The sequence below is a fragment of the Myotis yumanensis genome, unplaced genomic scaffold (assembly GCF_028538775.1).
Source record: "Myotis yumanensis isolate MYYU_CA2020_CCGP unplaced genomic scaffold, mMyoYum1.0.hap1 SCAF_5, whole genome shotgun sequence".
NCBI classification, from domain to species: Eukaryota; Metazoa; Chordata; class Mammalia; order Chiroptera; family Vespertilionidae; genus Myotis; species Myotis yumanensis.
In genome coordinates this window covers 34,983,742-35,055,190 of record NW_027223756.1, presented here as the reverse complement: position 1 = coordinate 35,055,190, position 71,449 = coordinate 34,983,742, and the positions used below count along the sequence as shown (strand labels likewise).

At 40.1% G+C, this 71,449-nt stretch overlaps 2 protein-coding genes across 5 annotated transcripts; one reads left to right on the top strand and one right to left on the bottom strand.

Annotated features, from left to right (window-relative positions):
* The first annotated feature begins 9,610 nt into the window (after window positions 1-9,610).
* Window positions 9,611-17,600, top strand: IL4 (interleukin 4). The gene is made up of 4 exons (XM_070414209.1): window positions 9,611-9,742; window positions 10,010-10,060; window positions 15,665-15,790; window positions 17,490-17,600. The coding sequence occupies exons 1-4, from the start codon at window positions 9,611-9,613 to the stop codon at window positions 17,598-17,600; spliced, it is 420 nt and encodes a 139-aa protein (XP_070270310.1).
* A 12,253-nt stretch (window positions 17,601-29,853) lies between these two features.
* KIF3A (kinesin family member 3A) lies at window positions 29,854-68,916 on the bottom strand. 4 transcript variants are annotated; one of them, XM_070415024.1, is made up of 19 exons: window positions 68,795-68,878; window positions 65,724-65,997; window positions 58,612-58,756; window positions 58,389-58,473; window positions 57,659-57,764; window positions 51,666-51,805; window positions 51,072-51,269; window positions 50,342-50,516; window positions 45,025-45,123; window positions 42,928-42,999; window positions 40,837-40,845; window positions 36,912-37,068; window positions 36,334-36,514; window positions 35,880-35,990; window positions 35,240-35,365; window positions 33,501-33,554; window positions 33,080-33,148; window positions 32,415-32,539; window positions 29,854-29,945 (listed from the first exon to the last, which is right to left on the bottom strand). In XM_070415024.1, exons 1-19 carry the CDS (start codon window positions 68,798-68,800, stop codon window positions 29,897-29,899), a joined length of 2,181 nt encoding a protein of 726 aa, XP_070271125.1. In that variant the 5' UTR covers window positions 68,801-68,878; the 3' UTR covers window positions 29,854-29,896. The 4 variants fall into 4 exon arrangements, with proteins under 4 accessions (XP_070271125.1, XP_070271122.1, XP_070271124.1 ...); XM_070415021.1 differs by lacking the exons at window positions 40,837-40,845; window positions 42,928-42,999 and adding an exon at window positions 32,015-32,046; XM_070415023.1 differs by lacking the exons at window positions 40,837-40,845; window positions 42,928-42,999 and having other exon boundaries at window positions 68,795-68,916.
* Between the last annotated feature and the right edge of the window lie 2,533 nt (window positions 68,917-71,449).

Sequence of the window (71,449 nt, the reverse complement as noted above, 5' to 3'; positions counted from 1 at the left end):
GACTGAGGGGTCCCGGGTTCGATTTAGGTCAAGGGCATGTACCTTGGTTGCGGGCACATCCCCGGTGGGGGGGTGGGGGGTGTGCAGGAGGCAGCTGATCGATGTTTCTCTCCCATTGATGTTTCTAACTCTCTATCCCTCTCCCTTCCTCTCTGTAAAAAATCAATAAAATATATTAAAAAAAAAAAAAGAGAACACCGAGTGTGCAGGTTGGGCGGGGGGGCTGCCATGCTGTGAGGGGCGGTCAGACAGGTCCTCCAGGTGAAGTCATTCAGAACGGGGCGTGATGACATGAGGGAGGGAGAAGGGCGTTCAGCAGAATGTGGGAACAAGAACAGGGAGTGAGGACAGCAAATGCCAGAGCCTGGACGGGGAGGAAACTGGAATGCTCCTCCCAGCACGTGTGGCCGGAGCGGAAGGTTCCCAGGCTTTGCTCCAGGTGGGATAATGCACCACCATTTGCTCTGGTTTAACAGACGCCCTTGTGTGGAGAACGGACGGGGACGAGGGCCGGAGCAGGATGCTAGTTGGGAGGCTCCTGCCGAAAACCCAGGTGGGAAATGACAGGGGATGTGGCAGTGGAGGGTGAGGCGGGGTCAGACTCTGGGGATGTGTATATGTGTGTGTTACCTATGAAATATACACTTACATGCATATGCCGTGTACATAAATGTTATGTTATATGTAAAAGTATAAATACTTGTATATTATATCTAAAAAGTAGTAAATATACATTTAAGTTTTCTATCTACATCATTTTAAGAAATCTTAAAATGGCCCGCGCCCATCCAAACAGGCAGCCATCCAGGTCTGAGGCCGTTTGAAGGCAGAGGATGGTGTGGGCGCCCTGAAGGCGGGGCCATTCACCGAGCTGGGGAAGGCTGTGCTCAAGTGTGTGCCTCTAAAAACCAACTACTGACCATGCGTAACCGCCACGCACAGCCAGCACCCTCCTCCAGGGCGTCTGCGCGGACACTCACACCGTCCACACTGCGTCCCATCCCGTCCCCGCGGCATCCAGACGCTGTCTCAGTGATTCACCAACAAGCTCCTATCACTACGCCCAGCCTAAGTGCCTCTGCCCTTCCCTTTCCTGACCCTGAGGAACTCCTTGCCCCCAGACTGTCCAGGCCGGGGCCCCTCGCAGGCTCTGTGGCTGCCTGCCTCCTCTGCCTCCTTCCTATTCCAGTCGCTGAGGGCTGCAGACACCTGCGTCCCACGCCCCCTTTGCTCCCTCTCCTCCTCTGTGCAGAGCTGCACGGCTCAGCTACTGGTCCCCCCCACCCCACCCCTTCCCTGCTAAGCTGCCATCACCATTAACAGCAGCCCCAAGCCAGAAACCAGGCATCCTCCGGCCTCTCGCCCTTCCTCACCCCATATCCAGCAGCTCTAAGTGCTGACAATCGGCATCGTGACGGTGATAATGACAGCCGGCATCTATTAAAGGCTTTCCACGTGCCAGGCACCACACAAAACACTTTATATTTGTAACCTTCTATCATCTTCCCACACTCTTATTATTTTTTTTCAATCTTCACCCGAGGGTATTTTTTAAATTGACTTTAGAGAGGAAGGGAGAGAGGGAATCATTGATGTAAGAAACATGGACCGGTTGCCTCCCATATGTGCCGAGACCCAGGATCGAACCCGCAAACTTTTGGTGTACGGACAGCTCTCCAACCAACGGATGTACCAGCCAGGGCTCCCACCTCTTATTCATTAGCCCAGTTTCACAGAGAAGCCTGGACAGGGTGAGTGGCAGAGCTGGGACGCAGAACTGCCAGGTCCCGTGGGCTCCAGACACGCACGGCCTTCACGTCCACACTCCCTGGCCACGGAGCCCCTGACACCACAGCCCCTCCCGCCGCCGCCCCGCCCCATCCACGCAGACAGATGGGACGGGCAGTGCTCTGACTGGCTCCCCCTCTGCCCTTCCTCAGGTCCTCCAGGGCCTTCCCCGCTGCCCCCCTGCTCCCAGCTGGGCCTACCTACTCGTCTCTGCCAACATCACTCCCTTGGAGGGCTCTCACTTGTGTTCATGAATGCGGCCACCAGAGGAGCTGGGAGGGGCTCCTCGGTGTATTGCCCTGCGCTGCTGACACTGGAGGAAGGCGATTTGCAGGGCTGGGGGCTGGGGGCTGGGGGCTGGGACACACCGATCACCGATCACCGATCACCGGGGGCCACAGGAGGCTGGGCTGCTCTGCTCCACCTCCATGCCTCTCCCCTTGAATGCTTACAATTCAGTTCCCGACCTTGGAGTTAAAGCCTGCACCGCATTGTTCTCCAGGGAGCTGTGGAAGGCGGGAGGCAGATGCCACATTCCTGTTCCCTGGGGCCGGGGCAGGGAGGTTTACTCCTGAGTTCGGGGAGTTGGGAGAAGCCCAGGCCACAGCTCTGCGGTCCTTTCACTGGGGCTTCAGAGGTTCCTCGCACTTCAGACCTGCAGTGGCAGCTTCAAGGGCAGAAGTGCTTCCTGTGGGTCATTCCTTTAGAGCTGTGGGCCCAGCCCGGAGCTGTGCACGCCCCCCCCCCCCCCAACATTCTACACGCACCTACTTTCCTGCATCAGATGCTTCCTACCTGCGGTGCCACAGCAGCATCTACTTCCTACAGAGAATCCAGACACGGAAGATGAGGGCTGCAGTGCAGCAGCTAACGGGACGCCCCAGAACAAGGACAGGGCCTCAGAGACTGAAAAGAGGACACACCAGGAGGGTCCGTGTGGGGAAGGGTCCGTTGGCACAACCTCCACTGGCCCTGCCCGGGCTCGGGCTTGCCTCACCCATTAGGTACCACAGTCATTGGACCAACGGAAGATGTGATGCCGACGGTGCTGCCGCCGCTGCCACATACAGAGCATCCAGAGCGCGTTCTGTGTCCAGGCACTTCTCTGACAACTCTCACATCACCTTGTTTATTCCTCAGAGCCCCCCATGAGGCCGGTACCGTGTCTCCCTCAGTGTACGGAGGGACCTCTTGCTCGCGCCTCACAGGAGTCCCACGAGGAACTACATTATTCCCATTTCACAGGTGGGGGAACTGAGCCCCAGAGAGTTAGTGACCCGCCCATGATCACATGATAGACGAGTGGCCTGTTTGCTAAACTCTAAACCCCAGTGCTCGTAACTGGTACGGCCCAGGGCCTGAAAGGGAAGCGCTGAGGCCACACAGGTGTGGGGGGGAGGAGGGGGGAGACACTTGTCATCTGTTCTCACGAAGGGGAAAGGGAAGAGGGTCCTCAATCTGCCCGCCTGGGATCCCGCAGGCCCCCGCCTTCCTGGCTGCTGCCCAGGCAGCCACGGGCGGGCGCTGCCACAGCCGAGCTGCAGGGGACAGTTCTTTTCTACTTCCCTTCGAGGGGACCTCTGGCCACTCTCTGTTGTTCTGGAAAGTTAAGCCTTTCCCCCTGGCCTTATCCAACCAGTGGAAATCCAAAAACAAAGCTGTGTTCTGCTTCCGAGCTACTGGTTCCCATTTCTATTCCCTTTCTGATCCATGTCTGTGCCCGGAGCCCAAGCCCGGGGCTGGCCCTCAGTGAGGTGGGTCGCTCACAAAACCACTGCTGGACACACGATGGCTGTTCTGTGCCTCTCAGGCACCCCTCAGCAAGGCCCGCTGACCCCGCCTCGCCAGCATCCCCAAGGCTTTGTGGGGTGCACACTGCCTGGGCTCCCCTCCAGTGCATCCGCACTCCCAGGTTCGCTCCTGTTTCACTGGAACTTTTCCTCAATAAAGGAGGAGCACCATTTTACTCCAGGTAATAGTCCATCTGAGTTGAAGTCCCCACCTGTTCTGGAAAGAGCTGCCTGCCGCCTCATAAACCCACTTGTCTGTGAAGTGACGGATTAACTTCCCCAGCAGAAAAACAAACAATCCTATTGAAAATGGATTTTCCATAGAAGACATGCAGATGGCCAAGAGGTCCATGAAAAGGTGCTCAACATCGCTAATCATCAGAGAAATGCAAATCAAAACCACAGTGAGATAGCGCCTCACACTTGCAGAATGGCCATCATTAAAAATCAAGATGACAAATGCCGGAGATGACTTTGAGGAAAGGGAACTCTTGTGGGATTTCAAATTGGTGCAGCCACTGTGGAAACAGCATGGAGGTTCCCCCCACCCCCCCAAAAAATTAAAAATATAACTGCTATCTGATCCCACAATTCCACTTCCATGTTTATCCAATGGAAACAAAAACACTAAGGGTTCCAGGTTCGATTCCGGTCAAGGCCAAGGGCACATGCCTGGGTCGTGGGCTCAGTCCCCAATAGGGGGCATGCAAGAGGCAGCCAATCAATGATTTTCTCTCACCATTGATGTTTCAATCTCTCTCTCCCTCTCCTTTTCTCCCCGAAATATATATATATATATATATATATATATATATATGAAGATATCTGCACCCCATGTTCACTGCAGCATTATTTACAATAGCCAAGACATGGAAACAACCTAAGTGACAGATAAATAGATAAAGAAAATATCACACACACACACACACAGACACACACACACACACACACACACACACGACTATGTTATCTTACCTAATAGCAGACAAACATGTAAATTGACCATACCTTCGCTATGCTAACCAGCCAATCAGGAGAGTATGCAAATTAACCCAACAAAGATGGCGGTTAATTTGCATATGTAGGCTCCAAGTGGTGAGCTAAGCCGGATGGCCCCAGGCCAGAGCAGCAAAGCTGGACGGCCCGGGGCCGGCCCTGGCTGGAGCCCGGCCAGAGCCAAGGCCTGGGTCCCGGGTGCCAGAGGCAAACCGGTGCCAGCAGCCAAGGGAAGGGAAGGCCTATTGCACGAATCTCTTCATGCAACAGGCCTCTAGTTCAGTCATAAAAAGGAAGGAAATCCAGCCATTTGTGGCAACATGGATGGACCTGGAGCAGCAGTTCTCAACCTGTGGGGTCTCGACCCCTTTGGCGGTCAAACGACTGACCCTTTCACAGGGGTCACCTACGACCATCCTGCATATCAGATATTTACATTACGATTCATAACAGTAGCAACATTACAGTTATGAAGTAGCAACGAAAATAATTTTATGGTTGGGTCACAACATGAGGAACTGTATTGAAAGGGCAAGATTGAGAACCACTGATAGAGGATATGATGCTAAGTGAAATAAGTCAGAGAAAGACAAATACCATATGATCTCACTTAGAGGTGGAATCTATAGGTGGAAGGAGGGGCCTTGGATGAAGGTGATCAAAAGGTACAAGCTTTCAGTTATAAGATAAAATACTGGGATGTCACGTGCAACATGACTATTGAGAACACAGCTGGATGGTATATTTGAAAGTGGCTAAGAGAGTAGACCCTAAGACTTCTCATCACAAGAAAAAACACATTTTTTTCTTTTCCTTTTTTTGTTGTATCTATATGAGATGACGGATGTTAACTAAACTTGCGTTAATCATTTCATGATATATATGTCAAGTCATTATGCTGTATATACACTTTAAACTTACACAATGCTGTAATTATATCTCAATAAAATTGGAAGAAAAAGAAATGCCTATTTTTTTAAAAGAATGTACCCAAAGAAGTCTGACCTTTGTTCCCCTCTTGGAAGATAACCTCTAAACTCCTGCAATAAAGAATTTGGCTGTGTTTTGTCATTAGTTCCTGAGAGGTAGCCCCTAAATCCTAGGAATTTCTCAAGTGATAGGAGTCTCGGCCATTCAAGATGAGCTCTGATGGTTTATGCCAGTGAGGGTGAACCTGAGTGTCAGAGGTGACACGCGAACTCATTTTTTTGTTGATTTTTCTTTTTTTTTTTTTTTTTTTTTTTTTTTAATTTTTTTTAAATTAAATCTTTATTGTTCAGATTATTACATTTGTTCCTCTTTTTTCCCCCCATAACTCCCCTCCTTCCAGCTCCCACCCCACCCTCCACCCTCACTCCCCACCCACTGTGTTCATCCATAGGTGCATGATTTTTGTCCAGTCACTTCCCGCATCTCCCACACCCCTTTTTCCCCCAAGAATAGTCAGTCTATTCCCTTTCTATGTCCCTGATTCTATTATAATCACCAGTTCATTCTGTACATCAGGTTATTTATTCACTTGATTCTTAGATTCATTTGTTGATAGATGCATGTTTGTTGTTCATAATTTGTATCTTTACCTTTTTCTTCTTCTTCCTCTTCTTAAAGGATACCTTTCAGCATTTCATATAATACTGGTTTGGCGGTGATGAACTCCTTTAGCTTTTCCTTATCTGTGAAGCTCTTTATCTGACCTTCAATTCTGAATGATAGCTTTGCTGGATAAAGTAATCTTGGTTGTAGGTTCTTGGTATTCAGCACTTTGAATATTTCTTGCCATTCCCTTCTGGCCTGCAAAGTTTCTGTTGAGAAATCAGCTGACAGTCGTATGGGTATTCCCTTGTAGGTAATTGAGCCTCTTTCTCTTGCTGCTTTTAAGATTTTCTCTTTGTCTTTTGCTCTTGGCATTTTAATGATGATGTGTCTTGGTGTGGTCCTCTTTGGATTCCTTTTGTTTGGGGTTCTCTGCGCTTCTTGGACCTGTAAGTCCATTTCTTTCACCAGGTGGGGGAAGTTTTCTGCCATTATTTCTTGAAATAGGTTTTCAATATCTTGCTGTCTCTCATCTTCTGGCACTCCAATGACTCTGATATTAGACCGCTTAAAGCTGTCCCAGAGGCTCCTTACACTATCTTCACACTTTCGGATTCTTTTTTCATTTTGCTTTTCCAATTGGGTGTTTTTTGTCGAATCTTTGGTTTGATTATTGTACTCCTCTGGTTTGCTATTGGGTATAATATTCTTTATTTCAGTCCGTGTATGCTTACTTTCTAATTTCTTTATCGTAGCATCGAGGGTCTCATTAGTTTTCGTGAGGTTCTGCACAAATTTATGGCAAGCCCTCAAAATTGCGATTCTTAGCTCCATATCCTCCATTTCTGTCATGTTTTTTTGTCTCCGCATCTTTTATGCTTTCTTGGTGCACCCCCTTGTGGTCTCTGTGCGCAGTCTTGTTCTAGCCAAGCCTTAATTGTTGTAGTTAACACTAGGGGGATTTGACCCTCAGGCCGACTGGCTATAGGAATCAGCTGTGCGGAAAACGTCTGCCTTCTGGGGAGGTGCTAATCCAGCCTTTGCCTGAGGCGATCGGCAAATGGCTGTGCGCAGGCTTTGGGTGGGGCGGGATCAACAGGGCGGGCGGAGGGAGCAGTTATGGCCACGCTCAGTCCCGTTCCCAGAGGCTCTGCTTCTCAGAACCCCGGCAGCCGCTGCAAACCTCGGAGAGAAAGCTGCCCTCAGGTTCCAACTGATGCCGGGTAATCCCGCTTCTCCCGTTTGAGTCTGGGTCCCTAGAGACTCGCCCGGATCTGGAGCCCAGAGTCTGAGACTCACTCCCGACAGAAAACGACAACCGCGCCCTCAGCCACCAGCCCGCTTTCGCGCGCACCTCGGTACCTTTGTATTTTCCACACTGCGCCGCCTCTGAGCCTCGATTTGCTGTTCTCTTTCCTTCTAGTTGTAGAGTCTCTCTTCAGCCAGCCTTCCTGTGGTTCTGGGTGATGTCCGTTCAGTCTTTTAGTTGTATTTTTGAAATGGTTGTTTGCTGCAGCGGTCTCCGGTGTTTACCTACGCCGCCATCTTGGTCGACCTCCTGTTGATTTTTCTTTGTTAAATGGCATTTAAATAAATAAAATAAATATCAAAAATATAAATCTTTGTTTTACTATGGTTGCAAATATCAAAAAAATTCTATATGTGACACGGCACCAGAGTTAAGTTAGGTTTTTTCAAAATGCTGACACGCCGAGCTCAAAAGGTTCGCCATCACTGGTTTATGCTAATAAAGCAACTCAAAGTGGGGGGCAGCCACACTATTAAGCTACTGTGATGTCAGCAAACTTCCAGGAGCACTCTGGGCACGGAAGCTGGTGAGCGGGTGCTGGGGAAGTGACTCCAGGGGAGAAGACAGCGGGAGCTTTGTGTTAGGGATCCTTTAGATCTCACCTCCTGATTTTGTCTGATTGGTATCCTTCTGCTCTAATAAATGTGTCGCACTTTCCTGAGGTCTGTGGGTCATTCTAGTTAGTACATTATTGAGCCTGAGGGCATCATGGGAACTCTGGAATTCGTAGCCAGTGGCCTGCAGTGAGTGTGGACTGAAACTCCGGATTGGCAGCTGCTGAGCGAGGGCAGGCTTGCAGAGGCTGTGCCCTTCACTGGAGACCTGTGGCCCAACTCCACGTAGTTGGTGTCAGAAGCCATTGCCTTGGGTTTGGCAAACGTGTTGCACAGTCCCGAGGGAAGCACCCTAAATGTGGTCAAGGGGCCCTCCTGATACAGGGATCCCCGCCCGCTCCTTCACAGAGAGCAGGGCACCGCAACAAGATCCAAAGGCAGGAACAGCCTCCGCAGGAATCCTTCCCTGTGACCCTCCAGAGGAAAGCCAGTGAGAGAGCAAGGCGGGGAGCCCAGATAAGGGGAGGGGAGAGGAGAGGAGAGAACAGGAAAGTTCAGGGAGGAAAAAGCATGGCTTGCCGGTGAACATGGGGTGCTCAGCCCCTCACTGGTCCAGGGGAACTGCACTAAAGCAGGTGGTGGGTGGTGGGGCACTGACAAGACATTTGATTTGTAAATCAGAAAGGCTTTTCCAATTCACTGAAGATGTATTTAAGTTCCATTTAAAGAGCAGTCATTCCTGACCAACCTAACATGCTTAGCGCCTCCTTATTATTAGACTTTGCAGCCTTAGCCAGTCTGGCTCAACCGGAAGGGTCCTAGGTTCAATTCCGGTCGAGGGCACATGCCCAGGTTGTGGGCTTAATCCCCAGTAGGGGGTGTGCAGGAGGCAGCCGATTAGTGATTCTCTCTCATTGATGTTTCTATGTCCCTCCCCCTCTTCCTTCCTCTCTGAAATCAATAAAAATATATTTAAAAAAAAAAAATAAAGACTATGCATCTGCTGTGACCCAAACTAAGCCCCACCGGGTGTCACCTGTCCTTTGCCTAGAGAATGGCATGCCCGAGTGCCACGACAGGAGATAATCTGTGCTTGTCACTTTCCTTCTACCCAGATAAAGAACCCACATCAGCTTTTCCACAAAAGAAAAGTTTCCAAGATGCCACCCATACTTGGAAAAAGCCAGGTTGAAATACCATTCAAGTCAAACTTTCTTGATATTACTCTGTCTTTCCCCGGGAGCATTGCACTACAACAGATTCGGACACCTGTGGCCTCTTCCTTCAAAGCAAAAAGCCAGCAACAACCCCAAGCTGATAAGATTAATCTAAAGAGCAAATTATGGTGTAATTTCCTATGCTGATACTTTGTAGTTAATTTTAAAAAAAGGTTTCATTTTCCTATTGGTCTGATTTCACAGGAACATGTTACCTGTTTCTGTGAGGCATATTTTTCTCCTGGAAGAGAGGCGCTGATTGGCCCCAACCTGGTGTAATGAAAATTTCCAATGTAAACTCATTTTCCCTCCGTTTCAGCAATTTTAAATCTATATATAGAGATATCATTGTCAGAATTGCATTGTTAGCTTCTCCTGGTAAACTAATTGCCTCACACTGTCATTGCAAATAGAGATCGATTAATGGGTCTCACGTCCCAACTGATTCCAGCTCTGATCTGCTTACTAGCATGTACCAGCAACTTCACCCACGGACGCAAGCACAACACCTTACAAGAGACCATCAAAATGCTGAACGTCCTCACAGCGAAAAAGGTGAGTGAGCTATCTGCCACCATCTCTCCAGATGTGTGATGATGCTGTGCGTACTTCTTAGACTATGAGAAGAACATAACAGCTTCTAGAGAAGTCAGTAGCTGGTTGATGGGGATGGGAGACTTCTCCCTGGCGCTTTTTTTTTTTCCCCTGCGGGACTGTCGGAAGTTTTCTCAGTTTGAGGGAGTGGGAGCTGCTTGGCAAGGATCACCCTGCTTAGTTGGAGGTAACTGTATCTCTTGCTCTCTTGTTCCTGGCCGGGCCAAGGATCCACGGTGCATGGAGCTGACCGTATCAGACGTCTTGGCTGCCCCAAAGGTAAGAACTGTCTGGGGTGGTCTGCTTGGCAGACGGGTGACTTGGGACAGGAGAGTCATCTACAAGTGTTTGAGCAAGAAACATATTTCTTAACAGAAAGCGAACAGGCCCAAATTAACTATAAGGTGTTAAATGTTTTCAAAGAATAAGAATTCTGATCTTTACTCTCAAAACATGTTTTGGAGTTTCTGGTTACATTTGATTTAGAGGATGTCTAATAGAGAGCTTGGATTTTGTCAGCCTAATGGAGATCCTGGTCAAGGAAGAGCTCTTTAGGATTCACCCAGCCCCGGCCTAGGACCTGGGACACAGGAGGTCCTCGTTAAATGCTTATTGAAGGAGAGAATTTTCTGGCCCATACATTTCCGAAAAAACAAACACTCTCACAAAAACAGATATTGAGATTACAGGTTGAGGGAGCTTTCATTTTGTCTAAGAGACTTCCTATGGCAACAGAGAAGGTATTGCCAGAGCCTCGTCTTCCGCCGCCAGGTCACCTCGCAGCCCACCGGCTCCGCGGTGCTGTCCAGGGAGCCTCGGCTTGCTCTATCCTGCCAGCTCCCCTCCGGCCTGGTCCGGAGCCCTCCTGCCAGATGAGGTCCAACTCATCCCTGCTTCTGGCTGCTTGGGCATCTCGCCTTTCCACCTCCTGTGCGCCTCACCCCCGCCCCTCCATCTGTAGTGGGAGGAGATAGATTTGACAGCTGATAGTGCATGTTCTCTGACAAACACATGACTACAGACATATCAATAGCTTTGTGCACATCAGTTCCTGTTTTCATGGAAACACACGACTGAGAATGAAAAACCCAAAGCTTCAATTTGCCAGTGGTCTCCTAACCACCTGCTTTCCACGTGTGCTGGGGGTGCCTGGCCAGGAGTGAAGCCCCGCGGGCCGGGCAGGGCCACGTCCCAGCACCGAGGCGTAAACAGGCCCGTCCTACTTCATGAGAAAAACTACTCTTTGGGCCTTTATCTGGATTCCTCATTTCATTAAAGATTATTCCAGGAATCTGATATACAGTAATATATAATATCATAATAGAATTATACATAACATTATATAAAATAAGTGTATAGTATGTAAGTATAAATATTATATAATTTGGTCCTTCAGAATCTCATTATGTATCAGACTCTATCAGTAGGATGGAAGGATTTGGAGATTTTATATACAGTGGGGCCTTGACTTACGAGTTTAATTCGTTCTGTGATGGAACTCATTAAGGAGCTCGTTAACTCAAGTTACTCTGTCAATTCAAAGCAAAAAATTGGCGGAGAGACGGCTAGTATCTCGGAAAAACTCATTAGTTGGGACACTCGTAAGTCAAGGCCCCACTGTACCTATAAGATTATATACAGGGTGGGCAAAAGTAGGCTTACCTTTGTGAGTACGTGAAACACAGGGTTTATTCTTGTATTGTTATTTATTATTGTATTATTTTCCATACAAACAACTGTAAACCTACTTTTGCCTCACCCTGTATGTTAATGTGATATATTTATATTTGTGTGTGTGTGTGTGTGTGTGTGTGTATGTATGTATATAAAAAATAGCCAAGAGTCCACAGCGTTGTGCTCTGGGCTCCCCGGAGGGCAGCTACATTGCCGAGAGCAGGGCCTGAAGGAAGTGCAGAGGGTCTGAAAGTGTGGTTTTAGCCCTGGTTCTGCTATTAACTAGTTGTACGGCCTTTGGCAAGTCTCCACACCTCTCTGTGCCTCAGTTTCCAGATCTGAAGAAATGCTTTTGGCTGGAATGCAACTCTTGAGTTAGTGGAAAGTGATATTGTAAGATGCTTCAACTCTTGATGAACGACAAAAAACTGGTTGTAGAGAAGCAATAATTCTAAGAGGGAGGGGCCGTGGTTGGAAATGATCAAACCTTCCAAGTCCGGGGGACCCCTCTCTGGGCTGTCTCGAGAAGACCCAGCCACCCCTCAGCCCACTGAGCTGCAGGCCTGGCCACGCTGCTCTCCTCCCATCCTGGGCCCTCTCTGCACTTGGTTCTAACATGACCTCCCTCAACGCACAGGCAGACGTCTCCTTCACCCCACCCCACCGCAAACGCCTTCCCCGACCTGCTTCTGTCCCTCCTGATTAACAACCTCATTTTCCTTTCTTTTCTTTTACTCAAGACTCAGTGCTCACTTATCTAGGAGGATATTTCAGAACAAGGAAAGGTGGTTCTTTTCAAAACCCACAGAGGCGATATGTGGGAGGGAAAGTTACATCCTTGTGTTCCTGAAAAGGAATGCCTTTCCGAGATCGTGTATTAGTTTTATTTCTTTTGGGAATCAAAAAGTCCTGCATCTCCCTGTTGGATAACATGCTGCTCTGGGCAGTTGCTGGCAAGAATGTGCTGATCTAAGTCCTGGGCTTCACAGGCAATGCCTGCCCGGGCGTCCATGAAGTTAGGTGGTCTGAGGAAGAGCAAAGTGCAAAGCAAGCAAGCTGCTGGTCTAGGAAGGATTTCTTGGGTGGACCCTTGAAGGTATTTCCTACCAGAGAGAGCTCAAGTTCATAATTTATAGAAAGCTCTATGTCAACCCCCAATTTATTTTGGCGGGGGGGATGGGGGGGTGAAGGATTTTCTTATACACAGCACTGGCTTGCCAAATCTGGGCAGAAGTGTAGATAATGGATATGACACAAATGGGACTGAATTTTTACAGGCCTGGACGAAGCTAGTGAAGAGCCAAGTTAGAGCTCTATAGGAGGCCCGGCCACAGAAATCTCCCCGGAGGTGCTGGCCTGCACCTGGGCCTCCCCTTTGAGTCCCTTTCCCTGTGCAGTTCTGAGCTGCGAGGCCTGCCAGGCTGTGAAGTGTGCCCCTGAGCTGGGCTGCGCACATGCGGGCAGCGAAAGCTGGACACGCAGCTGAAAGCAATCAGCATAGGCTGGCTTCCTGTTGCTGTGATACCAATGGAACTAAAACTCTAGCCCTTTGTTTAAAAGGCCTTAAGAATTAGGTTGTTTTGACCTTTTTCCACTTGATTCAAACTCTTTTCAATTCCTATTTTACCCTAATGGCCTTCAGGAAGTCCTCTGACAAGTATTGTGCAGTGGTTCTCAACCTTCCTAATGCCACGACCCTTTAATACAGTTCCTCATGTTGTGGTGACCCCCAATTTCATTGTTACAAATTGAACATAATTAAAGCATAGTGATTAATCACAAAAGCAATATGTAATTATATATGTGTTTTCTGATGGTCTTAGGCGACCCCTGTGAAAGGGTCGTTCGACCTCCAAAGGGGTCGCGACCCACAGGTTGAGAACCGCTGCATTAGAGGTTTCCAAGTATTATACAGCCATCCATGCAATACTGAGAGGCAGCCCAATCTCTAGGCTCCAAGCCAGCGTTTCTCCAAAGTCTCATTAAGTTTTGATGGAAAAATAAGGCAAGGGGCTCTTCTCCTCTTGGCCCCCTTGAACCTCACTGTTCTCTCTACAGCCACACAGGGTCTGCCTCATCTGCGTCCACAGGTGGTATGTCCCCAGGCCTCACCACCCAGAGGCAGGGTGCTGTATGGGAGATTTCTTGGCTCCCTGAGCCCAAAGATACCAGCGCTGCTCTTAAATTTCCAACTGGAATCAGGGCCCAGGACTCTCACCAGCTCATCAAGTGGGTGCCCTTCCAAGGGTGTGCCCCCCCCCCACGCCCCCGAGGGGGAGGTTCCAGGAAGCTTCTGTAGTTTGGAATTCTGGTGTTTCTAGAATTTTGCCTAGATAATAAGAGATGAACACAGGTATGTGCACAGATGACTCACTGCCGCATTTATTTACAAAAGCAAAAAAAACCGCAATAATAGGGGATTGATCAATTAGGGTACAAATATGCTATGAGTTCCTACAGAGCTCTCAATCCCATGTTCCAGGTACTTTTGAATAACTGAAGAATACACTTGTACTATATGTTAAGTGTAAAAAGGTTACAAAGCAGTACCAATAGTTGGTCCCTATTTTGAAAAAAAGTATTTTTAAAAACCTGGGAAGATATTTACCAAAATAATAACAGTAGTTATCTCTGGCTGGTAAGATAATGAGTGAATTAATTTTTTTGCATATATACTATTTTTATAGTAAACTTACATGACGGTGATAACTGTAAGAACGTACAAAGCTGCCTGGACAGTGCTTCTCATAAATCTCCCCTGGAGCTACTGTAACGCACATCTGTGGTTCAGGGGGTCCGGGTGGGGGCTGGGATTCTGCATTTCCAACAGGCTCACGGGTGATGCCTGTGCTGCTGCCCCACGGGCCACGTGCTGAGTGGGAAGGGCCTGGAGCGTGTCCTGAGAGAGGCCAGGAGAGCTTCATCTGCTCTGGATCGGACTCGAGCTAAGACCGCTCTCCAGACCCTGTGACTTTGCTTTTTAGGGGAAATGAGAGCACACACCAGGCCTGCTTCAGACGGATACACAACTCCTCTCCCAGGTTCCCAGCAAGAGCTGTTTCCCTGCTTGTACGTTCCCTCCTCTAAGACCCAAACGTCACCGGGAAGAGGCATGTGGCCAGAGCCCCGTCAGAGCGGCCAGCATTCCAAGGAGGTTCTGACCATGGACATGCAAGGTCAAACTCTCCCGACTGCAGCCCCGTCCAAGGCCCAGCTCCATGGCCCCCTCTCTCAGATGCTTCCTGATCTCCCAAGGCCAGACTCCTGGGGCACCTCACCAGGATCCTGGCACTCACCTAGCTGCGGGGAAATGTCTTATCTCTTCACTTGGACCTGAGTTTATACACACACTGCTGTCTCCCATGGGGACAGCTAAATGGAGAGTTCGGCCCACAGCAGCACTGTTCAGGCAAAGGCTGGGCATCCCGTTATTCAGCACATATGTAGGACTTCCAGGGAGACCTGGGCTTTCAAACCCCATAGGAATGACTGTGAGCTCACGTAGGCACCTTCCACAGAATGAAACGGACTTGAGCTCCAGATAGATGGATCTGCATTCAAATCCCCACTGTGTCCTCTCCTCAGTTGAGTGACTTTATTAGGCATCCTTTCAGCAAAACCCTCTAAGACAGTGGTTCTCAACCTTCCTAATGCCGCGACCCTTCAATATAGTTCCTCATGTTGGGGTGACCCCCAACCATAAAATTATTTTCGTTGCTACTTCATAACTGTAATTTTGCTACTGTTATGAATCATAATGTAAATATCTGATATGCAGGATGTATTTTCATTGTTACAAATTGAACATAATTAAAGCATAGTGATTAATCACAAAAACAATTATGTAATTATATATGTGTTTTTCGATGGTCTTAGGCGAACCCTGTGAAAGTGTCGTTCGACCCCCAAAGGCGTCACGACCCACAGGTTGAGAACCGCTGCTCTAAGAGAAAGGAAACGGGGAGCGTCTGAGGAAAAAGCTGCTGAATTTGCAGATAACTGGGACGGGGAGAAGTTGTTTGCAGAGGTTTATGGCTGTGGTGAGCAGCCTTCATTACCATGGCAAGAATCCTTGAATACCTGGGCCCATGTCTGAGCTAACCTGCCTTTATCACTTGTCTTCCTGGAAACCAGAAACCAGAAGGAAAAACCTCTCTCCCATGTTCAGAACAGAGCTAGTGTACAACTATCTGGTATTTCTCTTTCTAGAACACAACTGAGAAGGAAACCTTGTGCAGGGCCGCGACGGTGCTTCGGCAGGTCTACAGGCACCACAAGTGCTTGACCAGAATATTGAGTGGACTTGACAGGAACCTCAGCAGCATGGCCAACAAGGTAAGCTGCATCATGCCAACAGCATGGCTCCCGGCGGACAGCACCTTCACGTCTCAATGCTCCTCCTATGAGCGGTAGCCCCATTAATCAGCCCATCCATTCATTTAAGCAGTATTTGCTGAGGCTCTATGTGTGCCAGGTGCTGTTCTAGGCACTGGGGATACAGTAGTAGGGAGAAGGCAGAGTCCCTGCCCTCAATGTTCCAGTGGGGGAGATAGAAAAGCAAACTAACGTGCCCACGATGTCCAGCAGGGGTAAGTGTGCGAAGAACATAGGAATAAAGAACATAGGGGTTAGGAGGAAGAGGCTGATTAGGAGTTGGTGACATCATCTGAGAACTTAAATTACGTGAGGGAGCAGGCCTCATAACTAACTGGAGAAAGAACATTCCTGGCAGGGGGACAGCTGTGCAAAGGCCCTCAGGCAGAAATGAGCTTCATGTGTTCAAAGAGCGGTAGGAGGGCCAGGGTGGCTGGACCAGAGTGAGCAGGGGGATTTTAGCAGGAGATCAGATCACACTGGGCCTTTGGACTCTGCCCCAAGTATGGTGGGAAATACCCACCCGGCTTTTAGCAGGAAGAGACTACGATCTGATTTTTGTGACTTAAAAAGATTACTCTGGCTACTGTGTGGTAGACTGAATAGGGAGTGAGCAAGTGTGTCAGGTCACTAGAAGGTCAAGTAAGATGAAGACAGAGATGGCCATCGGATTTGGCATGACAGGGGCATCGGCAAAGCTGATATAAATGGAGATGTGGTAATGAAAGGCCGACTGAAGTGGGATCCATAGAAAATGGGCAGGGAGGAGTGAGAAGGAAGAGGCAACGAGCACAGAAAAGTCTTCTGAGGCATTTGCTATAGGTTGCGGAGAAATGGACCAACAGCTGAAGGGCAGGTGTGGAGTGAGGGAAGTTCTTTGAAGGTGGGCTATATACTCAGCATGTGAATGTACCAATGGGCATAGTCCAGTGAGAGGGGAGAACCAACAGTGCAGGAAAGAGGGAGAGCGAAGAGTGGACGTTATCTAATGCCAAGCAGAGGAACTGGGGCCATTCACCCCTCCCTGGGCCGGTTACCTTATCTATCGGATAAGGTGACGCAATAGGGAGCTGACATTACACTCAATTCTCTTTTAATCCTCTTAATCATCTTATAAAATCCGCACTGTTTTTCCCATTTTACAAAAGAGGAAACTGAAGCGTTCTATAAATGAAATGTTTGTCCTAAACAATATAATCAATAGTAAACTGGTAGAGCTGAGACCCAAACTGAAGCAGCGGCCTGGTGGCAAGTACCTAGAATCCTTCCCACCTGGCATGCTGCACGCTGTGTTGTTGCTATTTAATGGGCAGGAGGGCAAATGGACTGAACCTCTCTCAGAAGCCCAGGCGCCCCACAGAAGACCCAGGACAGCAGTGGACAGGTCTCAGCCTCTACCTTCATGTTAGGCCCTGAGCAGCACCTAGCAGTGTGTGACACACGTCTCCAGACACTGTGGCACCCTGAAGGCAGATACTGGAAATAGGCAAGCCCTGCTGTCCTCGTGGTGGAGTCAGACTCCCCTTCAGTCTAGACTGGAGGCCTGGTTCGATCATTGCTCTGGTGCTAAGTGCCAGAGTGGGCTTGACTGGAGCAGACAGGCAGGACAGCAAGACTAGAATATTTAACAATGCCAGCTAATGAAATGTTTCTTTTGTAGACCTCCTGTCCTGTGAACGAAGCCAAGAAGAGGACACTGAAAGACTTCTTGGAAAGGTTAAAGACCATCATGCAAGAGAAATACTCAAAGGGTGGAAGCTGGACATTTTAATTTATGAGTTTTTAATAACCTTATTTTAAAAATATTTATATATTTATAACTCATCATAAAATAAAATATATGTAGACTCTGACAGCATGGTTTCACTTTACTCGCAATGGCACCTTACTTGACAACTTTTGGGGAAACCAATTTAATTTGCTGAGAAGCTAGTATGGAAGTAAAAAAGGAAAGATTGCTTTCCTCTTTCTAGCTGTGGACATAATGCACAAAATGACTAGAGAACACAAGTCCACTTAAGACATAGATGATGAGAGCGAGCTGCAGAGTGGGCCCATGAGTCCTGCTGACCACAATTCTGAATGGAGGTGTCCCCTGGGTGCTTAGAACATGCTTCTCTCATTGGCACAGGGTTGTTACATTGAGACTATAGGGCAGTGATGGCAAACCTCTGACACGTGAACTCATTTTGTTGGTTGATTTTTCTTTGTTAAATGGCATTTAAATATATAAAATAAATATCAAAAATATAAATCTTTGTTTTACTATGGTTTCAAATATAAAAAATTTCTATATGTGACACAGCACCAGAGTTAAGTTAGGGTTTTTCAAAACGCTGACACGCTGAGCTCAAAAGGTTCGCCATCACTGCTATAGGGGAAAGTAATTCTATCACACTACATGGCTCTGCAGTGAATCATGTTTAAAGCTCTAATAGTGTAAATTATCTTGATTCTCAAGTCTTAGAATCAACAAAGCACAGAATTATGGTTACAGAACAGACTGCAAATGCTACCAACCTGACACTCAAAAAGGTATAGCTGAATATGGTTGAGAGGTAAAAGAGGAGGGAAAGAATGAGAGGTGGGGACCTAATATCCCTAGCCCACTCAGCGACGGGGTCTGTTAAGCAATACTGTCTACAGTTGATGGAATGAGAACAAGAGATTTAAGTATTTATTCAAAATTGCAAAGGTAATAGTGTGTCGTGCCAGCACAGCCAAGGGTGAACCTGAGTGGGGGCGGTTGAAAGGCTTAGAAAAGACAGACAAGAGAATGAAAGCCGGGTCTCGGTGGGACGCTGCTTCTCTGAGAGACAGCGCTGACGCCCACAGCCATGCCTTTATTTTATAGCAGATGCCACGAAGCAAAGTAAGGGCGTGACCAAGATGTTTACAACATTCTCCTGGGTTTCAACCCTACTCAAGTACATGCAACTGAACTCTATCAAGCCCACATCACTCAGGCACATGGGGCCATGTGTTTGGACCATAGGTTCAAGCTTACAACCATAGCTGTTGGCTATAGTTGTGCTGGGAGGGTCCTGCCCTCCAAGCTGGGACTTGCACATGGCAATGAGAGGACTATGCCCTCTCATCAGTCCAAGGCTTGAACCTGTCCAAAACACTGTAGTGGCTCCCCACATAATAGAAGATCTAAAAATAATCTTCTATATATATAAAAGCCTAAGCAACAGTTACGCCCAAATGACCGGAAAAACCTAACAACTGGTCACTATGACGTGCACTGACCATCAGGGGGCAGACGCTCAATGCAGGAGCTGCCCCCTGGCTGTCAGTGCGCTCCCACAGGGGGAGTGCTGCTCAGCGAGAAGCTGGGCTAATGGCAGTGCTACCGAGAGGTGGCAGACGCAGCGGGCTGGGGTGAGCACGAGTGGCAAGGCACCTGGCCCCAGCTTGGGCTCCTCCCTGGCCACCTGCCACCTGCGCACTGCTCTATCCCCCGAGGAATTCCGGACTGCGAGAGGGCACAGGCCAGGCTGAGGGACACCCCCCCTCTCCTGCACGAATCCATGCACCAGGCCTCTAGTTTACTATAAAACATTTGGAACAGTAAATAAATGAGGTAAACCCTCACTTTCCAATAAGGAAACCAATACATACTAGTATCTGAAGTTGATAAATCAAAAAATAGTTGGCAAGAGTGATCATGAGTTGACTGTGGTAGCTAGAGATGGGCACATGGGGGTTAATTGTACTACCCTGCTTTTATACATGTTTGAAAGTTCTTATCATAAAAAGTGGGGGGGGGGGGGATCAATAGTGAGTGAATAAAGAAATTATTGGTATTACCATGGTAGCCAAAGAAAACCTAAATACAGAAAAGGGAAGGAGTTTGTTGGGAATGGGACTTGGGTAAGGATGGATGAAAGCAAGGGAGGAGGCGGATGGCTTTCTATTTTAAATCTGTGTGTGACCATGTACACAAATGATAACGTTTTTAAACATTAAAAAAAAACTAAGGTTAAAAAGACAGATGATCACAAACATTGGCGAAGATGTGGGAAAATCGGAATTCTCAGGCATTGCTGGTGTGATTGGAAAATGGTACAGGCACTTTGGGAAACTGCAGCAGCTCCGCAAAAGGCTACACTTAGTTACTACAGGACCAGCAATTCCAACCCTAGGCCTCTATCCCAGAGAATGGAGAGCACGTGCCCACACAGACACCTCTACCCAGATGTTCACAGCAGCATTACTCATAATAACAAAAAATTAGAAACAACCCAATGGTCAATCGACGGATGAATGGATAGACAACATGTGATATATCCACACCACAAAATATTACCGGGCGATAATAAATGAGGTACACATGCTACAATGTGGATGAACCCTGGAAACATGATGCTAAGTGGAAGAAGCCAGGCACAAAAGGTCACATATAGTACGATCCCATTTATATGAAATGTCCAGGAGAAGCAAATCCATAGAGGCAAAATGTAGAATACTGGTTGCTAGTATGTGAGTTATATCTCAATAAAGCTGTTATTTTAAAAAATTAAAGGGGAAGAAAATAAGTGTCAAGTCACTGAAACTTGCCTTTTGAAGACATGTTCTCTGCAAGAATATGGATCTAAAACAGTGAATGTGCATTCTTTTCATCTTCGCTTACACGTGATAAAAATTAATACTAGTACTAAAATTATACTAACACATGTAACATCTTTTTAACTCTTTCAAAATAAGGGAACAAATCAAAAGCTTAAAGTCTCACCCTGACCACAGGCAGTTTCACCCTGCCCACATAAAATACCAGCATGCCCAGGGCAGCCAGTAACTAAGTCATGGAGCCTTCAAGGCCCCACTGAAATGTGAGTTTCCCTTCTTCTTTGATTGAGGCACATTTGCATTCAATGGCTAATGTGAGCTGTAGCCTGCCACAGGATATGAGCTGTGGGCTGCAGTTTGTGTGCGAGGCCAGGGTGGTAGAGAAGGGCTGAGGGGAAGAGGTGTTTTAGATGGGCCACAGCAAGGACAGAGGCGGGCTCCAGGAAGGTCTGGCATAAGATAAGCTTCAATGGTTATGATGCAACTAACTCTCTACTTACTTCCTGACAAGTGAGGCTGGGCTCTGGGTGGAAACACTCAACAATAAGCCCTTGTTTACCAAGGGAGTGAAACAACATGAATTGAGGCCACACATCAAAAGTATGAGTGAAGGAACTTTAGGATTAAGTGAAAGTGGAGATGCTTGTCATTTAAGCACATTCGCTTAGGAAACTTAGCCACAGCCCATGCCTGCTTCATGCAACATGCCTCTTGCCTGTGCATGGAATGGGTGACGTTGACAGCGAAGGTTGAACACCTTCCTCCCGCTAGCAGCTACCTCCTACCTTTTACCTGTGAATATATTATATCTCTAACTGGCATTAGTAGGTAATAAATACTTATTGAACAAATAAGTGAAAGAAAAAAACATTTCCATTTCACTTATATGTGGAATCTAAAGAAAAGAAATGAACAAAATTGAAACAGACTCATAGATACAGAGAACAAACTGAAGGGTGCCGGAGGGGAGGTGGGTGGGGGTCTGGGTGAAAAAGGTGAAGGGATTATGAAGTACAAATTGGTAGTTACAGTCACGGGGATGGAAAGTACAGCATAGGGAATATAGTCAATAATATTGTAATAACTATGTATGTTGCCAGGTGGGTACTGGAAATATCAGGGGGATCACTTTGTAAAGTAAATGACTGTCTCCCGTGATTCTCAACCTGTGGGTTGCGACCCTTTCACAGGGGTCGCCTAAGACCATTGGAAAACACATATATAATTACATATTGTTTTTGTGATTAATCACTATGCTAAATTATGTTCAATTTGTAACAATGAAATTGGGGGTCACCACAACATGAGGAACTGTATTAAAGGGTCACGGCTTTAGGAATGTTGAGAATCACTAAACACTAAACACTATGCTGTACCCCTGAAACTAATAGAAAATACTGAATATAAACTGTAATTTTTAAAAAACCATGCAACCTAATAAGAGAAAAAACAAGTTTTGCTCAATCTATGGCTGACTGACTTTTACTGAGACATTCTTGGCCCAATTAGAAATGTTGGCCTGGATAAAATGCATCAGGGGCTCTCTTGCTGCTGCTATTGATGGATGTGTCCATCCGGCAACCTGGCCCTGTTTTCCCCCCACCTTTCCCCACATCATATCCGTCGGCCTCTCAGGGCACCCAGACCATCTGAAACTGAGGAATCCTGCGGCAGAGTGTGTGCACAGCTCTCTCAGGGAGCAGGGCGCCGCGGCCTCTTAGCATGCAGGGTGAGCTCCGGTTCCTACCAGCTTCCCCAGAGGTGGAGGGAGCACTTATTCTAGTCCAGTGGTTCTCAATCTTGGCTGCACATTAGAATCACCTGGGAATCTTTTTAAAATCCTGATTTCTGGGCCTCATCCTCAGGAAATTCTGTTTCTTTGTTATGGGGTGAGGCCACAACATTAGTAACAAAGAAACAAAATTTCCGGAGGATGAGGCCCAGAAATCAGGATTTTAAGAAGATTCCCAGGTGATTCTAATGTGCAGCCAAGGTTGAGAACCACTGCTCTCGGGCTGATTCGTTGGTTCAACTTGCAGCTCATTAGGGCTCCCATTCCCAGGTGGGAACTCCTGTTCCTGTCATGCCTAGTGTTTCCTGAACGGGTCTCTGCCCCAAGCACTCCGACATTCTCTCTTCAGCTCTCTGAAGTGTTTATCTTCTAATGCGTCCTTCCTGGCCACTTCTTCCTAGTTCGATTTCCAGTCTCCAAGCAGTCTATCCCTTTCTTGTTTCCAATAGCCAGTGTAAGCCCAAACACAAGCATGTGCTGGTGTCTTGTGTGCTGACCGCACACCGGTAACTGCTAGGCAACTCGAGTAAAGAGAAGTGAAGGTGCAGGTGTTGGCCATCTCCCAGCGCCCCACCTAATCCTTCACCGTCTTTCCAGCAGTACTTCCTTTACAACACAACGCGAGTGACCACTTAAAATCCTCCCGTGGCTTCCCGCTGCTTACAGAAAACTCACAGCAGGAGCCTGCCTCTCTTTCCTGTTCAGGCTCCATTGTCCCACCCCTTTTGCCCAACTTACCACCAAGGCACAGGGCATGAGGATTCAGGCCTGGACTGCCTTTCCCCGCATGTTGGACTGCCTCCCACCTCCCACAGCAGTTCCCTGGAGGAACAGCCTTTTCTGGCCTTTTGGTCAGGGAGACGTGTGCTAGGCACCGTGTCAGCTGCTAGGGAAGAATCCACGCCTGGCTGCTCCCCCTTCACCCTCCTTTACGACGGCCCTCAACATGCGCTGTCATTCCCCATTGACGTGGCCACAGCGCAGGGTGGGTACACGGGAAATCCAGAAGACACCTGGTGACTGAGCAGCATAACTCAGGACGGAGGAGAAATCAAGGTCAGCACCGTATTTCTGTAATGACTCTGTACTTTTAGGTTGAGTTAGGCAATATCCTCTTGCTAAGATTGGTATCAACTCTGAGACATATTGTATGTAGTTGTAAAGTCCCAGTTAAATTCCTTTGTACAACTGGAGAAATAAAGCCTTTGATTAAAAACTAAAATTTCCCCCACCCTCAAAACAGGGATGGGGGAGGGGAGCAGGCGTGGAAGGATGTCTGATCTGCCATATTCTTTAGTGAGAGCCATAAACGTGTTTGGGTAAGACAAAGTGATGTTCTGATCACGTTGATAAAAGCAGCTTGAAGATCGGGTCACAGGAAGCCCAAGATAAATGCTGAGAGGAAACCGGTTCTTTTTGAAGTAGCCTCTTCATAATCATTTTCCCACACGTTTGTTCAGCTTCCGAAGGAGGACTGAGTATCTGATTTGCTTTGCAAATGACACGGCTGAAGAATGCAACATTCAGATAATGTTGTAACAAATGTGTTCAGAGGGAGGGCTTGGCTGGCTGTAAGTTGTGGCTTCAGAGCCCTGTCACTGCTCCCCTAGGCACAGGCTACTGAGGTCCCTTAGGCTGATACTGGGGGTTTTGCTTGGATTTCTGGGAGTTTTCATGAGAAGATGGGATGGACAACATGTTGCTGACGCCAGGGCAGGTCTTTAATTTTATCTTCATGTTCTACACACATATTAGAGTTTTACATAAGCTAGCAGTCGGGACAAGGAAGAGAGCAAGCCCTGAAATGTCTCCTCTCCTCTGCAAAAAGCATACAAGTTCTTTGAAACTTGCCAACAAATCAGAACTTCTGGACCCCTTTGTGACGATAAGGCTCTAGCATGGTGCTTGGTAATCATTAAGTAGTTATTAAAAGAACCCATGATTAACACTAACCCAAGCAATGTTATTGTTTTGAAGACATTTTAATCTCGTTACAATTGTGAAGAGATCATGATATTGCCACCACTCAAAAATGTCTCCTTTTACCTTTTAGTGAGATACATTCTGCACATATACTTCTTTACGTTTCCGTTCTCAATACTAATGAAAAGAGTAACAAAACTTGGATAAAAATATTTTTGGTGAAAACTAATTTTATCAATGAGAAGCACATTTAAAAATCTCTCTTCCCATTTTCTGTTAAAGACTCACACCAGCATGAGAGTTTCTGGGTGTGAAATTAAATAGGTGTGTTTCTTTCTTCCTCTCTCTCTCTCTCTCTCTCTCTCTCTCTCTCTCTCTCTCTCGTTAGAAGGATTTTTTTTTTTTCATTGATTTTTAGAGAGAGTGGAAGGTAGGGGAGAGACTGAAAGATCAATGTGAGAGACACACACTGATTGAATGCTTCCCACGCACACTCTCCGACCGAGGCTGCAACCAAGGTATGTGCCCTTGACCAAAATCGAACCCGGGACCCTTTAGTCCACAGGGCGATGTGCTAACCACAGAGCTAAACTGGCTAGGGCCAAACAGGCCTCTCTTAAACACATGAAACTGATATGCCAAGTACAAAAAACTGCCTGTTAGTATCAGGATGGACATAAACACAAAATAGTTCAATAAAGAAGCAGATCGCTACTACAGGCATTATGTAAACACTTTTATTTCTTATTTAACCATGCTGCACATGTATATACAATATCAATATGTACAACTTGAACAAATACAATTTATACATAAAATACAATGGAAGTGTGGCTTTTGAAATTAATGCAACAAATTTATTGTACAATTTGTAATTTAGGCCAGTATACAGTATTATAGCAATGCTACTGAAGTTATTAATGATTTAAACTAGTCAAACTACAGTGTAAGTTCAAAGGCACTAGGAAGATCTATGTTTTGTTCTAGTATTTTAAATTAAAAATAGCTAAAAAGGAAAACAAATGCATATATTAAGAAATTAGGCAGACACCCTACCAATTCCTTAATTCACAGCCCTGTAGGAAAGAGAGGGACATTCCTTAAGAGTCAAGGGGAAAGACATTTTAAAAAGACTATGAAGAAACAAAACCCAAAAATCATAATCATAATTTTTCTAAAAATCTTACAGATGAAGTGGCACCTCCCCCCCCCAATCCCAAGTGACCTTAAATCTCTTGCTGCAAAAAGAAAGGTCCCCTTTTCCTAGAAAGTAGATCAAATGGATTCTATTTGTGGGATAAACACATGGATTCAGACCTCCCTCCTTGAGTAATCTTATACTTTAATACAAGCACCTAAACAAAAATGAGGACTACGATGATATTTTAATATCCTAACTCTCAGTATATATAATTACAGGGCTTATTAAAGAATATACCACAACCAGTAACATTCTACCAAGGCTCCTTTTAATAAATAAATAATACTTTTTAAAATTAAAGAGAAAATACCCATTCAAAAACCTATTTATATGTGCCACTCATTTTAAGTCTGTCTATTTCATATAATGAGCAAGTCTGCTTATCTATATCCTTATATGAAATTAACACTGAAGTTACAAAATATTTTATTTGAGCACAAAGACACAGTAAGTGTGAAGAAACCACAGAATTGCTATGATTGGAGCTAAGAGAATCGCTGTCTAGTCAGTGTCCCATGTTTTCATACGGATGAGTCAGGCCTGCCTAAATATATAATTCTGGTATTTCATAAGATGAACAATTATTGTCCATCTGGTATAAGTTCTAAAGTAAATACTTTTAAAAAACTGCTAAAGTAGCCTATTTTAAAAAACAATTTTTAATGCTTTGACTTTCTATAGGTTTCTTTTTGTTATAGTGGAGTGGAATAGAAAACAATCTAACATACTGGCTTAAGTTTTCTGTGTTGTTTTAGAGCTTAATGTAAAAGCTATTCCTTTCTTATTAACTAGATAATTAAAGGCGATAAACATGAACTTCTAAAAAGAATATTCATCTTTTCTTTCTATTGGTAAAATTAAGATTTCCCTAGAGTAATTACTAACAGTTAAATGTGCATCTACAATTGCCAAGATATTCTGCTCACACAAAGCTCTTACAAGACACGTATTCACCTCAAGCCTTCACAGTACGTAAACAGTTGCCTCACAAAGTTATAAACTTCTATCTTACATACTACAAAGAAAACACTACCAGTTAAATGCAATTCTTATTACCTAGAAAATATGCACCATACACAGGACATTCAGTACACACCTTTGTAATGCACTTTAAATTTATGGACACATTTTTTTTTTTTTTTTTTTAAATTAAATCTTTATTGTTCAGATTATTACATTTGTTCCTCTTTTTTCCCCCCATAACTCCCCTCCTTCCAGCTCCCACCCCACCCTCCACCCTCACTCCCCACCCACTGTGTTCATCCATAGGTGCATGATTTTTGTCCAGTCACTTCCCGCATCTCCCACACCCCTTTTTCCCCCAAGAATAGTCAGTCTATTCCCTTTCTATGTCCCTGATTCTATTATAATCACCAGTTCATTCTGTACATCAGGTTATTTATTCACTTGATTCTTAGATTCATTTGTTGATAGATGCATGTTTGTTGTTCATAATTTGTATCTTTACCTTTTTCTTCTTCTTCCTCTTCTTAAAGGATACCTTTCAGCATTTCATATAATACTGGTTTGGCGGTGATGAACTCCTTTAGCTTTTCCTTATCTGTGAAGCTCTTTATCTGACCTTCACTTCTGAATGATAGCTTTGCTGGATAAAGTAATCTTGGTTGTAGGTTCTTGGTATTCAGCACTTTGAATATTTCTTGCCATTCCCTTCTGGCCTGCAAAGTTTCTGTTGAGAAATCAGCTGACAGTCGTATGGGTATTCCCTTGTAGGTAATTGAGCCTCTTTCTCTTGCTGCTTTTAAGATTTTCTCTTTGTCTTTTGCTCTTGGCATTTTAATGATGATGTGTCTTGGTGTGGTCCTCTTTGGATTCCTTTTGTTTGGGGTTCTCTTCGCTTCTTGGACCTGTAAGTCCATTTCTTTCACCAGGTGGGGGAAGTTTTCTGCCATTATTTCTTGAAATAGGTTTTCAATATCTTGCTGTCTCTCATCTTCTGGCACTCCAATGACTCTGATATTAGACCGCTTAAAGCTGTCCCAGAGGCTCCTTACACTATCTTCACACTTTCGGATTCTTTTTTCATTTTGCTTTTCCAATTGGGTGTTTTTTGTCGAATCTTTGGTTTGATTATTGTACTCCTCTGGTCTGCTATTGGGTATAATATTCTTTATTTCAGTCCGTGTATGCTTACTTTCTAATTTCTTTATCGTAGCATCGAGGGTCTCATTAGTTTTCGTGAGGCTCTGCACAAATTTATGGCAAGCCCTCAAAATTGCGATTCTTAGCTCCATATCCTCCATTTCTGTCATGTTTTTTTGTCTCCGCATCTTTTATGCTTTCTTGGTGCACCCCCTTGTGGTCTCTGTGCGCAGTCTTGTTCTAGCCAAGCCTTAATTGTTGTAGTTAACACTAGAGGGATTTGACCCCCAGGCCGACTGGCTATAGGAATCAGCTGTATGGAAAATGTCTGCCTTCTGGGGAGGCGCTAATCCAGCCTTTGCCTGAGGCGATCGGCAAATGGCTGTGCGCAGGGTTTGGGCGGGGCGGGATCAACAGGGCGGGCGGAGGGAGCAGTTATGGCCACGCTCAGTCCGGTTCCCAGAGGCTCTGCTTCTCAGAACCCCGGCAGCCGCTGCAAACCTCGGAGAGAAAGCTGCCCTCAGGTTCCAACTGATGCTGGATAATCCCGCTTCTCCCGTTTGAGTCTGGGTCCCTAGAGACTCGCCCGGATCTGGAGCCCAGAGTCTGAGACTCACTCCCGACCGAAAACGACAACCGCGCCCTCAGCCACCAGCCCGCTTTGCGCGCGCACCTCGGTACCTTTGTATTTTCCACACTGCGCCGCCTCTGAGCCTCGATTTGCTGTTCTCTTTCCTTCTAGTTGTAGAGTCTCTCTTCAGCCAGCCTTCCTGTGGTTCTGGGTGATGTCCGTTCAGTCTTTTAGTTGTATTTTTGAAATGGTTGTTTGCGGCAGCGGTCTCCGGTGTTTACCTACGCCGCCATCTTGGTCTCCTATCCAGCCTGGCCTCTTTTATTTTCTGTCTATTGTTGCTTCATGGCCTCCCTCTTGGTACCCTCCTTCATCATTGTACATAGTCTGTTTGTTTCTCTCTTCTCTATGGACACATTTTTACTACCACCTTACAAGTACACCACCTTTACTCACCCCCACTCTATACATGGCTTTGTAATTATAAACCATTTAACAAAACTTCTTAAACTAATGTTAACTTAATACTAATTTATTTTAAAATTCACAAAAGATATATTCAGTGGTATAACATAACATTAAAAAATAAAAACAGCCCTGACTGGTTTGGCTCAGTGGATAGAGCGTTGGCCTGTGGACTGAGGAGTCCCAGGTTCGATTCCGGCCAAGGGCATGTACGTTGGTTGCGGGCACATCCCCAGTAGGAGGTGTGCAGGAGGCAGCTGATCGATGTTTCTCTCTCATCGATATTTCTAACTCTCTATCCTTCTCCTTTCCTCTCTGTGAAAAATCAATAAAATATATTTACAAATAAAAAAAATAAAAACAAAAATTTTGTAAGCAGCCAAAAAGGAAAACACAATTCTATATGTTACAAGTTATTTTACTATAAAATAAGTATTATTTTTATTTTTTAGAGGAAGATGGTCTGACTGGATTTGTCAATGGAAGAAATTCAAGGAAGAATATTTCTTTTAATAAACCATAAAGAAAAAACAAAACAAAGTATTTTAAAGGTAGAGGATTAAAAGCTATTTTTCTTGCTTTAGTTGTACTTTCTGGGAAATGGAGACTCAATTTTCATCACAATTTAGAACTTAAAAGGAAGCATCCATTAATCACACTTCAAAATAAATTTTAAAAGATATACACATACAGCAAAGACTAGTGACCAGTATTTAGCTTAATTTCCTGCAACTGTGACTCCTTTATAATTAGGTACATACTCAATGTTTTAAGAGAACATGAAATCAGAACAAAAGTATATTTGATTTAAACTCTAAATGGCAAAAAAGGTCAAGAGAGGTACAGTTCAAACATATTTTCAACGTGTACTTCTAAAGATTGCCTGTAAATTATAAATTTTCTACAGGTCATCTAATACTTAAAATGCAATAAAGATAACACAAAAATGAGAACATATTTAAACAGGCCAGGCGGCTGTTACGATTGAATCGTTTCTTAGATACGCAGCTCAGACATTCATATACAACAGCAGAACAGGACAGTTAGGGCTGCTGTCTATGTGCAAGACAGGACCTACATTTTATTCTTTTTTGAACATCCAGTTACGTAAATAGACAGGAGTTGAGCAAATTACTAGCAGATTTATGAATGCATTTCGACAGCAACTCTCTATAGTAGGAGCTGCTCCCCCAACTTCCCTGCATAGTATAAAATGAAGAGTAATATGACTATTTGAACAATTACCAGTTGTGCAATTTCAATGTTATATTGACATATATAGAATAAAAATTATTAGACAAATTACTACTTCCAGTCTCACTCCATGACTTACAGCTTTCATTACTTGAAATTACACAAAAGTCTTCAGTGTTTTAATTAAATATTTTGTCCAGGCATGACGATAGTGATATTTTTATTGAGACTTTAAGTCTGTAACATTTACTGAAGTAAAGAGTCAATTACAGTTTCAGGCTTTGCAGAACGCTTTCTGTTTGGAGAAGAGAAAAAGAAAACATGAAGACTTTCCTAAAAGACTGAAATGCAAACACTTTACATTATGTAGAAGATAAAACAAGGGGGCATAGAGCCTAGAACCAGGCCGAGGTTTGACCATGTTAAGAGATCAATTCATGCCCACTTTTTTAGGCGAGGGAAAGGTCAAGAATAGGTGCAAGATCATGGCACTCCACCCTCCACCCAGAGAGGTGAGAAATTGAGTGGATGATAATTTCCAAAACTGGACTAGACAACGCAGCCAGGCCAAGTGGCTGCATGCTTGCCAGATTGAACCTGCTGATGATCTCTTCCAGGGTAGGCTATAGGTGCGGGTTTACTCAGAGACAACATCATCTGAGGCAACACAGTACAGATGCACATGTAGGGACTGATGTAAATGCTACATTAATGTACCATGTTTATTGCAATTTTGCTTAGCATATTGCATTATGCATTTCTAATGAGAAACATACTCTGAACATTATCATGTAATGTAATATCAATAAACCATTTAATGTGTATATTTGTCTGTGTTTAAGGCCATCTATTGTTTTCATAATACAGCAGGCTAATTCTGATGCACAGAGATGGTGGGTTTGGCTAATGTAATGTTGGCTCACATGTTTGTTTTGTTTTGTTTGTTTACCAAAAAGGTACATATTTTTAAATGAGTATTCTGAAAACTGTATCCAAATAACATTAAATTGTTTGTTTGCTTTAGGTCCACATCGTTCTTAAAAAGTGACTGAAGCCAAAACCGGTTTGGCTCAGTGGATAGAGCGTCGGCCTGCGGACTAAAGGGTCCCAGGTTCGATTCCGGTCAAGGGCATGTACCTGGGTTGCGGGCACATTCCCAGTAGGGGATGTGCAGGAGGCGGCTGATCGATGTTTCTCTCTCATCGATGTTTCTAACTCTCTATCTCTCTCCCTTCCTCTCTGTAAAAAGTCAATAAAATATATTAAAAAAAAAAAAAAGTGACTGAAAATGGAGAGATCTCATTTAAATAATTTGATTTCTGGCTTCTTCTTTGAAATAAGAGGTGTTGGGAACAATGGGCCCTCTAGTCCCAAAACTAATTAGGAGCAAGGTAGCAGCCACTCGTTTCAGACAGACTACTCTCCATTTTGTCCCCTCCCCACGGCTGCCTATTTTTCACCTACACTGAAGCCAACTGTCTTACCATTTATCATCACACTTGCATTGTTAGTTTTCTTACTAACATCAGAGTTAAGAGGAAAATATCTCTATTAAAAGTGGAAAAGTGAAAGGTCTAAAGAGATTCATGTTTCTTTGAACTGCTATGCTTCATTCATTAATGCATGGCTTCTGCTGGCAGATGAAGAGTTTATAACCCCTAGCACATAAATGCTAAAGAATGTAAAATTTGTGAACTTTTAATATGGTACTGATTCCTCCTCCTTGAGTTCAACTATCCCAAATTTATAAATGTTAGGTCATGTCTATGAGATCATGCAACAAAAAAATATTAAACCCATACAACCTCACCTTACATGTAACTCAAAAATCCAAGTGCTCAAAGCAGTGGGTAAAATGAGCTTACTATTCCCTCTCATTTCAGGAGCCCCAAAGTCTTACAATCAGTTTAAATAAGCTCAACAGCACTTGATGGAGGGCAGAGGGAGAAGATTAAGCTCCAGCCTCTCACGTCCTGGTTCCCTGGGCTTAGGTGGTGGCACATACAGACTACTCAACAGTCAAACCAGCCCCCAAAGGAGAAGAAAAGATGGTCAGAGAAGTTTTCTTTAACTGGTGACTGAGGACATCAAGTGATTGGGACAATGTTTATGATAGAAAAACAAATCAGCTGAATGTAATACTTAAGAGTCTAACCAGGCAAATTAATTAGCGTCTCACTAGAAGAATTAGTGTAAGAATTAAGGAATTAAGATAGTAGATATCTTGGAAAGAACAAAATACATTAAAAATAAAATCTATTACTCAATACAGCTAAAGACGTTGGAAGACCTTAATTCTTTAGCAAGATGTTATTTACTCAAATCATAACTAATAAGAACATTTGTGTGTGTGTCAATCCTCACCAGATGATATTCTTTCCATTGATTTTCAGAGACTGGAAGCGGGAGGGGAGGAGGAGACAGACAAAGAGAGAGCAAAGAGAGGAGAGAGAGAGAGAGAGAGAGAGAGAGAGAGAGAGAGAGATTGATGAGAGACACATCGACAGGTTGCCTCCTGCACACAGCCCAACCAGGGTTGGGGATCGAACCTGCAACCGAGTATGTGCCCTTGACCAGGAATAGAGCCCGAGACTCTTCAGTGCAGGGGTGGACACTCTAACCACTGAACAATGCAGGTCAGGGCAAGAGTTGTGATATTTAAATGTATCAGCCAAAATACTTATCATCTTAACTAAATTTCCTTTAAATATATCTAATTAGCATCTCACTGCCTTGATTTCGTGGGACTCTAAGACAGTCTTACCTTCTCCCTGTCTTTGGCCTTGCTTTCCCCTTTGAAGTCCGTGGCCTCTCCAATTTCATCAGGGACTGTCGCAGGCTCTCCTCGGTGTAGGCAAGATACACGTGGGAAAGGTCCACTTCAAAGGGCTTAAGTAAAGGAAACCAACACCAGACAAATCAGATTTGGGGGAAGATTTAAAGCACTGAACAAACTCTAGAAAAAAGCCACAGAAGACAAGACAAAACAAGTATCTAGAGACATCTTCTTTAACTCCACTGATCTCAAATGTATTCAGCCAGGGTTGGTGAGTGAGCCCTGACACACCATAAACTCCTTAGCAGCAAAGCAGAACTGTTGCTGCTTTCCCTAAAGCTGCTATCTCCTCCTGTGGACCCAAGACTAAGACTAGCTTTGAAAAGGACATTCTGGTCGCTAAACACATCCCCATGACCCAGAAAGGTGGTGAAAAGAGGGAGTCCAAAGAAGATTCCATGCCACTCTTTGGAGGAGGAACTCCGCCTGCCATCACAACTGTCCTAACAATCGCCCCATCCAAGAGCCTCTATTCCCCAAAATCAACCCACTTGTTCTAGCACATCTGACTGATTTCATGTTGATCACATAACTTAGTGACCCACAGCCCTATAAATATTTTACACTGTAATTTTTTTTAAAAGCACTCTTACATCTTTCTCTTTTTTATCAGGAATTGGAGTTTGCTTCCTCATGTTATTTCCTGTGTAGGCAACACATTTCTTGGGGGTTGGAAAAAAAGAGACAGAGGAGAATTGTTTTAATTAGCAATTAATACTGTGAATTAGCAAATTATTGTGAGATCTACTGATGTTACACTCATGAAACATCATTTGAATGCTGGAACAGAAAGGGACCTGGAAGTCCTTTGGTACTATGTAGCCCTGCCCATGCCATTTCCACTGAATATTCTGTGTATTATAATATAGTTAATTAGAAAAACATCTCCACCCTACTGCAGTCTCATCTGATTCATCCTATGGACCACCTCTCCCCCCACTGGAGCCAGCAAAATTCCTAGACTACAGGTAGTACTCCACAAGGATTCCATGAAAGGATGAAGGTAATACTCACTAGCTGCCATTCTCCTATGTCTTCATTCCAATGGACATAGTTTTCAATCATTTCCTTTTAAGAGTCAAAGATAGTCTACTTTTAATATTTAATAATACTTAAAATGCTGAAAAATATTCATGAAACTAAAATCTTAATAAATTATGGGGGAAATTTTGTCTCAATTATGTACTGCATGATACACTTGTTATAAATTTAAAAATATATGCTTTTAAGAAATATATGTAGATGCAATTAAACTATATAAAAATAAAAAGCAAGGAAATGAAGAACATGATTCAGAATGAAAGTTACCTTGAGTTGGAAGAGGCAAAGGGAGGGAAGAGGGAGAGGGAACCATTTGATTGGAAGTAGGTTGCTATAGTGGTCCTAGCTTTTGTTTGAGGTGATGAGTTCACTACAAAATAACAAATTAAATCAAAAGAGGCCTTCCAGGGCCAATAAGGAGAGTGTACCAAGAACCAAAGGTTAATTCTATACACCTGATGCTCAAAGGAAAAATACTACGGCTTATTTTTAGACAAACTGCTTACAGCTGTCTAGAGATTCAAAGTAAATTTTTAAAAAATCAGTATGTTAAAGTTTACTAAAATGTACTAGAAAGATGAATATTTTGAGTAAAGAAAAATAGTATTAAGGATTAGCATCTGTCTGGAAATGGAAAATAATGATGGTTGTACAACATTATGAATATACTTAATGTCAGTGAATTGTACTCTTTAAAATACTTAAAATGGTACATTTCGTGTTATGTATGTTTTACCCCCACCCCCACACACAGAGAATTAGCATCCATAAGCAGGGAGAAAAAGTTCCAACAGGAGTTCTGCTTATTTTATTCATAGGATAAAGGACATTGAATGAATAAACAGCAGCTATATCTTGATTCTGACTGTGACTACATTAAGTCCTCACTTAAGGTTTTGTTCGGTTCTTGGAAGCTGTGACGTTAAGGTAAATGATGTATAATAAAGCCAATTTTATCATAGGCTAACTGATATAAACAAGAGTTAAGTGTCTATATTTCTGGTCACAAAAACATCACCAAACTTCTAAATAAAGACCCCAAACTACTAATATTAAACACTGAAATAAATGTGATAATTATATATATATGAAAGATTAAGATCATTATTTTCCAATTGGCTCATCCAGTTCAGGGAAAAATATTCACTGGATGTTGGAGCTTGTCCAAGCAGCTGAGAGTACGAGGCGAAAAGCAGCCCTGTTCAGGACGCCCTTCCATCACAGGGCTCACCACACACACATACGCTCACTCAGACTGGGGCAATGCAGACATGCCGTTCACTTCATGTGCACATCTTTGGGATGTGGGGGAAAACCTGAAGACCCAGAGAAAACCCATACAAACATGAGGTAAACATGCCAACTCCATACAGACAGTGGCCCTGGCTGGGAATCAATTTTTTTCTTCTTCTCATCAATGATATAACAACGATGACCAAAACAATGTTATTTAAGCACCTTCTATAAATGAATCTGGATTTCTCTAAAGGACTGAGAAGTTCTTATTTAGATACTTAGATACTCAAACAGAATTATGTACTAAGAAAAGTTAAGAGCTAAAGTGAAATGTTATGGCATTGGTTCAAGAAAATTTTATCGTCAAACAACTGAAATGTAAGTATTTACCACCAATTAAATGACAAATTATATTTCCTTATTTCTTAACCCCAGCCAAGTGACCTAATATCTAGGTCAGAGAACTTTCCTCTTACCTGGTAATCCTGAGGTATAAAGTTATCAATAACGAGCATCTGAAGCCGAAGCTCCCGGCTAAGTTGTCGAATGTTCTCCAATAGGCCTTCAATTTCCCTCTGATGTTCTTGTTGGAGATCAGCCATCTATGTGAAAATATTAAGGACAAACAAGATTTTAAATACAAAATAGTTCAATTTGACATAGAAACCCTGTAAAAGCTTACCCAGTTCTTTCACTAAAACAATGGACAGAATGACACTAACAATGTCTTATTTATTTAATTGTATTTTATTTGAAAGAGAGAGAGAGAGAGAGAGAGAGAGAGAAACATCGATGTGAGAGAGAAACATCAACCAGTTGTCTCTTGTACGCACCCTGACAGGAAATCAAACCCACCACCTTTTGATATACAGGACAATGCTCCAACCAACTGAGCCACATTGGCCAGGGCCTCACATGTCTTTTTCACATTATTAGTTAAGGTTAGAAATTTAATTTAAGAGCTAAAATTAAAAACTGCACATCAAGGATAAATTTTTATTTCTTTAAAATTGTAAGCACACATGATTCCTTTCGGATTCTTAATCATACTTAATAAAATAATTATTTTTTTTTTAATTCAGAACTACATTAGTAGGTAATTTCTAAGAGACCAACCTCTGACTTTGCAGCCATCAGCATAGTCCAAACTTTCTTTAATTTTTTGGTCTTTCCCTGTGCTTCCTCTTGCAAACTGGTATATTTTTCTTCAATATCCAAGCGTTCTTGCTATGAGAAAAATTGATAAACTTCAGAATAATTTATTCTTTAAATCACAAATTTATTTTTAAAATTTTATTGTTTAAGGTATTACAAATAGTACATATGTCTCTTCCCCCCCCCCCCCCCGCCCCCACTTACCTCTCCCCGGCCTCCCCTCCCCCCGCCACTTGCCCTCGCCTCCTCGCCCCCAGTGTCTTGCGTCTGTTGGTTGTGCTTATATGCATATTTAACAAATAATAATGTTTAGCAGCCATCTTCAAAGCAACCCACGGGTCTGCTTTAAAATGTTATTAAAATTATATTTAGCTTTTCACTAGAAAAAAAATGTCAACCAGAACCAAAAAGATACCTCTTTTTCCTCCAATTCTCTTCGAAGTTGCTCTGCTCTTTTCCTCCTTTCTTCCAGTTCCATATTAGATTCTTCAAGAAGTTTCTCTTGTTCCTCAGCTTTCGCCAATAAATCAACACCACCAACAATTACCTTCTTCTCCAGTGCGGATAATTTCTCTAGCAAAGACTGATGCTCTTGTCTGTTGATTAAAATGAGAATACTCTATATTCATTGATTATCTACTATTGTACCAATATCATTTACCAAAATTTAATGAGTTTGGATGCAAAATTTCAAAATAGGAATATGGTTATGCAACATCTCTATCAAATTATACTACTGGATAATTCATTACTGTATGATTTGATCTATAACTAATTCAAATTCACTTAAAATTTTTTCCTCTCACAAAGAGAGGAAATAATCAAAACATAATTTTCAGAAATACAACATACACAATGAAACCGTCTATCCAAAAATAGCTACTCTGGAGATAAAAATCAAGCTTTTAATTATTATTCAATTTTTTTCCTTATACATAAGTCCTCGGAAAAATACAATAAAACACAAATCTACATCAATTCAGTAATACTCACTGGGCCTTAAGAAGATCCTTTTCCCGTTTCTCTAATTCAGCCCTAGCCTTGTTTCTTTCTTCTTCTTCCATGTCAAGCTTTGTTTCAAGTGCTTTTCTCTCTTCATCAATTTTTGCTTGCATTTCAACCATCTTATCAGGGGAAACTTTCTTTTTACCTGTTTGAGTCATTCAATTATCCAACAATCACTTTAGAGTCAATGTTTCAGACCAGTATACTAGTAGATTCTCTTCATTTTTATAAAAGGTACATTCCTCAGTAATATGAGATCAAATATTAACTTTTTAAGGAAATCAAATGAATAATTTATTTTATGTTCTTAGAAGAACTTTTAAACTAATTGCTAAATTCAAACTGTTTTCCAAATGTGCAATGATTAGGACAAAAGTAAGTAAAAGAGGAGCAAAACAGATGAGCAGGGAAAAAAAAGAGAAAGATTAACAGGAAAGCCAAAGCAAACAAACAAAAAAACACAGATCTGTGTGTCTCAAAATAACATATATGGTGGGAAAAGCAGTATGATTATTTAGTTACTTTTTTCTGATAACCAGATACAAAATAAAGTGGCTTCCCAAAATACTTCCCTATAATTTATTTAAATAAATAAATAAAAGTCACATATATGTATAAAATGAACAGATAAAAATATCAGTCAGAGCCAAAACCGGTTTGGCTCAGTGGATAGAGCGTCGGCCTGCGGACTGAAAGGTCCCAGGTTCGATTCCGGTCAAGGGCATGTACCTTGGTTGCGGGCACATCCCCAGTGGGAGGTGTGCAGGAGGCAGCTGGTCAATGTTTCTCTCTCATCGATGTTTCTAACTCTCTATCCCTCTCCCTTCCTCTCTGTAAAAAAATCAATAAAATATATATTTTTTAAAAAAATTAAAAAAAAAAATATCAGTCAGAACTTATACCAAGTAGTTTTTAGTATATGTCTTCAGAGTATTTATAAAATTTTGTTTAATAAAATTACTGGAAAATATTTTATTTCATGGTATGCTTTTAAAGGAAAAAAGTCTATACTAATTATATAACAGTTACATAGTAATTAACCAGGCATTTTATAGTTGCTGAGCTGTCATGATGTCATATTTTAAATGAAAAACTAAAATAACTCATTATTATATCAAACACAGGACCCTAAATCTGTCACATTAAGTCCAAATATTAAGTATAAGTAGAAATATTACAAAATAATCAAGCTGGAAACACAGTTTCCAATTGATTACTTTGATGATAATTCTAGTAAGTAGAGTGCTTAATATACAAATAATAGTATGAATAAAAGTGCTAAATTGAGTGTTGTAAATATTCAATAAACGTTTATTGAATGAGCCCTAGCCTGTTTGGCTCAGTGGATAGAGTGTCGGCTCTGGCTGAAGGGTCCCCAGTGCGATTCGTCAAGGGAACATACCTCAGTTGCAGGCTCCACCCGGCCCTGGTTGGGGCCATGCAGGAGGCACTCAATCTACGTGTCTCTCACATCGATGTTTCTCACTCTGTCTCTCCCCCTCCCTTCCACTATCTCTAAAAATCAATGGGAAAATATCCTTGGGTGACGATTAACAACAACAAAAGTTTATTGAAAGAATTTCAAAATCATTAAGTTGAAATGCAAAATCAAAGAGAAAAAATAAAACTAGCATATTAAGCTGCTTATGAAACTGAGTCAAAGATCTTTCATTTCTGGTAATAAATATACTTTCTTTGAAACACACTTTCCTTCAGAAAAATGATCAAACTTTTCACAGAATTGGCCTGAGGCTCTCCTGAGAGCTTTCTGTATTTTTAACTTCTTTCCCAAGGACCACAGAAGAGTGTAAACCAGAAGACTTTCTCAGTTGTTAATGTCTCCACCCAAAATAACCCCTCCTGCTAAGAAGGAAAAGGAACTGAAAAATAATGATGATGGAGATAGATATTATCTGAATATATTCTTTCGGAAACCATGAGACAAAGAATCATGCATAGGCTTCAATTCTTTAGGATAAAATTATAGTAAAAAACCCAAGGGTTTAATTTAAAATATATTACCCTTCATTTCTAAATAAATATATGTCTGAAGCAAACTTAAGCCATGAAACAAATAAGTTAAATAAAAGATTAAATAAAAGCACCGATCCAAATTCATGCTCTGGTATGGTGTGATTCATTGCATTCCAAAAGTCAGGATGTAGACCTGATTCTATTGGCTTCTTTGGCACAGTCACCTGTATTGAATGTTCTGAATAACACTATTAAAAGATAATTTAGAAAAGTAATCTAATCCCTATTCCCAAAGAATTTTCCATTGATATACTATTTCTTAGAAATTTGAGGGGGAAAAGTGTAGGTGCAGGTATAATGTAAGTGGCATGCATAATAAATTATAGCTTCCTTTCTACCTCAGAATTTCAATTTTAAAAAAAACACAGCAAATATGTTAAGGGGAGAAAACAACAATCCTGTATGTGTGAAGACATGGATTTAATGTTATAAAAGAAATGATCTGGTCAATATATGTACATTAATTTTTTTAGGCCTTCAGGCTTCTAATTGTCAACAGTTAAAAGCATATAGTTTCCACCCTTGCCGGTTTGGCTCAGTGGATAGAGCATCAGCCTGCAGACTGACGATCCCGGTATGATTCCGGTCAAGGGCACATGCCCGGGTTGCAGGCCGATCCCCAGGAGGGGACGTGCAGGAGGCAGCTGATCAATGATTCTCTCTCATCATTGATGTTTCTCTCCCCTCCTCCCCCTTCCTTTCTGAAATCAATAATAATATGTTAAACACACACACACACACACACACACACACACACACACACACAAAACCACCATATAGTTTCCAAGCCCATTAAGAGGCAATAGAATAAAAATATTTTATATTTAGAAATACAAAAGCACATGCCTACTGATGAATTATTACTATAATTAAATTGCATTAGTTATTAAAAATCATTCAGGTAATATTTTCAAACTGATTTTTAGCAACAAAGATCTTATTGTGCTCTTGTAACATTTTCACAAAAATAACCATGTATATATAGCTAGGTTCAGTTTCAAAAATCTAAAATTTTGCAATATATTATTGCCAGAATTACTCCAATAAATCATTATATTTCTCTTCAAATAATATTTAAAGCTAAATGTAGATATGTACCAACTCTTCTAACCAGGCGCTTGAAAACATGAAATCACTAACAGTCACTTTTACATTAATTTTTTAAAATTTCATTCAACAAAACCAACCAAACAAAAAAATGCTTCTAATACTGCATAACAGAATTCAGCACAAACTTTCAGATAAATATATTTTCAATTGCCCTGTGCCATGTGCTCTATCCAAAACTGTGAAGGGGGACATTGGCAAGGTACAGTTAAAAGGAAGAATCTCAGAAAAGTGTTAATTGAATTTCATTTTCACTATATGAACACCCATGGGCATAAATAACCAAGCATCTGATTCCTCACTTAAAAAAAAAAAAAGAAAAGAAAAAAATGCCTGAAATCATTTATATTTGTATTTCCAAAATTTGGCTTAATGGGTCTTGTAAAATTTTAGGAAAAAAGATTATGCCATCTAGTTCTGGTGATACATTATTTTTATCTCTGCTGTTATTTAGGTCTAGCACATCCTGTGTGTCTGTCACTGTCAATCTAATACTTCTGAATTGTTCTGCTAAGAAGATCTTTTGGAAATAAAAAAATGTTCCTAATATTTAAGTCAATAAAAACGGAAATAAATTTTTAAAAAATTATTTAGAAAAAAAATGGAAGTTTTTTTTAAAGCTAAAGTTGAAAGATTTTTTAAATACAAAAGGTGGATACTTACCTTGTTAAAAAATCATTAAATTTTTTAAAAAATGTAATATAGTTAAATGACAAAGTTCTTTATAGTTTAAATAATTGTACCACGGGGAGTGCATATCAATCACACCAACCTGCTTGATCTTTCAATAAGAAGTAGTAAGCAAATCGTAGACAGGAAGCATATGCACAGAGATGAAGAGGAAAAAAAGAAAAACATTATTTCTTATGTAAAACAAAGAAAAATGTATAATAGCATTTATTTATAGTATAAGTATAGAAAAAAATCAAATCACTATCAAAACTGAAAGAGCAGTTTTATGTAAAAAGTAAAGCATATTCAACACAATCAGAGATGTAATTTAAGCAAAGATAATAGGAAGATTAATTTCGTCTAATACTACAATTCAATTCAATGTCAAGAGCTCAGACTCCCAAACTCCTGCAAATATAACAGTTCAGCACCATGTGGGTATAATAACAGTAGACATGGAATTGGGAAACTGCTAAGACCTGAGAAGTATTCTAAAAGAGCAAAACAGAAAATTAAGCCAATTTAGTATGTTAAAAGCAGCAAAATTCACACTGTCCATTTTCAAAATTTCCCAATTCAATGTTCTTCCAATGTAAGGAACTGTTACAGGTGTGCCTCCCTTTAAGAAAATCCAACCCCAAATTAGATTATAGCAATTTGCAATAATGATTTAATTAACAAAAGGATTTAATGAAGAATTCTTTTAAAAAGCAAGATCTCTCTCAATACATTTGATTTCCCAACTTGATTTAAGGGCAATTTTTTCAGGAAAAGAAACATACACACCAAAAACATTTATTACATAAAGTGAAGTACACCTGTAAATAACAAACTTGCATTCAATCTATTAGTGGCTCATTAAGGATAATTACAATGATTCTATAGAACTAAATAATCAATTGATGATTCAAGCAAAGAACACCTAAATAAAAAGGCCATTCATATTTTTTAAAGGGAAAGTACATACAAGTTACACATAGCAATCATGCTGGGACAACCATCTCTGTACTTCATCAGTACACCCACATCACAAATAAAGAACTTAATGTTATGTGCCAGGTGCACAAGCCGCTTGAACTGAACAAAGTACAACTCATTTCATAATAGACTTTCATATAACTAGTCTTGAAGGATTAAGATAAATTTTAAAACAGAAAATTAATGCCTCCCACTCAGATATTTTCTTGTATTTCAGAGTTTATAATACAAAATAATACCTCTATATGGTTTCTAAAGCAATGTCATGTATTTTATGTTATCCTCTGAAATTAACTGTTTTTGGTAAAATTTAAGAATTGTCCATAGAGAATACAATTCCTAATATTCTTGGAATTCTTTCTCTAGAAAGCTCAAGGCATAAGAACAATAATCAAATGTTTTTGCTATTGGTTTCTAAAGGTAAGTATATAGATAATGCTTTAAAAGACAGTAAGCTGAAAGCTAGTACAAGAAAGCATCAATTCCCTTTTCTTCTGAAAATGAAATATAAATAATTAAGGTTTAAGAAAAAGTCTTTAGGTTTGAAATAAATCAACAGGTAATGCATAAACAATTTCTTGTGGATTTGATTTCTATAATCATACATTAGAAAATTTCTTAAAATCAATCAGGTAATTTAGATATAGAGATAAATGGCCATTTGATATAAAATACTAGTACTATTCAATTTATCTTCACTTGCTTCAAATTTTACTTTTTATTTATTTATTTGGGTGCTTTCACTCTTAAGCTACCCTAAGATTAAAACACCAAAGCCTAAAACCTTTATAAACTGTAAGACATGTTATAATTGGCACTGTATTTCATCCTGAGTTTTAGAAAGTCAGGATTTGTGACTACATGTCCATTATACTAACACAAGGATTAGAAATCTGTCATGAAACCATGAAACATGAAAAGGAACCGTAAGAAGTATTCTTTTATACAGCTTACTAGCTCTCTTTACATTATCTCAATTGCAAAAGCATGAATCTCTCTTCCATTGTCTCAAACATAAATTTAAGTGTATGTTTTAACAATTATAGGTTACTGGAAGCAATGAGGGGGGAGGTCATCACATGCTTTGTTTACTGAGAAGTCCAACATGTATTCTTTAAGTCATGACAGGGAGCAGTGCAGCATTCCTCAAATGAAGCCCACGGGTTATGAAAAAGCCAAAGCTCTGTTAGAGAACTTAAGAGCTACCACTCACTAGGCAAGAACTTATCCAGAGGTTTCTCTATGACAGAACATGTGGAGTCTGAACTACTGCTGCTGCTACTGCCTGGAAGACAAAGAAATGAGCCCAACGGGAACCAAAGAAAAAGGAAACAAGAAAAGGAATACATATACAGAAAAATTCAGTTCCAGAGAAAGAATTGTAAAAGACAATCAAGCTTTGTATTAAAGAACCAAAACTTACTTTCCCTCAAAACCAGTCTTGGGAGTCTAGCCAATATGCTCTACTATCAAAGCCATGCAGAATTAGAAACTGTATTCCTTTAAGCATCTACTGTGGGCAAACCCCACTATTCACCTAAAACACAGTAATTCAGAGGGTTGGAATGACAAGAATAAAAAAATCAGTAAGTCATTTGGTGACATTTAAGTTTATTTAAACTATTTAGGTTGATAAGTTAAAGGAACTGAGTTTTAAGATTTGAAGTCATGTATAATTAAACTTATAAAATGACAAATTGCCTTACATTATAGACAGGATGGTTTGTCTCCAATTTCACTCATTCTCCTTTAAAACATCACACTATTAGATATAGACATAATTATGTATGTTTTAAGGTTTCATGGTCAAACTTTGAAACGCTCACTGAACATTTTAAAATTTCTAAGCCTGAAAGGAAGGTATTTTACTATTAAATATTTTTTGCTATTTAAAATTTTATTTTTAATAAATCTATTATCTGCTTTAGCTTTGAATAATTTATTTTGTGAAAAACATGTATGGGCTGGTGAGTGGGGCTCAGTTGTTTGAGCCCTGTCTTGTGCACCAAAAGGTCCTGGTTCAATTCCCTGTCAGGGTACATGCCCAGGTTGCAGGTTCAATGACTGGTCGGGAGATGTTAGGGAGGCAAGGGATTCACATTTCTGTCTCACACAGATGTTTCTCTGTTTCTCTTTCTCTCTCTCTCTCTCTCTCTCTCTCTCTCTCAAGTCAATAAATAAGAAACAGGTATGCACACAAAAGTGATTCTCTAAGTCAGGGTTTGGCAAACATTTTCTGTAAAGGTACAGATAATAAGTGTTTAGATTTTGAGAGCCATAGTCCCATGTGAAAGCAGCCAGTCATAGACAACATATAAACAAATAAGCATGGCTGTTTAATAAAATTTCATTTACAAAAACATGTGGTAGGCTGAATTTGGCCAGCAGACTATATTTTGCCAACTCCTGCTCTAAATCATGCTTTTCCTGTCTTTTGAAGTTATAAAATCTTTATCATTTGTGTATTTTGGAGTCCTGATCAAGCAGTAACGGGTTTATTTTCAGCAAGATCATTTTTTTTTTCAATGTTAAGTTTACTTTAATGACCCCCATCTCCCTAAAGGGTGGGTGCAGGCAGCTATGGCAAAAGATGTGCACTTGAACATCTTGTCCTGATTACGATAATTTTAATTAGACAAGCAAAATATGCACCAGCTTGAAAACAATGACCCATGTTAATGGAAGAGAGTTCCAAAATAAACAAACATTTAGGGTAAAAAATTTTTAATGTAGGCCATTTAACATGTCTCTCTCTTTTGCATGTTATCCATATCTTTATCACAATAAACAATGTTAATTTGTACTTGGCAATAAATGGCACATAACAGGGTGAGAATGAAAGTACATTTTATAAAGAAAAAATCCAATTGAAAAATTAGAATCCTTATACAAATTTATTTAAAAATTCAATGACTTTGAAAGCCTAATTATGCCGAGAAAAACTCCACATTATCCTAAGTTCCTAAAAAGTTTAGGTTCATAACGTACATAAAAGTCCCCACATAAAATTGAAACCTTACATGAAATTATAAAATAGTATATCCACTATCACTGACTTACAATTCTAAATTTTAAAATAAAAACAGAATATATGGTATTCTAATTCAGCTATAAACAGAGAAGTACAGGAGGAAAAATAATACAGAAAATAATAATAAAAAGTTAACCAGGTATATGTCATACTTCCTGTTTGACTTGCTACCGTAACTAAAAATGGCAAAATAAAAAGCATGCACTCAACTTCCTTGAGAATGTTAAGCCATCATTAAGTAGCAATCTAAGGTAATTTCTAGAACTAAAAAGAACTTACCCCTTCTTTTTTTCCTTTTCTCTCCATCTTCTCCAACCTCACCTTCTTCATCATCATCCTCTTCTGACCCACTGATATCAGAGCCTGATATTTCTTCCCCTTGAATACAAATTTATTACAATGATTTTTATTCCACACCAGGTCATTGGCTATATAGAAAATGCCTACATCACTTATTCCATTAAGTTTTTGTTGCTCTAAACAAACCTTGCATTAAAATTCCTAAACAGCATATCAGATATGCTAACTTCAGAAATAGATATGATATACACACAGACTTTATTTTTAAATTTCCTAAAGAGAAGTTAAATTCTTATCCATTTAAATTAAATAAAGTACAGTTCTAAATATATATAAAATTACATGTTACAATTATTTCAGTCTTTTAAAAATGTTATCACTTTGAAGGAGCATTTTCTCTTCAGTTTTCTGTTTAAGATTTTAAATAATTCACTCAACCTGCATATTTCTTAAGAGCCATAAACTGTCATCTAACATAGTGATTCCACTTTTAGAACTACATCACAAGAAATATTTCAAAAGGACTTATTTGTACAAAGAGTTTGTTAACTTAAAAAAACCCAAAAATCAAATAAAAGGTAATAATCAAACTAATATTAATGAAGGTGAGTACTATATTACAGTAAAATAGTTATTTAAAAATACCACTATCCATATATGAAATGTCTAAGAAAACAAAAGTAATTGGAAGAAAAAGTAAAATATACACTAATCACAATAATATAATACTTGAACCTGTAAATAAAGGATGGAAAGAGATCACAGAGTCTTCGGAGAAGGAATTCATTAAAAAATATTTTGGCCCTAGCTGGTTTGGCTCACTGGATAGAGCGTCGGACTGGGGACTGAAGTGTCCCAGGTTTGATTCCGGTCAAGGGCTTGTACCTTGGTTGCAGGCACATCCCCAGTAGGGGATGTGCAGGAGGCAGCTGATTGATGCTTCTCTCTCATTGATGTTTCTAACTCTCTATCCCTCTCCCTTCCTCTCCGTAAAAAATCAATAAAATATATATTTTTTATAAAAATGTTTTGTTCTTTAGGCCCAGAAACAATGACACCTCAGTAGCAATGAACACACCTAATGCTGAAATTCTGGTTTCTAAATACCATTCTCCAATGAAAGGAACCAGGGAGAAATAACTGATTTTTAGGCTGGGATAGAGAAAATACAAAATGAGCCCAAAACACCTGTGGTGTCAGAAAATAAGGAAGTGCTAAGTAAACAAAAAAACTAATGGGACCATACTGAAAGGATATAGGAACAACTCTGTAGGAGTTCCTAATGGCCAAAGCTGGAACAATTTGAGCAATAAAATATATATTATTACTGTATCATAAACCACAAATATCCATACTGACATCCTATATAATACAGAGGTAATATGCAAATGGTCATTACGCCGTGACGCGTAATGACCAATCAGCAGGAGGGTGGGGCAGTGAGCTAAGAGCAGTGGAGAGCTACAGGAGGGCGGGGCAGCAGGCGGAGAGCAGCAGTGGACAGGGCAGCTAGCTGAGGCAAGCAGCAGCGAGCTACTCTCACACGGATTCGTGCACAGGGCCACTAGCATATAAATAACTGAATAAATAAATAGTGAAGGAGAAGGGAGCATTCTTCCATACAACAGAATTCCAAACACTAAACATCAGAAGAAATGATGGAAAGAAAGTCACCAATGACCAAATGCCATAGAGTTACTGTTTCAGGCAAGAACCCTTGATGGATGCTACAATCAGTGGGAGAAAGTTTAAGAATCAGGAGCTTTGTATAGTCTCAAAGTAGCTCCCTACAGATGCATATTAGTTATAAAGGAGAAAATAAAGTAAGTAGTAGATTTATAGTATAGAAACCTTGCAGAATAATTATGAGAGAACTACTGACAAACCCAAATTGAGGAACATTTTACAAATATATGACCAGTACTCTTCTAAAGTGTTAAGAGCATGAAAGACAAAAAGAGACTGAGGAACTGGAGACTGGATGAAATTAAAAAGACAACTAAATGCACAGTGTGATCCTAGATTAGATACTGGACTAGAGAAAAAAGGCATGAGAGGGAAAACTGTCAAAATTTAAATAAGATCTTCACATAAATGACTATTTTAAAATGAAATAAAACTGTTTTACTGGTAGGGCCTAAAAAATTTTTAAGATCTTTAGATTAGTTAAGTTTGTATCAATGTAAATTACCTTGTTTCATTAACTGTTCTATGATTATGTTAAGACTAGAGGCCAGGTGGATGGATTCATGCACATTGAAATTAATTAGAAGAAATATTTTAGAGGACGGGGAGGGACTGGGAGATTGGCCCGCTGGGGAGGAACCAAGGGAGGGCTCGAGGACGAGTGAAGCAAGCTAACCTACCGGTTGGAGCGCCTGCCCCCTGGTGGTCAGTGCGTGTCATAGCGACTGGTCGAATGAGCGGTTGGACACTAAGCATATTAGGCTTTTATTATATAGGATATTAACATCAGGGGAAGCTGGGTGATGGGTATATAGGAACTCTCGCTATATTTGCAAGTTTTCTATAAGTCTAAAATTATTTCAAAATAAAAAGTTAAAAAAGTAATTTTTAAATATTTTTGCCTACTTTTTATTGTTCTTCTGATCAATTCTATTAACCAGATTATAAAACTCTGTCAACTGTCCTACAAAAACAAATGTCCTAGGAGCATAAATAAAATGAAATGTGTTAAAAATAAAATTAGCATTTCCATATGATCCAGCAATTCTAATTCTGGGTATATGCCCAAAAAAATTGAAATCAGGACTTGAACAGGTATTTGTATACCCACATTCATAACAGCATTATCCACAACAGTCAAAAGTCAGAAGCCACCCAGTGCCCATCGACAGATAAAATGAATAAACAAAATGTGGAATAGCCCTAGCCGGTGAAGCTCAGATGGTTGAGCATATTTCCATGCACCAAAAGGTCTCCAGTTTGATTCCCAGTCAGGGCACATGCCCAGGTTTCAGGTTTGATCCCGGGTTGGGGTGCATACAGAAGGCAACTGATCAATGTTTCTCTCACATCAATGTTTCTCCCTCTCCCTCTCCCTTTAAAAAAAATCAAAACATTTTTTTTTTAAAAATGTGGTATATACATACAACAGAATATTATTCAGCCTTAAAAAGGAAGGAAATTCTGATACATGCTACAATATGGGTGAACCTTGAGGATATCGTGCTAAATAAAATAAGCCAGGCACAAAAGGACACATATTATATGATTTTACTTATATGTGGTACCTAGAATAGTCAATTCAGAGATAGAAAGTAAAATAGTGGCTACCAGGTGCTGAGGGAGAAAAGGTGATGGGGAGTTAGTGTTTAATGGGTACAGAGTTTCATTTTGGGATGACTATAAAGTTAGAGATGGATGATGGTAATGGTTGCAGAACAATGTGAACTTATTTAATATACTTAAAAACAGTTAAAATGGTAAATTGTATGTTATGTATATTTTACCACAATAAATAAATGTAAAAAAGATAAGTCAGCAAAATAAAGGTATACTCAACATTAACAAATCTAAGAAATTTAAAAATTTTAAAATATACTGACTATAAATACCACCTAGTGGTCACACTTAAAACACCAAATTTCATTATCTAAGAGGCAGGTCAATTACAACTGCTTTTCCTCAATAATCTTACTCAAGTGTACTGAATCAGCACCTTCTCCAAACATTTGTGATGTTGGCATCTCTTGATTTCACATCTGATCTAACCAGTTTTCCCACAGACTGAAAAGAGGCAGTTTCAAAGCCCTCTGGTGTACCTGGTATGCAAAGGAGCCCTATGCCAATCGGTGCTTAGCATGAAGGTACAGGAAGTCACTGGGCACTTAGTGATGGTAAATTTCTCAACCACATGAATAAGGTCTTCAAACTAGCTAACCTTCTAATATTAGGAAAGAATTTACAAAAGAGAACCTCATGTTCAAATTTAAGTATGAAAGCTATTTGAAGACTATGCAGTGAATTTTACTTATAGTAAACTTGGTGATAGCTTTCTGTACTTCAGACAGTGACTGACACCTATCACAAGGAACTCTGGTCATAGTCATCTAAATATATGGTATAGAGAGCCGCGGCAGAGGCTGAGGCGGTCTGGGGAGGTGAGGTGTGCTCTTCCCGGCTCACCTCCGCTCCCCCGAGGCTGGGTGGGTGACCCCGCCCAGGCGCCTGCTGAGCCCTGGCACCCAGGACCCAGGGCGGAGGCGCTCTATGGGCGGGAAGGGCCCGAAAGGACAGCGCCTGAGAGCATGGATGGGCACCTTGGGCTCGATGAAATTCTATGATCTTGCTTATTTCTATCTTGGGAAGTCCTTCCCAATGTCTACCCAAGATCTGTACTGCTGACGCACCAGTTCTCTAACCCTTGGCTTGACCTGACTGATTTGAAAGGTTTTAAAGCCCTTGGAGAAGTGAACTGTGGGGGCCTCCAAGCTGCTGGCTCCCAGCCCCAGATGGGCAGGAAAGGACTGACCCCCACAGCTGTGCGTCGGACTCCTGGTTTCTGGCAGCCCCTCACTGTACCCTTTCCTGGGCACAGCTCCCCACACCCCAGGAAGGAAGGAACTGGCCTTGATCAGGCACCTACTTGCCTGTACCAAAAAGGAGAACCTGCTTCACCAGTTGGCCTGGGTTTCCTCTAAGAAGCCTTCCTGGATTGACTGAAAGATGAGGCTAAATTCTACTAAGTTGACTGCCTCCTCCCTTTGAGGGGGATGGAAGTGGGGAGACCCCAGCCTCCAGCCCGCACAGCCCACTGCACCCGGAGCCCCTGGGATAACACTTGGCTTCGCCCTTGCTCCCGTCCCATCCCATCCCGGTTCCTCCTGTGTCGTCTGAGCTGAGATTCCTCTGAGATGGAAGTCCCACCTCCTGTCTAATAAAGACTCTTGACTACTGAACAAAAATAAATAAATAAATAAATAAATATTTTAAATAAATAAACGGTAGTATTTGCTCTTACACAGAGACAAATAAAAATTAATTCTTTAATAAGTGGTCATATCAAATCTACAAAAGGTCATTGGGATTAAGATAGAGGTTTAAATTAAGTAAAGTTTTTAAATCACATATACAAACATTATATACATTTACTTGAGCTTACTTAATATGAAAATGCTAAAGTATGTATCAAGTGAGCAAGCAGAAATATTCCTTTAAATATCAATGTTAGAGGTGCAAAGAATTTTTAATAGGTGGTTTTTATTAGTACACTTAGTGGTGAAGCAACATATTTTTAGCCAACATTAAGATCAACATTTTGGGGAAAAGTTACCTTCCTCAAGCTTTTTTTTCAGTTCTTCTATTTCTTTCTGAAACTGACGAAGTAAAGCATCCTTTGGATCTTCATTAATTCTAGCTTTATTTTTAATATTCTTAGCACGGTTAGCGTACCGTAATGTACTAATAGTTTCATCATAATTGTAATCTGCTGGTCCAATATTTGCACACTGTTGAATTAGGAATACAAAACAAGACATTGTAACACCTGATACAGTTAAAATTAATACCATTACGAAGATAACTAAAATAATTTCTAAAGCATACTTCTACTCTCATCTTCTTGAAAAAGAGAATAAGACCCTAACTGGTTTGGCTCAGTGGATAGAATGTCAGCCTGTGGACTGAAGGGTCCCAGATTCGATTCCTGTCAGGGCACATGCCTGGGTTGCAGGCTTGATCCCCAGTAGGGGATGTGCAGTAGGCAGCCACTCAATGATTCTCTCTCATCATTGATGTTTCTATCTCTCTTTCCCTCTCCCTTCTTCTCTGAAATCAATAAGATATATTTAAAAAAAGAAAGAGAGAGTAAGTATAACCACATGTATTTCCAAGTAACACAGTATGGGCTTGTATACATGGTATACTAGAAAAAGAATAACCACAAAATCAAATAAAGTAAAAAAATCAATAGTTTAAAAAATGTTATGCATATCTATTATAGGGATAAACAGGAATCTAAAAGTTGCCTGATGATAACTATAATATCATCAATTAAGTCTTACCATCATGGTCTTTGAATTTCCTCCTAAGGAATCCTGAAGAAGACGAGTCAATTTAGAATTACGGTAAGGCACATGAGTGCTTTTTCCATCAACCAAGGCAGAAATTACATTACCAAGGGTGGAAAGTGAAAGATTGATTTTTGTAGCTTCCTTGAGGCGCTGTCCAGTAGCTCCAGTTTTTGCCTGTCTTTCTGAACCCTAGCAATAAAGACACAGAAATAAAGCTAAAATAAAAAATACAGAATATTGTTTTTAAAGATTAATAAAAAGTAATTTAACAGGAAAGGAATCTGATATTGTATCTTGAATTCACATCAGAATAATACCAGAAGAGAAGTGGGGAATAGGAGAGATGAAACAGGACTGGCCATGAACCAGTAATTGTTGAAGTGGGTGATGGTTACATGGAAGATCATTACACTATTCTATCTACTTTTGTACAGGTTTGAAATATTCCATAGTAAACAAAACACATACACAAGTTAACAACTTAAAAATCATATATAAATCACACCTTTTCACTTGAATTTTTATTCATTTATAAACTAAAAAAATTACAAGAGTTATTCTTTAAAGTAGTAGCCTATTACTTACAGCAAGATCTACAAGATGGAGCTTCCCCATCCTGACGTGCATGTTACCATCAACGCCTTTTTCACTGCATTCTATGGTAATTGTAAAGATGGCATGGGAACGGGAACTATGCTCATTCATATTAGTTGCACCAACAGAACCTTGAATAAAGGATGGAAATTCTTAAAAGGTATAATAACAGGGAGTACCTTTAAAAATTAACTATCCAGAATGGTTTATAATACTTAATTTTACCAGAGCCAAAAATCAAACAGCCTGGCTAAACCATAAAAGCATAGATGTGTTTAGCCATTATTAGCAGTTTCTGACAATTTATGTTAATAACAAAATAATTTGTAGTATTTCTTATACTAAAGAGGTAATTTTAGGACAAAGTAATTAATTTTAACCCGAAGTATTACTGGCTACAAAAATAACTAATTTACATAAAAATACATGGTAAATAATTCAAAAAATATTGCTGTTTCAGCTATCTCTAAAAAAATATTATGTTCTGCGAATCTAACTCACAGAAATACTTGTACACATGCATTAGATGGTGCCAGGATATTCGGCACAGCATTTCACAACAGCAAGAGATTAGAAACCACCACAGGACAGTGGTTAATCCATTACAGACTAGTCATAATATGGAGTTAAAAAAATAAGGTAGCCCTAGCCGGTTTGGCTCAGTGGATAGAGCATCGGCCTGCGGACCAAAGGGTCCCAGGTTCGATCCTGGTCAAGGGCACATGCCTACATTGTGGACTTGATCCCTAGTAGGGGGCATGTAGGAGGCAGCCAATCAATGATTCTCTCTCATTATTGATGTTTCTATGTCTCTTTCCCTCTCCCTTCCTCTCTGAAATCAATAAAAATATATATTTTTTTTAAAAAAGGTGTAACATGGAAAGATACTCATAACATATAGCTGGGAAACAAAAAGAGAGGAATATATAGTATAATCCCTCTTCTATAAAACAAAAGCACCCATTCCAAGTATTGTGTGGGTATAAATATTTTACATGAATATATTCTGTAAACAAAGAAAAAGGTGTTTTGTTTTTTATAATACACGTATTATTTTTTTCCTTAAATTCCTAAGTATTTTAAAAGCATTTTACCCAATTTCAAAATTATCTTCCTACTATATATTCATGCAGAATTTATCCACACAAGCTTTGATTTTAGAATTTAAACATTAAAATATAAACATTATTAATTATTAACATGGCTGTACTGAAGTCAGATAACTGGAATGTAAATTGCACTAATACAGAAAACGAAAGCCTAGCCCAGCCTGCGTGGCTCAGTGGTTGAGTGTCAACCTATGAACCAGGATGTCACAGTTGGATTCCCAGTCAGGACACATGCTCGGGTTGCGGGTTCGATCTCCAGTGTGGGACGTTCAAGAGGCAGCCGATCAAATGGTTCTCTCTCATCATTGGTGTTTCTCTCTCTCTGTCTCTCCCTCTCCCTTCCTCTCTGAAATCAATAAAAATGTATCTTTTTTAAAAAGAAAGAAAAGTAAAGCCTAAATAAGTCAGTCAGCGAAAGACAAATATCATATGATTTCACTTATATGTGGAATCTAAAGAACAAAATAAATTGAAACTGGCTCAGATACAGAGAGCAGACTGGTGGCTGCCAGAGGGAGGGGAGTGAGAGACTGGGAGAAAGATGTGAAGAAATTAAACACAAATTGCTAGTTACAAAATAGTCAGAGGGATGTACAGCATAGGGAATATAGTCAATAATATTGTGATAACTATGTATGTGCCAGTTGGGTACTGGAAATATGGGGGGGGGGGCAAAGGGGAGAACTATGTAAAATATATGATTGTCTAACCACTACTCTGTACAACTGGAAACCAATATATAATACTGAAAGTAAACTGTAATTGAAAAAAAGAAAAAGTAAAGCCAGTCAAAAGAAGGTAAAGAAAAAATTAGGGGAAAAAAATAAAAGCAAAGACTTGTGACTTCATACTACATTTTTCTATTTTCTTTTAAATCAAATTATGAATTCCTTCAAAAAATATAGAGAACTATTAAACCTTGATTTTGCTGTTCCCTTATTGAGAGATACTAGTATTTGGGATGGTTTCCCACTTTAGGTCCTCATAAGGAACACAAAATGAGCATCTCTGAGCAGATACCTCTCTCTTTCTTTAGTATTATTTCCATGGGATGTATTTTCCAAACTGGAATTACCAGGTCAAAGAGTAGAAATCATTTTATAGTTATGTGATATCAAATCACACTATAGCAGTATTTTCCAATTTGGATGAAGAGAGAACATGTAATTTGAAAAAATCTTATTAGTACCTATTGTTTTTGCAATGTAAGTAAAACAAGCTATTTCTGATTGTAATTTTTCTGCATATCTGGTTATAAAAACCAAGAAATGCAACAGACATGCTGTTAAATGTGACCTATGTTGAGCTTTACAATCCCTGGGAGAGAAGAGCTTGCAGCAGAGAAGTAGACTCAATGCTCCAAACATTGACATGTCATAATGGAAATAAAACAAAAAACATTTCCATAGTTTTAATTTTTATCAAATATTTATTTGGAATAAAAAATATGTTTTTATGCTTTTCAAGAGGATATGAAAAAATGTATCCTATAAATATGCCTGCATGTGTATAAACTCATGTATATGTAAGAATATTTAATGCAGTATTGCTCAGAACAAAAGATTGAAAACAACCCAAAAGTCCATCAATAAAAGATTAGATAAATTATGTAGATTCATGCAATGAAATACTACATCATTCTTTTAAAATGCTTATATATGTACTAGAGCCTCAATGCATGAATTGGTGCACGGGTGGGGTCCAGCTGGCCTGCCCCATTGGAGCCAATTGGGCTGGGCTGGCCAAGGGAGGGGCCTCGGACAGTTGGCAGGACTGGCCTCACCCCCTGGTCAAACTCCCAGTTGAGGGGACAATTTCCATATTAGCCTTTTATTATATAGGATAAGTATGTGTTAATGTGAAATGATCTCTAAGATAATATTGTTAAGTGAATAAAGTAAGAGGACAAGCTCTCTTTAAAAACACACAGACTACATCAGAAAGGGTACATTAGAAACTAACAGAAGTTGCCACCAGGAATGGGAACCAGGTGACTGAGACACAAGGGTAGGAGAGAGACTTGTTTTTCAGTGGATACTTTTGTGCCTTTTGAATTTTACGCTATACGTATGAATTACCTATTCAAAAATGTAATTTTTAAGAAAAGGAATTTGGTGTAAAGGCTAAAAACACTGCTCTACAAAAATATTAACCAATTTACAAGGATGCCCACATGTAAATATACTGGAATAATTTAAATTTGCATTTTAGTTGCTAGGCAGGCTGTTTGTGAGATGACTGACTTATTTTCTTAAGTATAAAATTAACTATTTCTATACTATGACCAAATGGAACTAAGTTTATATTTGTATTGATTCTTTTATCTATTTATAATAGCGTTTTTTATTGTCCCATATTCCTCTTCTGCTATTTCTCTCTTGATAGTTATTTTACTATATTTCAATATGATAAGTTTATATTTTTATGTTGGAACTTTTGTGCTAAATATTTGTACTAAATATTCAATTCTCGGACTCTATTTATTAAGAGTATTTTCCTCTCTGCTATCTTAGGTTTTCAAATCCCTTTATCTTTATTTCATTTTATTAAACTAATTCTCAGGTACTTAATGGGAGCTTTTGGTCACTACTATAAATGAAATCTTATGTTAAAAATTTTAAAAATTAAATAAGCAGTACATGAACATATTCCTGGGACAAAAAATTTTAAAGTATATTTTTAAAAAGCAATGAAAGCTCCCAACATCCCTTTTTTCCAATCTTACTTCCCCTTTCCTAAAAGTAACCCCTATTAAATATCCTTTCATTTCTATTTTACATGCATACATGTGAACATACAGACACACACACATACACGCACACTATCCAAACACATAGTTTAATAACTTGGCTTTTTTACAAATTTATTAATGGGATGATGTAGTAATACTATTCTGAAATTTGCTGTTCACTTAATAATACATATATCTTGAAAATATTCCAGGTCTCTACAAGGAGATTAAACTCATTGTGGTTTTTCTCAGAGCTTCATTATAGTCTACAGTATTTTTGTACCATAATTTATATAACCAATGTTTTGTTTATAGTTATTTAGATTGTGTCAAACTTTTTATCACAAATAATGTCTTAATAGAAATTTGTTATACTTAAATATATTTTTCTAAAATATATATCTAGAATTAGAAACACTATGTCAAAAGAAATGCATTTTTTAATTTCAACAGTTACTGTTATACTGCTCTTCAAAAAACCGTACTATTTTATAATCTCATCACCAGTACAGCCTCACCAACCTGTATATATATATCCCTTCATCCAAACTGATGGGTAAAATATCTCCCACTGTTGTTTTAATATGCATTTTCCTAATTATTTGTGAAGTTGCTACAAAGTAAGTGCTCAATAAATGTTACCAAATATTAACATCCTTTCACATGCTTATTGCTGTATACAGTTCTGTGAATAACATATTTGTACATATCTTTTGCTCATTTTCCTGTTAAAATTTGGTCTTTTTCTACGACTTGGTTTTTAAGAATGCAATTGATTTTTTAAATATGTTTTTATTGATTTCAGAGAATAAGGGAGAGGGAGAGAAAATCAGAAACATCAATGATGGGAGAGAATCATTGATCGGCTGTCCCCTGTACACCCCACACTGGGAATCGAGCCTGCAATCCAGGCATGTGCCCTGAGCGGGAATCAACCGTGACCTCCTGGTTCATAGGTTGACATTCAACCACTGAGCCATGCTGGCTGGGCTGCAATTGATTTTTTAAATATTTGTTTAATTTCCTTGATTTTTAGTCTAGTCATAAAAAACTTTGAAACATGTTTACTTCCTATGTTCTAATCTCTAATCTCTAATTGCTATTAGCAACATCACTAGTATGAGGCCTGGGGCATCTGTGTATTAAATATTGCTGAAGTTCTTTATTATTTAGACAAAACCTGAAACAATTACTAAAAAAAAAAAAGAAAATACCACTTCGGTTCGATTTCTGGTGAGAACATATGCCAGGGTTGGGCATGCAGGAGGTAGCTGATCAATGATTCTCTCTCATCTTTGATGTTTCTATCTCTCTCTCCCACTCCCTTCCTCTCTGAAATCAATAAAAATATACATTTTTAAAATACCACTTTAATTTTGTTTTGCTTTTCCTGTCAATAAAAGGGTGGCAGTATAATGCCTGGTTATACTGATTCATGGTTAGATTAAGATATTCATTCTGCCACTTATTAAGTAGTATATAACCTTGGACAAGCTATTTAAAGTAAGTCTTGGTTTCCTCAATCATAAAATAGGAATTTAATACTGTCATAGTCTACTGTGAAGATTAAAAGAGACCATTCTGGCCTAACCGGTTTGGCTCAGTGGATAGAGCGTCGGCCTGCGGACTGAAAGGTCCCAGGTTCGATTCCGGCCAAGGGCATGTACCTTGGTTGCGGGCACATCCCCAGTAGGAGATGTGCAGGAGGCAGCTGATCAATGTTTCTCTCTCATTGATGTTTCTGACTCTCTATCCCTCTCGCTTCCTCACTGTGAAAAATCAATAAAATATATTTTAAAAAAATAAAAAATAAAAGAGACCATTCTTATAAATCACTTAGAACAAGCACTTCCTACATTGTAAGTGCTCAATAAATGTTACCAAATATTACTGTAGCTAACAAATAAACAGCTATATAAAATATAGCACTAGTACTAAGAAACAAAATTTTGGTCAGCACAGAAAGTAATCTGTGATATCTTTCATCCATATATGCTCTCTACCTAGTAAATAATCAAAGAGAAAGGATTTTCAAGAAACTTAAAAATCCAGTCTTTGTGGAACAAAATGTCACACCAGTTTTTTATTCTAAACCAGCCTACTCAACACATAAATGTTTAATCAAAATTATGAATTACACTTACGATTTTTGTGGCCCAGTGTCATAATTCTATCCATATCATCAGCATTATTTACCACATAAGCTGATAAATCTTTGATATAAACTCCCACATCAGGTCTTTCTTTAACCTAAGAAAAATAATCATAAGACTTAACACATATATCCATAATTCTTTCACATCTATTCATTGAACATCTATGTATTATTTATTGAACATTGAACATCCACTACATATAAATAATGTGTAAATAAATGTGTTATTTAACACAATTATTTATTAAACATCTGTGAGACACTGCTTGATATTGAGTATACAGTGATAAACAAGGTAGACAATCTCCACACTTGTGGAAGTGAAAATCTATAGGGAGAACATACAAATAATTACACACAAAAAATATTTTATTTCCATTGTGATAATGCCATCAATTAAAAAATATAAGACAATATAAGAATACATTAGAGAGACTTATGCTGGTGAAGCAGGGACAGAATAAGTTTCCCTAAGATGATGTTTAAGCTAAGACTTAAAGAAACAGGAAGTAGCCAATCTGGGTTGGGGTAGGAGGAAAAGAATAAATGTAAGGATTCTGAAATAAGAATAAAGTAGGCTGGAAAGAGTAGGAAGCAGGACAGGGGTGGGAGTAGGATAGGGTGGCGAGAGTGTAGGATATCTGGCTATAGAGGTAGGCATAGATAAGGTGAAGCTATTATTGGTCTTTGGAAAGTACTCCAATTTCAATTATCCTTACCTCTAACCTCTGTGTCTGATCCTTGCCCAAGAGGTCACGAACCTCTTCATTATATATTTCCAAATAAGACACTCGAACCAAAAACCTATCAATAAAACATCACTTTAAAAACATAAAACAGTGAAATATTTATAAGAACAGTTTTTAAGTGTGTTTATGAAATTTGTACCTATATGCCTTTAAGTTTGTACTTAATATTGGAAAAATAAAAGAATTATTTTACCTTGTATCACCCTCTGCTTTTGCAATATGACCAAATATATGAGCAAATGAATTTGGAATGATTCCTCTCAGTTCAGGAACAGCTCGAACACCTTCCATAGTAAAAGTTTTGCCTGTTCCAGTTTGTCCATATGCAAAAATAGTCCCTGAAAATAAAGAGAATCAATGTTTTTTTAGAGTATAAGTTTGTAGAACAATAGCTCTTAAAATTAATTCCTTTGACACTGTGATGCAATTTCTTCACTGAATTCTAGTACAAATTTCACTTTTATTGACAACAATTACAATATGTGTACTCTATGCCTCATGAGCAAAGCACTATTAAAGTACTAGAGTCAGTGAGATATTTCTAATTATTAATAAAAAGAACTCCAAACCATAAATGTAAAATCTTACATTTAAAAACATTTCTTGTAATGTGTACAGTAATTACGTAATGTGGACATTAAGTTGGAAAAGATAGTGTAATTACAGCAAAAGAATACAGGTTCTAGATCAGAAAGACCTCAGTGTGAATCACATATCTGCCACTTTTTATCCACTTGACCTTAAGCAAGTTTCTATCCAGACATAGTCTCCTCAAAGGTAAAATGGGAATAAAAATTTAGGTACCCTACATTAATAGTAAGGACCAAATGAAACACTTCAAGTGACCAACGTGACGTCTGGTAGGGTACAAATAAATGGTAGTTATTTTCTTCATAATCCTAAAGTAACTGCATCCCAGAACAAAGCTCATAAATATTTATAGAAATGAAAAAGTATCTAAGACCCAAGGTAAAATTCACAGTCTAGCATCAAACAAAAAAACTGCCAAGCTTGCAAAAAAGCAAAAATATATGACTCATAATTAAGAAATCAATCAACAATCAAAACCAACTCAGAACTGACACAAATGTTAGAATTAGCAGACAAGGACATTAAAACTGTTATAAAAACTGTATTCTGTATGTTAAAAAGTTCAGTGGAAACTGGAAGAACTTGGATGGAAGACATAACAAGATCAAAATCAAACCTCGAGAGATGAAATCTACAATGTGTGAGATGAAAAATACAATAGACAGGGTTAATGGTAGAGCAGACATTGCAAAAGAAAACATACAAAAAACCCATCATAAAGAAAGAGAAAATTTTTTGAAAAAAACCAGTAAGTTGTGGGATAATTTCAAGTAGTCTAATATATACATTGGTGTAGTCCCCCAAATAGTAGAGAGAGGGGAGAGAAAAAATGCTTTAAGAAATAATGCCTTAAATTTCTCCAAATTTGATGAAAACTACAATCCCACAAGTCCAAGGAACTTAATAAACTGTAAGCACAGAAGCATGAAGAAAAACATACCAAAAAAAAAAAAGGAAAAACATACCAAGACACATCATAATCAATTGCTCTAAGAAGAAAATGTCAAAACAACCAGAGAAAAGAAAGACATTATATATAGAAGAACCAAGATAAGAATGAAAGCAGATTTCTGGTCATAAAAAAAAAATACGAATGAGAAGACTATAGTAATATCGTTAAAGTATTAAAAGAAGAAACTAAGAATCTATACTATACTCTGAAAATACTTTCAAAAACAAAATGAATACTTTTTTAGACTATAAATGCAGAAGAATTCATCACCAGTAGACCTCCCCTCTAAGAAATGTTAAAGGAAGTTCTACAATGCAGAAGGAAAGTGATACTAGATGGAAATGTGAATCTACATAAAGCAAAAAAGAGTACCAGAAATGGTAACTACATGGCTTAAATAAATATGTAAGATTTTTCTCTCATTATTTAAATCTCTTTAAAAGGTAACTGATGATTTAAACAAATGTAATAACAATGTGGTTTGGAGTTTATAACATGTAGAAGTAAAATATATGACAACAATAGCACAAAGCCTGGGAGGACAGAAATGGGAGTATAGTGTAAAATGTTTATATTATACATAAACTTGCATATCACTTGAAGATAAACTGTGATATATTAAATATTTATACTAGGAATGTTAAAGCAAACACTAAAATACAACAAAGATGGATTGATGGAATAATAAACATAACTCATTAATCCAAAAGAAGGCATAAAAAGAGGAAAAGGTGAACAAAGAACAAATGGGACAAAAATAAATAGCAAGATGATAGATTTACACCTACCCATATAATCATATTAAATGTATCTATTAAAGAAAATGAACCTGTAGTTAAAAGCCTTCTCACCAAAATAAAACCCCACAAAACAAACAAACAAAAACTCCAGGCCCAGTCAACTTAACTGGTGAATTCTTAGGGAAGATATAATACTAACTCTAGACCAGTGGTTCTCAACTTTGGCTGCACATTAGAATCACCTGGGAATCTTTTTAAAATCCTGATTTCTGGGCCTCATCCTCCGGAAATTCTGTTTCTTTGTTACTAATGTTGTGGTCCCACCCTATAATAAAGAAACAGAATTTCCGGAGGATGAGGCCCACAAATCAGGATTTTAAGAAGATTCCCAGGTGATTCTAATGTGCAGCCAAAGTTGAGAACCACTGCTCTAGACCAATTTTTTTCAGATAATTAAAAAGGAGGGAATATTTCCCAACTCATTCTATGAAATTAGAACTATCCTGATAACAAAACCCTATAAAGACATTACAGGAAAACTATACACTTATTTTCCTCACGAACAGAGATGCAAAAAATGTAAACAAAATTTTAGGGAATCAAATCTAACAATATACAAAAGGATAATACGCTATGACCAGGTGGCATGGCTGGTTTCATATTTTAAAATCAATCAATGCAATTGACCATATTAACAGACTTTTTTAAAAGATCATTTAAATAAGTGCAGAAAAAACTGCATTTGACAAAATATACCAGTGATGGCGAACCTACGACACTCATTTTTTTGGTTGATTTTTCTTTGTTAAATGGCATTTAAATATATAAAATGAATATAAAAAATACAAGTCTTTGTTTTACTATGGTTGCAAATATCAAAAAATTTCTATATGTGACACGGCACCAGAGTTAAGTTAGGGTTTTTCAAAATGCTGACACGCCAAGCTCAAAAGGTTCGCCATCACTGAAATATACATTCCTGAAAAAACTCTCAGCAAACTAAGAACAGAGGGAAACATCCTCAATCTGATAAAGGATGTCTATGAAAAATCTACAAATAGAAATAAGCCAGTCAGAGAAAGATAAATAACACATGATCTCACTCATATGTGGAATATAATGATCAACATAATTTGATGAACAAGAATAGATCCAGCCCTAACCGGTTTGGCTCAGTGGGTAGAGCGTCAGCCTGCGGACTGAAAGGTCCCAGGTTCCATTCCGGTCAAGGGCATGTACCTTGGTTGTGGGCACGTCCCCAGTAGGGGGTGTGCAGGAGGCAGCTGATCAATGTTTCTCTCTCATTGATGTTTCTAACTCTCTAATCATTTCTCTTCCTCTCTGTAAAAAATCAATAAAATATATATTTTTTAAAAAAAGAATAGATCCAGAGACAAATGGTGGTGGTGGGGCGGGGGGGGGGGGGGGGGGGGTGTTAGAGAACAATCAAAGGACTTGCATGCATGCATATTAGCATAACCAATAAACACAGACACTGGGACAGTGGGGGCTTGCCCTGGGTGGGAATGGCTGGGTGGGAGGGGCGGGGAGCGTCAACTGGGGAAAAAGGAGACCTATGTAAAACTTTAGACTAGTGGTTCTCAACCTTCTGGCCCTTTAAATACAGTTCCTCATGTTGTGACCCAACCATAAAATTATTTTCGTTGCTACTTCATAACTGTAATGTTGCTACTGTTATGAATCGTAATGTAAACATCTGCTATGCAGGATGGTCTTAGGCGACCCCTGTGAAAGGGTTCGTTCGACCACCAAAGGGGTCGCGACCCACAGGTTGAGAACCACTGCTTTAGACGATAAAACAAAACAAAAAAGAAAGAAAAAAAATCTACAAATAACATCATATTTACTGGTAAAACAATGAATGCTTTCTCTCTAAGATGAGGAACAAGACAAAATGTCCACTATCACCACTACTACATTGTACTGTAGGTTCTAGCCAGTGCAATTCAGGTAACAGAAAATTATGAAACTACAGTGCAATTCAAGTAATAAAAGAATAGGAAAGAAAGAAATTGGTTGAACTATCTTTATTTGAAAACAACATGCTCTTGTGTCTGTAGAATATCCTAAGGAATTTACATAAATATAATAATAATAATAATAATAGTAATGATAGTCTACTAGAAATAATAAGTTTAGCAAGGTTGCGGTATACAACAGTTTTTAAAAAATAAACTGCAAAATACAATGAGATACCACTTCATAATATTAGCATGGCTATAATAAAAAAGACAAATAACAAATTTTGTCAAAGATGTGGAGAAATTAGGAACCTCATACATTGTTGGGTATACAAATGGTGCAGCCACTATGGAAAAGTCTGGCAGTTAACTTTTTGACCCAGCAATTCCACTCCAGGTAACATATATATAAAAGAACTGAAAACATGTTCACACAAAAACTTGTACAAGAATGTTCATAGTAATATTCTTCATAATAGCCAAAAAATGAAAATATTTGTTCATCAACTGATAAATGAATATACAAAATATACTATATCCGTACAATGGAATATTATTTTGCCATAAAAAGAATGAAGTACTGATACATACAATAAGGATGAACACTGAAAACATGCTAAGTCAGACACAGAAGACTATGTAGTGTCTGATTCTATTTATATGAAATGCCCAGAACAGGCAAACTCATACACACAGAAAGTAATAAGTTGTTGCAGAGTAAGAGAGAGCAGAATTAGATGTAACTACTAATACGGATAAAAGCTTCTTTTGGGGGGTAATGGAAATGTTCTGGAAACTGATAATGGTAACAGTTGCACAACACTATGAATGTGCTGAAAACCTGACTTGTACACTGTAAAGTGGTTAAAGTAGTAAATTTTATGTTATTTGAATTGTTATCTCAATAAAAAAACCCTACTAAAAATAATCAAGTGCATTTCTATACATTCACAATGCATAATTCCAAAAATGAAATTATAAGAACAGTTCTATTCACAAAAGTACCAAAAAAATAATTAAAAACAAATTTATGAAAACTATAAAAATACTGATATAAGAAATTAAACAAGACATAATAAATGGACAAATATATCATGTTCCTGGACCAGAAGACCCCAACATTGTCAGAATAACAATTCAACAAAATCCCAGGTTACTTTGGTAGAAATTGACAAGGTGATCTTAAAATTTATATGAAAATGTAAAGGACACCAGAAAAAACACACAATTTTGAAAAAGAATAAAGTTAGAGATCATATATTACCTAATTTCAAAACATTATAAAGCTGCAGAAATCAAAACAGGATATACGTGGAATAGAATAGACAATCCAACATAAGCCCACACATTTGTGGTCCATTCATTTTTACCAAAAGAACCAAGTTAGTTCCAAAGGAAAGGATGGCCTTTTCAACAAATGGTGCTGGAACAACTGGATATCCACAGGCAAGAAGGAAAAAAATAGGGAAAGAACTAAACTCTTACTTCACATCACATATAAAAACTCAAAATGGATGACAGACCTAAATGTAAGACCTAAAATGTTTACAACTTTGTAGATAAAAACATAGGAGAATCTCACTCACAGGGAAGGAAGAGCCAAGGTCCTTTCTCCGGCCTACAATACCCACATGAGCTGCTCTGCCCATTTACCGCTCTGACCTTGTCTAACACACTTGGGTTTGTTCACTTGATGCTAACTCCTCTGGCCTCTTCTCATTCCTGGAACACAACAAGCACATTTCTGCTCATGGGGCTCTGTGCTTGTTTGTTCCTCTGCTTAGAATGTACTTCTCTCAGCTATCCACGTGGGTAGACTCCTACTTTCTTCAGGCTCTGCTTTTACGGCACTTGGTTGAGCGTCGACCTATGAACCAGGAGGTCACAGTTTGATCCCGTCAGGGCACATGCCCGGGTTGTGGGCTCGATCCCCAGTGTGGGACGTGCAGAAGGTAGCCCATCAATGATTCTCTCTCATCACTGATGTTTCTATCTCTCTCTCCCTCTCCCTTCTTCTCTGAAATCAATAAAAATATTAAAAAAAAAAAAAAAAAGAAATGAAGGATACACTAACTGATCTGAAGAACAAACAAACAAGCAGAACTGAAACAGACTCACTGATACTCACAGAGAACTAAACAGACTCTCAGAGAACATTTTGACAGTTGCCAGATGGGCAGGGGGTTAAGGGGATAGGTGAAAAAAGGGATTAAGAAGTACAAATTGGTTGTTACAGAATAGTCACGGGTATGTAAAATACAGCATAGGGAATATAGTCAATAATATTCTAATAACTATGTATGGTGTCAATGGGTACTGAATTTATGAGGGTGATCACTTAGTAAGTTATGTAATGTCTAATCATTGGGGTGCACACCTGAAGCTAACGTAATAATGTATATCAACTGTAATTGAAAAATAAAAAAATTTTAATGGGAAAAAATTGGCCAAACAAGCTGTTACTACTCTCCCAATTAATTGTAATACAGACTTCATAAAAATAAAATAAATATACATTAACCATACGACCCAGCAATTCCACTCCTAGGTATCTACCCAAGAAAAACCTTAAAATGAATCTGTACAAAGCCTTAAAAGGAATGCTCATAGCAGCATTTTATATAATAGCCAAAAAACTGGAATCCAGATTTCCATCAAAGATCATAAAAGGTGATATATTCAGCAATAAAAAAGAGCCAAACTACTGATAGATGCTACAAAATGAATGACCCTCAAAAAAAGTATGCCAAATAAAAGAAAACAGATAAGAAAGATGATAGTGTAGGGTTTGATTTATATGACATTCTGAGTAAAGGTGAAACCATAAATAGAAAGCAAGTCAATTGCTACCTGGGTGTGGGACTGTAAATGGATATAAAGGAACTTTTGGGGGTGATAAATTGAATTGTGTGCTAGTTTCACAACTGTATGTGTTCACTACAACTCATCAAACTATAATTGCAATAAGTGAATTTATGGGTTAGTAATAATACCAAAATAAAGTTGTTTTTTAAAAAAGTGAACTATATAAAGTACTCACCATTGTAGCCTTCAAGAACAGAATCAATAATAGGCCTTGCAGTTAAGTTATAAACATCAAGTTGTTTACTCTCTGGTCCAAAAACTGTATCAAAAGTAAATGTCTTTGGAGGTTCATTGGAAGAATCGGTCTTATGTACAGTGATAGTTCCCCTCATCTCATCCACACTGACAGCCTGTCTGTAGCACATGGACTTCTCTCTCTCATTGAGGGGTCGGCACCTCACAACCACCTTCACATTATCACAGCTTTCTGGCTTCTCTGACTTATTGATCTGGTGGAGAAAATATTTACAGATCATGAAAAGAACATTTACATTTACCTTCAACAGATTAAGTTTAAAATGTGAAAAAGGTGACTTTGCCATCTCAGTGCCTTGCACATGTAAGTACTCCATAAATATCTGTTAAATGCAATTCAAGATCTTACAGCTAATAGAAAAAGTGTACTTAAAAATGTGAAAAAGAAAAGTTTCTTTTACAATATAAATGAGGGGAGGGAAAATATAATTTACATTTACAGTAAATGCTACTCAAGCAGAAATGAATCAGTATATTATTGTCATTCTGAACAAAAGTCCCGGACTTCCTGAGTTTCCTACCTGTAGGAAACACATGTGAACAAAATTAACAACTTTAATCATCAAGAATATAGTAGGTAGCAGGTCCTCTGTTCTCCTGAGACTTTTATTTTTTTATAATGAATTAGTAAAATGTTTTTTACCATATAATACATCCATATATAGTCTATTTTCTTTATAGAAGACAACAATAAATGAAAGACAAAAGGGGGAAAATGGCAGCAGAGAAAAATGTTTTAGTATGACTACTATTTGATACTCTTCGATGCACTACAGCAGGGGTCCTCAAACTACGGCCCGCAGGCCACATGCAAATACAAATATTGTATTTGTTCCCGTTTTGTTTTTTTACTTCAAAATAAGATATGTGCAGTGTGCATAGGAATTTGTTCATAGTTTTTTTTTAAACTATAGTCCGGCCCTCCAACGGTCTGAGGAACAGTGAACTGGCCCACTGTTTAAAAAGTTTGAGGACCCCTGCACTAGAGAAACAATCTACTTAAAACTCTTCAATAGTTTCCCACAAATCTTAGGATAAAAATAAAAATCCTTAAGGTAAGATCTGGCTCTGGCCCATGTCTACTTCTCCTATCTTCTTTCACAAGTTACCGTGCTTGGCTTTCTTAGCCACAGCCACAGTGGCTTTCTTTTAGGCCTTTTATTGTCACCATGGTCCCTCTCTCCACAGACCTTTTTACGTGTAGTTCCTTCTACCTAGAACATTCCTCACTCCCCTCTTCATTTATACTGCAGGTCTCAGCTCACTTCACCTGGGCAGACTTCTGAGTAGGTCAAATCCTTGTACAGGCATACCTCAGAGATACTGCAGGTTCAATTCCAAACCACAATAATAAATGGAGTAATGTAATAAAGAGAGTAATGCAATAGGAGTCATAATCTTTTTGCTGGTGGAAGGTCTTGCCATCAATTTGTAAAAACACAAAACATCTGTGAAGCGCAATAAAGAGCAATAACACAAGGCATGCCTGTGTAGGCCCTGAGAGCACTTCTCACTTTTACATCTGGTTACAATTACACTTTTGATTGCTCATTATTTAATTAGTGTCTGTTTTTCTCTGCCTACACCAGAGGTTGCAAACAGGTAGTCAAGGGGCTGAATTCAACCCACAGATGTCTTTTGTTTGGCTCATAGTATTTAAAAATCTCTCGGCCCGGCCAGTGTGGCTCAGTGGTTGAGAGTCAACCTATGAACCAGGAGGTCACGGTTCAATGTTCGGTCCATGCCAGGTCCATTGTGGAGTGTGCAGGAGGCAGTCGATCAATGATTCTCTCTCATCATTGATATTTCTATCTCTCCCTCTCCTTTCCTTTCTGAAACTAATAAAAATACATATTAATTTTTATTTCGTTGCTAAAAGTTAAAAATTGAAAAATTTCACAAAATAACAATTACAGATTCTCTTGAAAAAAAAAAATTAGATGATCTGACATCTGTAAGCCAGCATTCCTACATGGCAACACTTAATCAGAACCTACTTCTACCTATTGTATGCCACCAACTGACTTTATTAATGTTAAGTGGCTTGTCTCTATAAACATGTATGGTTTTGACCTCCGCCCAAGAAGACAAGGTCAAGAACCAGGCTGGTTTTGCTCAATATTGTATCTCTGCTGCCTACCATGTGGTTGGTGCCCAATATTTATTCAATGAATTGATAAACAATTTGAAAGCAACGACAAGGAACAAATATTGAGTATTTAATGCTAAGTGGCAAGCACTGTCCTTTATTTCTCCTGAGCAGTATCTTATTTCATCCTGATAACAACCCCATGAGGAAAAGTAAAATTATGTGGGAACTAAGGGCTCAGAAAGATTAAATTGTCCAAGGCCTCGTAACAATCAAATAACCGGCCATGGCTCAGGTGTTCTCCTGATCCTATACTGGCCCACGGTCACCCCTTTCCTAAGTGCACAAGACAAGCGTACCACCCCCCACCCCCTCACACACAAAGACACCTAGGGGTTACATTCTTGCACTGTAAGCCAAGGCGCCCCAAGAGAAATGACAGCTCGAGTCAAGGGCCTGGCGTAGGGGCAGGCAGCCCTCGCTCTGCTGCCTTCCGGAGCCTGGCTCCGCTGTGGAGATCCTATGGGGAGCGGAGCATCCAAAACCGACTCTCTGTGGCCGCACCCAGATGCCCAACCCAGCGGGCAGAGCTGAAAGCCAGAGCGCATCCTCTGGCACAGCGCCTCCATTCCAGCAGCGCAGGCCCCGCAGGATGCAGCAGCGACAAAGGTAGCAGAGCTTGCCCCGATCCCTCCCAAGGGCAGGTGGAGGCCCGCGCAGCCCAGGCCCACCCACCAGGCTTCCCAACCGCCCGGGACCCGGGACCCGGGGCTGGGCCGGGCCTGCCCCGCCCCACCCCGGCCGCCAGCCAGCCAGCTCCGCGCCTCCATGGCAACGGCCGCGCCCCCGGGCCAGGCCGCGGAGATGAAGAAGAACCACAGCGGCTGAGCCATTCTCCTCACCGGCATTGTGGCTCTCTCCCGTGCCCCGTGGACGTCCGCGCCCAGGGTGCAATCCAACGACGCCGGGTTCGCGGGACCGGCTGGCCCAAGATGACTGAAAAACCGCCTTGGCGCTCCCGAGACTGCGGCTCCGGGGCGAGAGTGCGCTGTGCGCAGGCGCACCCCGGGCTCGCCCCGCCCCATTCCCGGGCCTCGGGCTTCCTCCGCCGCTTGAATTACGCCTGCGCAGAGGCTTTCCAGTCCGTCTCCTAGGACGCCAGACAGATTGCGCCTGCGCAATGCGGCCATTCCGCAGCGCTACAATTCTGGTTCATTTGGGGGCGGGGACGACTGGCTGTCACTAGTTGGGAAAAGGAGGCGTTTCTAACACAAGCCCCATCTTCTGGCTCTTGCAATACTCCAATATTTAAAAAAACACTAGCAGCCCTGGCTGGTTTGGCTCAGTGTTTGGAGCGTCGGCCTGCAGACCGAAGGGTCGTGGGTTCAATTCCCGGTGAAGGGCACGTACCTCGGTTGCAATTCCCGGCTCCCTGTTCCTCTCTCTCTCTCTATCTCTGGATCAGTGGGAGGAATATCCTCTAGTGAGGATTTTTTTTAAAAAACACGAAAAGAAAAACCCCAATAGCAATTGTACATTGTGCCCCCATTACTGCGCTTGATTGATGACTTGTTTATGATCTCTCACCATTAGAAGGTGAGGTCGTGAGGTGTTTTGTCGACATTCTCACTAGTATCTCCAAAACTTAGAATGGGACCTAGAATGGGACCTGGCAAAGGGTAGGTTTTCAATATATTTTTATTAACGAACTAATGATCCATCTATCAACTTCCTTATTTGAACCTCTCCCCTGAACACCACTCCCCTTGGATATGGAATAGGCATTTCAAATTTATTGTGTCCAAAATTGAAAGGTTGATTTCCATCCCTCCCCCAGTATCCATCCCTACCACTCCTACCTGCCCCCCACCAAACGTCAGAGAACTTACCTCGTCACAAATGTAACCAGAATTCTGACAATTGTTTGGGTCAAAACCAGTCTCTTTCTCTCATGCCCAATATCCAGAGCTTGTTGTCTGTATCTTCAAAGATAGAACCAGAATCTGACCATTTTTCACCACTAGCACCATTGCTCATCTATATTACTACAACAGCTCAGAAACTGCTTTCCTTGCATGCATTCTTATCCCCTTAGTCTGTTTTCAACACAGGAGCCAGAGTGGTAATGTTAAAACATGAATCAAATAGTGCCTTTTCTCTGTTCAAAACCTGTCAACGACTTTCCATCTCACAGTGTAAATGTTACAAACCTTCTTCCCATGTCCTACAATCTTCCCCTTGCTCAGTGTCTGCACCAGTCCCACCTAGCCTCCTTGATTCATGTCATCACAGGCATGCTCCTACCTTAGAATACAAGGGCTTTTGCACTTGCAGTAGGAACTAATAAAAATAGCTATAAAGCATTTTATTTCGTGCCAGTGTACTGTTCTAAGTACTTTACTTTCTTTTTAAAAATTAATTTAATTCACATAATAACCTTTTGAACTAGGTATACTGGTTATTTTAAAAGAAAATGGGAATAACTATTTTACAGATAAAGAAACTGAGGCACCGCACCAAGTAAGTAATTTGTCCAAGGTTATACATATGGGCAGTAACAAAGCTCAGATCCAAACTGAGGCCCTGAAAAGCTCTCCCCCTAGATATCTGCCTGACCCCGCCACCTCCTTCAGAATATCTGCTCACACATCACCTCAGTGAGCCCTACTACCATCTATTTTAAAATTCCAACCTTCAACTCCAGTCTTTTTTTAAAAATATATATTTTATTGATTTTTTACAGAGAGGAAGGGATAGAGATAGAGAGTTAGAAACATCGATGAGAGAGAAACATTGATCAGCCACCTCCTGCACACTCCCCACTGGGGATGTGCCCGCAACCAATGTACATGCCCTTTGACCGGAATCGAACCTGGGACCCTCCAGTCTGCAGGCCGACGCTCTATCCACTGAGCCAAACCAGTTACGGCGTTCAACTCCAGTCTTATCTCCCCTTCCGGCTCTTTCCATAGTACTTACACCATCTGACACACCATACATATTATATATATCTCCATCTTTATTGAGAATATCATCACATATCACATAATTCATCTATTTAAATTGTACAACTCCATAGTTTATGCTATATAGAGAGTTGTGCAACCATAACCACAATCAATTTTAAACATTTCCGTCACCCTAAAAAGAAACTCTATACTCATAGCAGTCACCCTCACTTGCCCTGCCCCCCTCACCAACATCCCAGCCCTAGGCAAATACCAATCTACTTTCTGTCTATAAATTTGCCTATTCTGGACATTTCATATAAGTGATATTATAGAGTTTGTGGCCTTTTATGAATGGCTTCTACCACTTAGACTGTTTTCAAGCTCCATCCCTATTGTAGCATATATCAGTCATTATTTTTTTTAATGTATTTTATTGATTTTTTCAGAGAGGAAGGGAGAGGGATAGAGAGTTAGAAACATCGATGAGAGAGAAACATCGATCAGCTGCCTCCTGCACGCCCCCTACTGGGAATGTGCCCGCAACCAAGGTACATGCCCTTGACCAGAATTGAACCCGGGACCCTTCAGTCCGCAGGCCGATGCTCT

What these genes read in the sequence shown, in the direction of transcription:
- KIF3A (XM_070415024.1), bottom strand. An exon ending in ATCAGACACAGAGGTTAGAG is followed by an intron (nt 57,765 to 58,388) that starts GTAAGGATAATT and finishes TATTTTTCTTAG; the next exon opens with GTTAAAGAAAGACCTGATGT. An exon ending in TTATACCTCAGGATTACCAG is followed by an intron (nt 33,555 to 35,239) that starts GTAAGAGGAAAG and finishes GACTCTTAAAAG; the next exon opens with GAAATGATTGAAAACTATGT.
- IL4 (XM_070414209.1), top strand. Translation starts at nt 9,611, where the DNA reads ATGGGTCTCACGTCCCAACTGATTCCAGCTCTGATCTGCTTACTAGCA. An exon ending in ACGTCTTGGCTGCCCCAAAG is followed by an intron (nt 10,061 to 15,664) that starts GTAAGAACTGTC and finishes TTCTCTTTCTAG; the next exon opens with AACACAACTGAGAAGGAAAC. An exon ending in TCAGCAGCATGGCCAACAAG is followed by an intron (nt 15,791 to 17,489) that starts GTAAGCTGCATC and finishes TTTCTTTTGTAG; the next exon opens with ACCTCCTGTCCTGTGAACGA.